This window comes from Rutilus rutilus (assembly GCF_951802725.1).
Source record: "Rutilus rutilus genome assembly, chromosome: 11".
Taxonomy (NCBI): domain Eukaryota; kingdom Metazoa; phylum Chordata; class Actinopteri; order Cypriniformes; family Leuciscidae; genus Rutilus; species Rutilus rutilus.
Window position 1 is genome coordinate 40,909,056 of NC_140216.1, and position 72,089 is coordinate 40,981,144.

At 39.6% G+C, this 72,089-nt stretch overlaps 2 protein-coding genes and 1 long non-coding RNA gene across 3 annotated transcripts; 1 reads left to right on the forward strand and 2 right to left on the reverse strand.

The window, feature by feature from the left end:
• Window positions 1-16,314: 16,314 nt before the first annotated feature.
• On the reverse strand, window positions 16,315-25,614 carry LOC311300315 (uncharacterized protein). Its single transcript, XM_084424551.1, has 6 exons — window positions 25,500-25,614; window positions 19,034-19,077; window positions 18,454-18,741; window positions 17,660-17,905; window positions 17,496-17,567; window positions 16,315-17,215 (listed from the first exon to the last, which is right to left on the reverse strand). The coding sequence occupies exons 2-6, from the start codon at window positions 19,074-19,076 to the stop codon at window positions 16,914-16,916; spliced, it is 951 nt and encodes a 316-aa protein (XP_084280677.1). The 5' UTR covers window position 19,077; window positions 25,500-25,614; the 3' UTR covers window positions 16,315-16,913.
• On the forward strand, window positions 21,952-24,253 carry LOC311300371. The gene is made up of 5 exons (XR_014629274.1): window positions 21,952-22,148; window positions 22,252-22,325; window positions 22,429-22,505; window positions 23,069-23,178; window positions 24,000-24,253. It is a non-coding gene; the product is annotated as an uncharacterized lncRNA (long non-coding RNA).
• A 4,471-nt stretch (window positions 25,615-30,085) lies between the features above and the next one.
• On the reverse strand, window positions 30,086-46,969 carry LOC311300330 (uncharacterized protein). The gene is made up of 6 exons (XM_084424570.1): window positions 46,824-46,969; window positions 43,940-43,980; window positions 41,021-41,308; window positions 40,544-40,789; window positions 32,669-32,740; window positions 30,086-32,575 (listed from the first exon to the last, which is right to left on the reverse strand). The coding sequence occupies exons 1-6, from the start codon at window positions 46,859-46,861 to the stop codon at window positions 32,478-32,480; spliced, it is 783 nt and encodes a 260-aa protein (XP_084280696.1). The 5' UTR covers window positions 46,862-46,969; the 3' UTR covers window positions 30,086-32,477.
• Between the last annotated feature and the right edge of the window lie 25,120 nt (window positions 46,970-72,089).

The following is a 72,089-nucleotide window of genomic DNA, read 5'->3' on the forward strand; positions in this document are numbered from 1 at the left end:
CACAGAACAAGGGGGTAACAAGCTCCACTTTAATTTACAGCCCGCAGGAGTTACAGTTACCCTGTAACTACACAGAACAAGGGGGTAACAAGCTCCACTTTAATTTACAGCCCGCAGGAGTTACAGTTACCCTGTAAATACACAGAACAAGGGGGTAACAAGCGCCACTTTAATTTACAGCCCGCAGGAGTTACACTTACCCTGTAACTACACAGAACAAGGGGGTAACAAGCGCCACTTTAATTTACAGCCCGCAGGAGTTACACTTACCCTGTAACTACACAGAACAAGGGGGTAACAAGCGCCACTTTAATTTACAGCCCGCAGGAGTTACACTTACCCTGTAACTACACAGTTGAAACGGGTAACAAACACTACTTACTATGTAACAATACGAAACAACACTATTTGCACAGTAATTACAGAGAAAGGTACTCTTATTAAAAAATAAAATAAAATAAAAAAACTTTTAATTACACAGTATATTTGCCCTGACATTTAAGTGTCATTGCAATACAATGTGATAAGGTAAGTACTAAGTACTACATGGTACGTTCTAAATTAAAGTCATAGCAGAAACTAATTTTTTTTGGCTTAACGTTAAGTAGTTTAGTAAGAAAAGCCAATAATGTTTTTAGAAATCAGCTGTTTATAAAATTGTTTCAGATTCAATTTTTATCATACTGTGCTTACATACAGCCATATATATATATAGTTTAATTTTAATTTTAATACTTTTAATTTACAACCCACAGATGTCAAAATTACCCTGTAACTATATTGCACAAGAACATATTTTGCCAGAAATGTGATAAAAACTTTTATATACAACAGACGTACAATTTTTGCCTGGAATATATTAACAGAATAGGTACCTGTTAGTTTTAAAATAATTGCATTATAAATAATTTGCTTGTATATCTGCTTGTTACCCCTTTATTACCCAAAACTTAATTATTGTTCCCTTATACCTACACGGAAGTACACTATAATTACAGAAACGTACACTGTAATTTCGGTTTACTTACGTAGTTGTTTGCGGGTCGTAATATAAAGTGTTACCCTTCTTATCAATAATTATCAACATTTAATGTGATTTTATCAATCCTGTTAATGAATGTTCAGAACTGGTATCATCTGAATCAGCAGATTCTCTTCTTCAGTCAGATCTGTAGCGTTTGCACCAGTATTTCATCTGTGTGTTTAAAACAGAAATATCTCGGCTGAACAGACTGGGAAGTTTGTAACACTAGAGTTTAATGTTCTTCCACTGAAGCCTCAAATATTGTTCAAATGGGACAGTTTACTGTAAGCCCACATTTATGTAATACATCTGTGTAACTGACTAACATTCACAAATCTTTTCCAAATATTTTAGAATAAATTGTTTCCTATTTGTTTAATTTTAATGAAATGTTTAATAAAACTGACATCACCTAAAAAGTGAGTTTGTAAAAACAGCACTCTTTTGATATTTGTTCAAGACTTCTCCCAACTTGTATAATGTTTTAAAAACAAAAATGTTCAAATTAAACTGCATATAATTAAATGAATAAATATGAAATGGGGTGAGTTTCTTAAAAGTATATATTTCAGTTAATTTGATTAACAAAATAAAGGCATGTCCAAATTTTTAATTGATGTCCCTGATTTTCACTGACTATTGTTTCGACCCACAGCGTCTGATGTTCCTCTCACCTGTGAGTGAAGGAGGTTTAACAACAGCACTCTTTATACTTCACAATGTCAAGCTCACATTTAATTACTCATAAAGTATATCAAATATAACAAAATATGAGACATAAACATTTCCAACGGTAAAGTAAAAATATACAACCTCCCTCATCTACCGTACTTATAATTTTTTAGTCAGCTCACCTGACTAATGTTCACTCACCTGGATTACACTGTTGGGTTACTGGTTCTCCACATGTTCATGGTTTCTCATCAACTGTTTCCCCACAACGTCAATTCCTGTAGAGGAAACTATAAACATTACTATGAAACACTTTGATGCTTGTTTTTTCTGAGGTAAAGAATCGTATCCCGCCCTGGTGTAAAATGGCGCACTGTAAAACTCTGAAAATACTTTCACTTCTGGAGGCAAAAGTCGCCAAACCAGTTTGAAGAGAGAGAGAGAGAGAGAGAGTACTTCACTAGTCTAGATCAGTAACCATTTAAGGGCTTGATGAGATTTTTAATCTCATGAATATTAATTATGCACAAATAAGACTATTTTGGATCCAGAGATTATATTATTTACTCATTTCAAGTAAAATGTTAATATTATGATGATAATATTACATTAATAAATATATAGAAATTACTTAATTTTAGTTGCAGACTGAGTTTTTTTTTTTTTTTAAACCAGTTCTTTGTGTCCATTATTTTGTTTGCCACTAGTATCCATATGCACAAAGGAAGAACAAATTTACAGCACTTGAAAGACTGGTGGAAAAAACACAAACAAAATCTCTTTTTTTTTATTTTAACTTTTAACTGCTTATTTAATGTTCTTCCCTTCTCTGTATTCATATAAAACCAAAACTCTTTAACTTTAGAATAAAACAGCTCAACAGAACGTCATTGCATCAATCTTGTGGTTCTGATGATGAATCCAGTGTGTTTGTGGACATGAAGCAGTAATACTGTAGTCCAGCATCTGATCTCTAAAGAGCTTCATGGGTAAAGATGGCGCTAGATTACTGTTAAACAGCCTTCAGGTCTGAGATCAGAACTGTGCAAAATACACACATGCTTTCATTTAGATTTGGCACAGCAGGTTTTAGCTCATATCGCTCTCAGATGGTGATGGATTCATCATCTAGTGTCAAAGCTGCTCAGATCCTGGACCATGTCATCCAGGCATATCGAGCCCCGGGACAAAACATCATCTACAGAAAGAGAAAACATCCCAACATCACTATCAGCATCAGAGAAGCTCAGAGCCGCAGTAGTCAGCTGATGGCACATGGTGGCGCTGTTCTACAACAAAACACATCAGCATTAAAATACACAGTGGAGGACAGAAACACTGGAGCTGACAGCCTGTCCAGCATTAAAGAAATATTATGTTTCACTCAGATATTTTTCAGCAGCTTCAACTCTGTTTGAGAGCTCAAGATTGCAGGAACAGGCCAATGATGAACTGGACAGAGAGAGAGAGTCCTGCGGTCAGTGTGTGATAGTGACGCTTGTTCTTACCGTTATAATGGAGTCTGGGTTTTGAGAAACACATGAGAAAATGATCAAACAAACTATGAGCATATAGGACAGTGGAATCCAGCTGAAAATCTAAATAATCATATTTTTCTCATTTATTTTGTCCTTATATTTAATAATGTAGATCAGCTGAGAAAACTCAAAGCTATTCATTTGCTCTCAGTACATTAAGAGCACATTGCTATAATAACACGGACACACAAACCCCATCTATGTTCCTGGTAGAAAATTCCTCTTAAACATCAGAAAGAAACTGAAGGAATGGAAGAGAAGATCTGGAAGACCAAGAATATTTTCCACTAGAACTGCCTGTAAACTGGTCAGGATCACAAAACTAAAGGCCCAAATCACTGCTCAGGATCTGCAGAAGACTGAACTGGCACAGGAGTCGAGCTACACCGGTATTGATCACACAAACATCATCTGCATGTAAGAGTCATCAGAAAGAAACCTGACCTGTGATCTCATCCCTAAACCCAATGTCTGAGGTCTGCAAAAACACTTCGATAAGCCAGAGTCCTTTTGGGATGAAGTACTGTGGTCTGATGAAGTTACAACTCAACTTGTTGGCTACAATCTCCAAAGGTGTGTTTGGAGGAAAAGGGAGAAGAATGTGAAGAAAAGATCATCTTGCTGACTGTAAAACATGGCGTTGGTTCTGTGATGCTTCGGGGTTTGTGCCGCTGCCCGTGGCACATGAAATATTGTAAAGGTAGAGAGAAGAGCGTCTCGGTTACGTATGCTAACCCTCGTTCCCCCTCATTAGGTCACTCTCTACGTACGTAAGAGGTGATCTGATGAAATGGAGATATCTACCAACACTTCACTGTTGCTGGCCCTTCCAGCGCTCCGCTTGAGTCTCCTGGCCTGACCCAGTGTTAGGCAGAAAGTAGGAGCTCTAAGCAGAGAAGGTCAGTCACTGCTGTTCTGCAAGACCCACTCAGTGTGACTTATTGGATAACGCTGGGAAAGTGTGCCCTGAAGAAGTGGACGCTGCGGAAGCCACATGGGAGTTACTGTGGCGGTTACACATATGGACTAGCCGAGCGTAGTGCAACATATGGCAGTCTCTGGAGTGATCCAGCCTAGCTCTAGGGGGGAAGAACACCAGCAGAGACGACAGAGCGCACTTTGTCAAGGGAAAGACACGGGCTAGTCCGCAGAGGAGCTGATCGTGGAAGAATACACATATGGGGTCGCCGCAGGGACCGCTACATACATACACCCAGCCTAGCACAAGTTCCTCAATGCATACGAGTGTAGGCCTGACGTCAGACGCTACGCAACGTCTGAGTGCCGCAGGGGTGACGGAGGAACTCAACAGGGTTAGCCATTTCTGGGGAATACTACTGGAGCAGTAGATGTATGTGTCCGGCCCCGACACTAAAAACGGGTCCTTCGCGCTACTGGCCACTGGGGGCAAGTACACGGTAAGATACCGGCTCTACGCGAAGGCTATAGAATTTAGGGATCGTGTTGGGTGTCGCCCAGCCCGCAGCTCTACAAATATCTGTCAGCGAGGCGCCTTGAGTCAGCGCCCAAGAAGAAGCAACACTTCTAGTTAAGTGTGCTCACAATCCGAATGGGCAAGGCACGTCTTGGGATTGGTACGCCAAAATAATAGCATTGATTGGTAACCACTCTGGGAGATTCGCCAAGCCCTGAGACTCGCAAGGCCCTGCAGAGATTCCTGGGTTTCGCCAATTTTTATGGTCACTTTGTTCGCAACTACAGCTTATTTGCTGCACCTCTGACGAATCTTACCTCCACGAAAACTGAGTTTCGTTGGTCCAGGGAGGCAGTTTTCTAACCTCAAGGACCACTTTGTTTCAGCCTCCATACTTGTTAACTCTGAACTATCTCGTCAGTTTGTGGTGGAGGCAGATACGTCAGACGTGGGGGGAAATGTGTTACTCTCCCAACCGAGCCCCTCCTATGACAAGATGCAACCATGCGAGTTCTTTTCCCATCGATTGTCCTCTGCCGAACATGATTATGACACTGGTAATCTTGAGATGCTGGCTATCAAGTTGGCTTAAGAGGAGTGGCACCATTGGTTAGAAGGGTCTGGGGTACCTTTCATCACCTGGACCGATCATAAAAAAACTTGAATTAATTTACTCATCCAAACTTCTGAACTCCAGGCATGCCCGGTGGGCTCTTTTTTTCACTTTTCTCCGAGTGACCAATCTCTCTGGAACCTATCGTCCATAACAAACTGGTGGAGGCAGCAGTGACCTGGGAGATTGAGTCAAAGGTCCGCAAGGCCTTACAAGGGGTAACGCCCCCGCCTAAAACCCCACCGAGTCGGTTGTTTGTGCCGGAGGCAGTTTGTCCAGACGTTATCTGTTGGTGCCATTCCTCCAAAATTGCCTGTCACTCTGAAGTTGGTCACACCCTAGCTCTAGTCAGATGGAAATTTTGGTGGTCCTCTATGGCCTCGTCAGTTTGTGGACGCCCGTTCAGACAGGTGTTAAGCCTTTGTGCGCTGGTTTAAGATGGCGTAGAAAAAGGCACACAAGGAGCAATCAGGATAGTTTATAGGGTTCGCCAGATGAAGAAATCCAAGGGGGTGGTTATCGTGGCACTGCTCTTCCAGCTCCAAGTCAAGTCAAATCAAGTCACCTTTATTTATATAGCGCTTCCTACAATACAGATTGTGTAAAACAGTAAGATGTTATGGGAAGGAGGAGGTGAGAACCGGCGAACATTTAAACAACTTTAATTAAAGTAAAATAAACAAATACAAAATGAAAGTAAAGACGGCAGTCCCTCACAGTCAACTGCCAGCACACATAGTAAAACAAAACATCAAATAAAATAGTCCAGGCTCGGCCTCTCTCGTCCTTCCCTGTCTTCACTCCTCTGTGAGAGATACAAGACCGGTGTGTCGCGCAGGTGTTGCTCATCATCAATCACGCAAGCCAAAGGCAAAAAAGGTGAAAAAGAAGACCGTAGCAAGGAACCAAAAATCCATCAGGTGACAGAATGGAAAAAAAACCTTGGGAGAACCCAGGCTCAGTTGGGGGGCCGTTACTCCAAGCAGAGCAGTTGTACTTCTCGTAAGTCCATTTCTATTTGTTCTTCTGTAACGTGCCTTCCTTGCTAAAGGTGAGGGTATTTCAATAATGACTGCCCTGGTGAAAAAAAAATGCTAAGTATACTTGGAGCCAGAATAATTTAGTATACTTCAAGTGTATTAATGATTAGTTAACTTAAAGTGTGCCATTTTGAAACAACTTATTTTGTACAAAGTATTTTTTAGCTGTAATTAAATTGTAGTTAAGCATAACTTTAAGTCTATTTAGTGTACTTGTGTACTAATTTGGAACAACTTCAAGTATACTTAGTAGATCAATCCACAAGCTGGTACTGAACTCAGGTCGCCCGAAGAACAACGGTGCTATTTGTCAGCACACTTGCCCACACTTGCCACTACACTAGGGCAGGAGAACAGACTGGTCAGGGATGAGACAACTCCAGGCTCTTTGGCAGTGGTGGAAAGTTGACAGCAGCTCAAAGAACCAGAGGCTTGGCATAGGTGAGATGTAACCAGCACTAGGCACTGGAGTGGCTTGCCAGGACAGGAGAGTCGACGACCAGGGCAGGGCCTGAACCAACACAAGACAGACACGACAAGACTCAAAAAGACAAGACAGCAAGAGATGACAGAAACAAAGCAAAAAAACTGACAACTATGACTAGAGAAAACAAAATAGACTAAATAACTGGAGGTAGCAAAGGGAAAAATAAAGTAAATAAAATAACTTATTTCTCAAAATAATTAACTGGTACTTACAAACAAAAATAAATAAAACAAGACTGCAACCTTGCAGGGAACTAGAGGGAAAATAAATAAAGACTAGAACTAGACTAAAAACACAGGAACAAAGAAAAACTAGAATTTAACAAAAAGGAAATAATCAAACAAGGAAAACTAAATATAGCTGACTGACAATACCTGTGAGAACCACATATAAACAAAGAACACAAAACAACAAAGCAGGCAAACAAAGACGCACAATATAAAGGGAACAGCACATGAGGATCAGGTGAAAACAATCAAGCAAACCAGGGGCTCCTTCTTCGTACGTCGCTAACTCAGTTAGCTGGATTTGATTGTTGAAGATTTGGCATGATCTTGGATTGTTTGGTTCTTCGAAGCTCATCCTGGACTTGCTGTCATAGCAACAGGTGCGCAAACTTAAACCTGCTCGGGAGCAGCTTATTTCATGTTAACAGGATTAGATCGCGGCTTCATAAGCGGAGCTGATACGGGAAGTCCAGCGCAGCGCGATCGTGCACTTTCTGAGATAGATATTTTTTCTCGTGACTCGTGAGATTGTCGTTTACATTATTAATTTGTTGGAAACGCACATTTATTTTAGACTTGTCGGAGTCGGGCTTTAACTACAGCACAAACTGTTTGCATTGCCATAAGATTATTTGCGAGTGGCTCTTTCCTTTACACTACTGGAGATTTTGTGGCATGTCCAAGCCACTTAAGACCCAATGTTGCAAAGCAGTTTTTTTTAAAGCAGTTTTTTTTAGGCTATCATAATTTTTTATGAGGATTATGCAATCACCATGCCGATTACAGTAGCCTATGTCACTCAGGCTTAAAGGGATACTCCACTTTAAAATGAAAATTCTGTGATCATATACTCACCCTTTATGTTGTTTCAATCCTTTATGCATTTATTTCTTCTGCTGAACATGAAGCAAGATATTTAGAAGAATGTCAGTAACCAGACAGTTTTAGATACCATTGACTTCCATAGTAGGAAAAAAATATGGAAGTCAATGAGACCAGAAACTGTCTGGTTACTGACATTCTTCTAAATATCTTCCTTTCTGTTCAGCAGAAGAAATAAATGCATAAAGGATTGAAACAACATAAAGGGTGAGTATATGATCACAGAATTTTCATTTTAAAGTGGAGTATCCCTTTAAAGTGATTGGTACCATAGACTATAGGCTGCCATCAAGGCCTCAATGAAGGGGATTATGTGAACAGAAAGGGGGGCCCAGTTACTATTGTGATTCTTAATATTCCAGATTATATCAAATAAAAAAAGGTATTTGACTAAAATCTTCCATATCACAAATGTGAAAGCAAAATGACCAGGGGCCTCATTTATAAAACTGTGCGTAGGAACCTTACTAAAAGTGTACGTGCGCCCGAAAGCCAAAAATGGCGTACGCAAAAAAATATTCAGATTATAAAACCGTGCGTACGCCAGAACCTGCGCAGAATTCACTTTATAAATCCCAGTCAGCGGAAGATTGTGCGCACATGCGTCTCCACCCGAAATAACCATATATGGAGCTCACAACGCCTAGTTTTACTATGCAGATCCTCATCTACATATCATTTGCATATGATTATTCATCCACGTGATAACTTAAACGTTATCACGTGGATGAATAATCATATGCAAATGATATAAACGGTACAAGAAACATTACATTAATACAAATCAAGTAGTTGTCTATCCTTGCCTTGTTTTTGAATAGCCTACATAAATCAAATAGTGTAAAATACATTTCAGAGAAAGTTTTTCTCAATCTTTTCCACTTGCCGAATTGTATTTTTAATTGAGTTATATTTTTAATGGAAACAGATAGGCCTTGGGCATTATTTGCACGAAACTATTTTCTCAGACAATCTGGTATTATCATGATAAGCAATTATCTCTGTGGTTAAAACATTAAAGCACGCCACAGGAAAAGTGTTCAAAAACAATCGCATCCACAACAAATATTTCTAATGATTTAATTTAAAAAAATGTTGTAACTTCAGTAATGATTTCATGTTTAAGTGTTTAAATCCATTCATTTGAATGGCATATTTAATATAAATGTTTATATCAGAAGTATTTTATTCATTTAAACTGTTATTTGCGTCAGTTTCACTAAACGGCTCAACACGCTCGCTGCCGCGGACATTTAAGAAGGAATGGATATTTGCTTCAAGTAGGGCTGTAGTCAAGACCACCTTTGTCGAGTCCAAGACAAGTCCAAGACCGAGACTAGTCGAGTCCAAGTCAAGACCGAGTCCAAAAAGGTTTGAGTCCGAGTCAAGACCGAGTCCAAAAAGGTTCGAGTCCGAGTCAAGACCGAGTCCAGGACAGGAAAAAAAAAGTCTGCTAAAAAATAAAGCCTATAGAAATTAAATCATTATGTAATAATTAAATAATGAATGATTTTAATTGTATTTAAAATAATTGACTAATTCAAAGAACAAAAAAAAAAAATGATTATAGCCTATAAGCCTAAAGGAGCACACACATTCGTTTCGACTGTATGATCAGCCTGTCAATACACGCAATGTCAACCAGTTAAACTGCATGAGGGAGGGTCGAGCCAACACACACACACACACACACACACACACACACACTAGAGATGCGGATAAACCGCGGATCGGACGAATGACGAGACGAAAAATAATATTTTAATTAAATTCGGGTGGGTGGCGGGTGGTAAGAAAAAGAAGGTAAGAAAAAAGTCGGAAAACTTTGCCCATTAATTAGATCATCTAGATGTGCAAGGCAAGCAGGCAAGTTTTCGGTTTGTTATGGACAATTAAAAATGTGAATATTCACGTTGCACTAGCGGTGGACTTTAGGCGCAGGCACGTGCAGAGGGGGGGGGCGTTGGGTGCTCGAGCACCTGCCCCTTTGCCCCTTGGTGCCCTTTTGTCAAGGCAAAATTTCCTCTCCTTTTTTGTAATTAAAGGCCCTTTTGTGGATGCCTGCCCAACCTAACTATTAGTAAAATTAATAAATAATAATTTAGCCGTAAATGAAATGATCCACATGATGACCTTTCACCTGACGAACTCATCCGGAACGATTCCTCACGCTGCACGCACATTCTTTAATTTCGCGCGGCTACGCGCACTACCAGAAGATATCTTAAAATCTGCGGCTGCTGGTAAGTGGCGTTTCATTTTCAGCGAAGTGATTTTGATGTTTGTTTACTTATTATTATTATTTTACAAGGACGACGTGAAGAGAGCATGCAGAGATGTTTATATTGCTGTGTGTAGGCTGTAGAAGTAACTGTTTTCCTGAATGCCATCAAGATTAAAACCGAGACTGATTTCATAACAGGTCAATAAACAAATAGTTAAAATTAAGTCACTTACATTTTAGACGCAATGACTGTTTTTGTTCTGTTTCAGCAGCGAAAATAGTTCCAAACAAATATCACCGCAAAACCATCGCGCATCTCACAGCAACACTTGTTGTTGCATTACTGAATGATTCAGCATTTTGAACGAATCGGTTGAGTCAAAGATTCAATTACCCATTCACAAACTGCCTCATTCTGAATAAATCAGCCGATTGGTTGATACCGACAGGTATCCCTGTTCTTAATTGGCCATTGAACGAATCGGAACGAATTAGTATCATAAAGTATCATCTTTTCAACATTCCTTATTTTTTTATATTCAAAAATATTTAAAATAATATAATTTAATACAGTTATAATTTTTCAATGTAAATTATTTAATGTGATTGGTAACTATAATATATTGATCAAATTTAAGAATTTGAAATGAAAGTCGGAGCATACATTTAATAAAATTAGGGGAAAGATGCCCTTTATAAAAGATACAAAAAATTAGAGATTTCAAACAGTGATGTAATGAAACATTGACAATTTAAGTTTGAAGGGAGAAAAGCCTCTGTTTAGGCTATTAAGGAAATGTAATTTTGCCGAAAGAAGAACTTTTATTGTATATAAATGTTCATTTTAAATCAGCCTACTTCAGTGTGATATGTTACCATACTATCATGCTTAACACTAAGAATTTGAATAATTGTAATGTGATGATCAGATGCAGATATCTAAATCAAAGAATATGGGCGGTTTGCGGGTGGATTATAACAGTGGATTCGGGCAGATTCGGGTGACTCAAAGTGCACCAGATTAATGAATTTATCTTTAAAATGTACAATATTTTCTTACGGGGGGGCATGCCCCCGGACCCCCCTAGAGGTACCAAGCTCCACCCACAAAAATGATGTGGGAAACACATTAGGCTATATGATGATCTACAAAAAAATACACATTTTATTATCTTATTATTAAAATACATTATTAGGATTTTACCACCTCCGCCTCATTTTAAGCCAGGAAAAACACAGCCCCATTTAAAGCCTTGTTCCATGTGCCCCCCTTTTATACTTTGAGCACCTGCCCCTCCAGAGGTCTCTGCACGGCCCTGTTTAGGCGAGTTTATTTAAACATTTATTTTTTAAAGAGCCATTTGCGAGTCAAAACAGCCGTCTCTTTTCAGTGAGCTGAGTCAAACGAGCCGGCTCACGAAAAAGAGCCGAAATGCCCATCGCTAGTTATTAGGTGGCCACTGGCCAGTGTTTCACTTTCCCTCCAATAATATTTTGTTTTAATATCGCGGCGACGTATGTGTGCTTACTGGGAACATTATAAAGACACCTGGACTCGGTCGAGACCTAAAGCCATATTTGGCAAGACCAGTGGCCGAGACCGAGACAAGTCCGAGTCCGAATACCAGCGAGTCCGAGACAAGTCCGAGACCATAGAAAAACGGTCTCGAGTCCGGACTCGAGTCCAAGACCGGACTCGAGTACTACAGCCCTAGCTTCAAGTGACAGGCTTGGTGATTGAAATTGTATTTGTATTATCTTTCTGTATATGTTTAATTTTCTTTAGATTTTCTGTATAAAAGTGACCAAAAATACATTTAACTCCAGCTCACCATCGGTGTCGCCAAAGTGCTCCATCTCCAAAACGTTCGTACGCATGGGTCAGAGTTTGCGTGCAGGTGCGCAAATTTTCCCGTCAAGTTTTTCTTTATAAATCCCACCTTTTGCGCAGGAACTGGCGTACGCATGTTTTCAGCCCCGTTTTGTGCGTACGCAAGCTTTATAAATGAGGCCCCAGGATCTGTGCATGATTTAAGCATTTTCAGAGATTCACATTTATGCACATTATTTGAAAGTGGTAAGAAAAGTTCCACAATTAAATATCAAGCTCACTGTATTACATACACTTATGCTGATCCTAACAGAACTGCATTTTTTCATAGGTGATTATGACATGTTCCTGCCTGCAGACAGGTGTTTTATGACCCCATTCCCTGACCCAAACCAGTTACAATGCAGCTCTAGCCAGGACAAGGGCACACAATGAAATGAACTTTGGCTAACTAAAGGGAAGATTTCAGTGTCTGAGAAGCCTGAGGGTTGCACACCTGACAGGGCCTGTGACATTGTTGCATGTGCCATATTACACAACATTGCCAAAAAAAACAAAAAAACACTTTTCATTAAATGTTTAATAAAAGACAAATATGCTTAGTTCCTTGAGTTTTATTTCAATTGTTCTTTGTAAAGAAAAGCCAGTGGTCAAGTGCCTGCAACAAGAGATATTAATGAAGGGAGTGGATTGTAATCCACTGCTGCTTCAATGTATATGTAATGAGTGATTATAATCAAGGTATTAATCAATATGTTTCCTTCTAAATATCAAATGAGTTGAATGACTTCTCTGGAGATTTTACTTTGTTATAGAAGTTACCAGTGTGATCACTGAAATGTTCTTTTCATGTATTTTTTAATGTCAGTATTTGATATGTGAATGCAGTAACAGTGCTTGCCTATTTATCCCAGCTTCCAGAAATGAAATAGGGATTTGTGTTTGAGAAAGGTCTTCAACATGTTAAAACACATAGGGGTCATTGAAGTCTTTAGTTTAAGGGACCATTTCTCAGTTAAAGCCTATATTTTCATTTAGACTAAAGTGTCCTATCCTGAGAGAAAGAACTTGTTATCTTGATGTTTTGAGACGAGACTCCTGTTTATAGTTAGAGCCTGGCCAAATCCAACCTTGGAAAAGCTGTGTGTCGGTGTGTGTGTTAGTCTTCTTGCTTACATGTTAAGGAACCACTGGCATTGTTGGAGATTGACTGAGTTGTTGTTCGAGACATGCTGGCACCCAGCAACCCAAATTTGCGACCTGGAAGGTCACGACGTGCCTAACTTCAGGGTCTGAGTGTCAGCTGCATAATCTATGGAGATATGCTTCTGTCTATCTGTATATGTGTGGAAAATTACTATGTTTATCAATTTCTTAGCCAATCAGAATCATTCAACCTGTAAGCAATGACGTAGCTTAGACCTTGGAAATGGTATAACTGCTGTGATCTTTGTAACTGTAAGCGGGGCGGCCTACAAACTCCTGTGTGAGTCTTGAAGCTGACTTCTGCTGATGAAACTGCAAACTATCTTCAGTAAAACTTTTCTTCAATTTTTTATAATTCTGACTCCGGGTCTTTTTTCAAACATCTGGTCCTTGGGTCCTAAACTGTTAACCCCTAACATTAAACACATGCCTCATGCAACAAATAAAAAGGAAAAGTTGGCTATCCACTGCCCACCTGTAGGCCTATGTCTCCTCTGTCTGTGCAGACTCTTCTGTAGGCCTTTCTGTAGATGTGGAATCCTGCAACTTACACTGCAGCCATAAAGCATACAAGTAGGCTATAAATTAAGTAATTTATGTAAAAATTATTTATGCACTTGCAGGTAGGCTAGTTCCTCCATATGACAGTTATCTGAGAGGGTTTATTCACTGTCCAGTGCAATGGAAACAAATGGACATTACAAAGTCTTATACTTTCTTTCCTTTGGAAAGTTAGAAAATATCCACTTACTGCACATATTTCAGCCACCACTTTCTTGTGAACAGATACAATGAATGAATGAATGAAATTTTATTATTGTGTCATGCGTATGATTACGCCCAGCCCGCATGGACTTACAAGACACCAACATCAACAAACATAAACAAGAGGATTAATATACACGATAAATGTACAAAATATATATTAAATAGACAGATCCAAAGTACATAGAATACATTGCTCCCCAGATAATAGTAACAGAATTAATAATAATAATAGTACATATTATTCAAATACATGCATGCATGTAATCATACATACATGTATTCTCATTTATTCACATAACCACCCATATAAGCCCATAAGCCTACACAGAACAAAATTAAATCTAATTAAATAAACTAGCTTGCCTTCTTTTCCAGGCCTTTGAAACAAAGTTTGCAAGCTTAAACACATCACACTTAAACAAACATAATAATTTTTGATCATCAGCATACCAAAATATTTCTGGAATTTGTCGTGTAACTTCCAGAAACAAAGATTCCCTTAGATCATCATAATGTGTACAATACAAAAGGAAATGAGATTCACTTTCTACTTCACCAAGATCACATAGCACACATAATCTATTTTCCTCTGGAGTATTTTTGAATCGACCAACCTCAATGGCTAAAGGCAAAATCCCACATCTCAGCTGTGCAACCAAAGATCTCTGACTTCTAGATAAACGAGATGTAACATATAATTCTGGACTAAAATTCTGTTTGATATGCATGTATGTTCTTAATTTTGGCTTTAATAAAACATTTTCAAACCATTTTTCTTCATATTCCATTAACAGCTTATGTTTAAGCGAATTGACATTACAACTTAAATTATTTCTATAGATATACAACATATCCACCTCTTCAAAAATAGAATAAATCTCCTTTACCCATGGAGACCTATGAGCTTTACTCCAACTAAATACAATACAAGTGTTGGTGTATTGTGTAAAAGTGCACAAAAGAGGAAAACACAATGTCATTGCAATGAACTACACTCGGGAAAATGTGATACTCATGGCAAAATATTTCTACATTAACATAAGTTTATCAGTTTTCACTTTCACAAGTCAAAGCAATTCATCATCACTGAAGATTTAACAGTTGAAATGACTATACAGCCTTAATTTAATGCAGCAAAAACTATTTTACAGTGTAGGCTACTAATATCTTTTCTATTTTTTCTCAGCCTTTTTCTTGGTTGCTTTTATAAACAGACAACCATTTATTTAACAGTGCCTTTTATAAAAGAGACTATATAACTAAAAATTACTTCACTTTTATTTGTTCCCATGTTCTAGTGTGGTGACTCTGACATTACAATGAACAAAGTAATTATGCAATTATTAAAATACAAAATATAGGCTAATAAGTGATAAAAACATCTAACATGGCCACTTCTAACGGATTTAAATTGTCTGCTACTTTTTGCCAGCCCTCTCTCCTGGCTTTTGCAGACTTTGAGGTGTTCCCTGGCGTTTTGATTAAACATTAAAATTCTGAATAAACTTCGACTATTAGTTCTTGCTCTGCTGAGGAGAAAAACTGAGCGCGCTCTTTGGCCACGCTGAACAGCCAATAGCAGCGTTGCTGATCAATGTTTCTACTATCGATACATATCCCCTTTTAAACTTCGCATGAACGCGCAATTATCTCAGATAACTCAATCCAGCGATACTAATCATATCCGGCAAGTGTGTTCGAAGAACCGAGTTAAGCCGGATCATGATTAGCACGATGATATCATCTTGGATGTCTCATTTGATCTCGGATGTTTTAAGCAACGTATGAAGAACGAGCCCCAGTGCAGACGACCAATTAAACACACAAAAGCAACATATACATATATATTTACATAGAAAACTGTAAAATATATATACATGCTCACACAAACTGTGGAGGCTATCCTATAAGCCTCAGCATGGATGGCACGGTGTTCTCAACGCGTAGCAGAAGGATCCTAAGTCCAGGCATTAGCTCTCTTTGAGTGGTGTTCCCGTATAAAGGTAGAAAAGGTATTTTACATAAAATGGTACTTCACCCAGAGCTAATTAATAAAGTGCTGTTGTGCTGTCGGTGGAGTGGGTGCTCACGGCTACGGTAAGAACCGTGTTCCCCGCCATCCACACCTTTTCCTGACTGATTGACACACTGTAAATATACCTGACTCCCAGTGACAAGTCACAGTGCAACACTCCCCCAAGTGGCTAAAATATTTAACAAATAAATCAACCTATCTAAAGGTGAATATCCTACACACACTGTTTGTCTTACAGTTTGACACAGATACACATTCTCAGTCATCGGTTCTCAACTCATTATCAATTCAACAGTTGATTGAATAGAAACAATAATTCCAAGATCATGTATGAGATATTTAAAGCTTCTTTACATTAATAGTAAGTGCAGATTCAGTATCACACAGACTCCTGAGGTATGGACTGCAGCACACATGTTCATATGCACTGAAAACTAAATATATATTGCAGAAATATGCTGACAGATTCCTCTGAAGGAAATGGTTTTGATTAAATGAGAAAAAAGCATATATTGCTGGACTCGTCGAGAACAACGAGAACATTTGGCAAGATCAATGACCGAGTCCAACACGAGTCCTGAGACGATAGAGAAGCATCTAGAGCCTGAGCTGGAGAACTACAGCACTAGATTCATCATGATCCACAGATCCTCAGCACACTTTAGCATTAGCCAGATTAAATAAATACACGACTGATAGCAGATGATCTGATTTCTTCAAGCGGTTGTATTTACCATGTTTACTATAGTAATGGTTAGCAGTAGCACACAGTCTTTTGGCTCACATATAAATATCTCTGCCTTATCCGGTGGCCAGAATCCACATGGGATCACAGACAGAAGTTCTTCAAGCACTCGCTGCTGTCTCTGAGAGAGAGTTTAGAGGGAAATGCTGTTAAAGTGTTTAATGCTGATGTTTCTGGTACATGGACTCATCCGCCGCTGTCGTCTCCAGACTCGGGTAAACTCCTCTGGTCATGATCACTCCTCAAGCCGCTGTGGACTGAGATAATCGACGGGTCAGAAACCCAGTCCGTTGGCCCAGACGAGGCCCGGTCAGGATCCGGAAGTGGCAGTGGAAACACGGCTATTGACTTCAACACTTCTGGATCCCTGAACTCAGTGCTTTCATCCTTCGAGTAGTCTCTGTGGAGACATCTGTGTATCACGACAGCAGCCAGAGCCAGCAGAACCAGCAGAAACACAGTCAGTCCAACCGGCAACATCCAGTGATCTACAGGTGAAGGAAAAGAGAGTTTTTTTTTTTTTTATTCCCTGTTTAACCCCTTTAACCCTGATGGCATTTTTAGAGTGGTTTTGCATGAGTGACACACAGAAGTAAAGACTCGTAACTCCAAAATTATAACAAGGAGAGTCAAAAGGTAGGTATCGTTTGATAGAACTCTTTTCACATTTTTGGAAAATAGAAATTACATTACATTTGGACATTCTCACCGGCGGATTTAAGGGTTTAAGAAGTCCTGCAAAGCTCTCATGCCTCATGTTTTACTCACTTCGATGTTCAGTGTCGTCAGTTTTGTCTTCATCTGTGTCGATCAGATTTCCCTTCCAGTCTAGAACAGATTCTGTTCAGAATATTGAAAGGTTAGTCGTGCAGTTTAGGATTAATTTACTGATTAAACATAATATCTCTCCTCATCCACTGATCTTCTCTCACCTGTGACTGAGACTGTGATCAAGGTTTCTCCTTCATAATCCAGAACTCTGTATGTTCCAGTGTCAGTGACTGTAAACTCATTAATGATCAGAGTCTCGTCACTGACGGTCAGTCGATCACTGTTGACCCCGTGACCTCTCGTCCACACCTCTGTCCAGCCTTCACTAGAGTTTCTCTCCACTTTATCAGCGTTGATCAACAGAACATCCAACTTCAGATCCTCTCCTTTCTTCACAGAGATCTCATCTGAGGAGGAACACACACATTCATCATTATTCATTATTATAATTGTCACATGCCTGTCCTGTCTTGTGCTGCACATGGGTGTTTTGCTATTTTGGGCCATGTGCTCGTGTCTATTGTCTAGCCCCTCCCATCTTGTTATCTGATTATTGGTTAATTTGTCCCACCTGTCTGTCTCGTTACCCTCCTTTGTTTGTTCTCCTATTTAGCCTCCTTGTGTTTGTAGTCTTGTGCTGGTTCGTTGTCCGTGTTTCTTGTTTCCTGGAGTTCCTGGGTTTTTGTGTGTGTACCGTGCCTGCTTGTCACTAATAAACTAACTCTGCATTTCCCGACTCTCATTTACCATTCCGTGACAATAATGGTGTCATTTAATCAAGACCATGATCACATATTTAATATTGGGGGAACAACACTGGAAAACCCCAATCCACTCTGAATATTAAGCTTGTCCGCTTCAGTGTTTCTGCTGTTTCTAGTCCTGCACACAATACCAACACTATTAAAGGAGATCCAGAAACACATGATGATGGTTTGATCAGTTTTGACTTTACCATGAATATGAAGATGATACTCCAGGATCTGTCGCTTCACTTCTGTCTGATCATTAGTGTAATAAACAAGTATAAAGTGTTTCCCAGCGTCACTGTAGATCAGATCCTTGATGACGACGTCACATGATCCTTCTTTAAACACTCGACCACTGCAGTTTCTCTTCTCACACACACGGATGATTTTAGACAGACTGATTAATCTGATCTCCACAATCTCTCTGTCCTCAGATCCACATGATAGAGAGACGTTTCCTCCCTTTATTCCTGACACAGCTTTAGTGGAGGATCCTGCAAATACACACAGCAATATTCACTCAATACACACTAGCAATACTGGAAAATAAATGTCTTAAATCAATATTATCTTAAATATTCTAGTGGAATTATTTTAGTGAACTGGAGTAAAATAAATAAATAAGGCAACAAGTAGCCAATAATATTAGAAGTGCCACATTACACAAGTTTCAGATGTTGATGAGAGTATAAACCTAGAGATGAGCTGAGAGACACAACAGAAAAACAACTGACTAGAATAACTTTAGCTTGAACTAAAAAACTAAATAACATAAATGACACTGACCGCTATAACTGATAAAGCACAGCAGCAGAAGAAGGAGATTCATCCTGATGAGAAAACAGAAGGTTTGTTATGTGACAGATACACACATTATACACTCACTTTCATTTTAGTTAAAGATGTTCATCCACATGTGGATCTTACATCATTAAAAAATATCAAACTATAATCATTTTTATCTTCATTAGAAAGCACAATAGACGTGCGTGTGTGTGTGTGTGTGTGTATATCATGTGGATTCACTGAATTCATCCTCAGCAGTGAAACATACAAGTGTCTATGGTTTTTACCTGACCTCCGCTCAGTTTTATTCATTTGTAGACGGTGTAATTAGCCATTAGTATAATTAAAGGAACATTTCGACTTTTTGGGACTTTAGCTTATTCACCGTATCCCCCAGAGTTAGATAAGTCCATACATACCTTTTTTATCTCTGTGCGTGCCGTAAGTCTGTTTGACGCACCCACCGCTAGCCTAGCTTAGCACAAAGACTGGATGTAAATGGCTACAGCTAGCATACTAATCCCAATAAGTGACAAAATGACGCCAACATTTTCCTCCATGTTGTGGTTTGTATAGTCACAGTGTGTACAAATAACATTAGGAGTAGGAGAAACTTTATGACTCTCTATGGGCTTCTCTCTTGACTTTATCGGACTTTATGCCTCCACGTCCCCCCGATTGGCTGCGAGCTTCTCCTCCTGTCCTTACGGTAATTTCCAGAGAGTCGTGTGGTTATGACGCAATCGATAGCCTGTTTTTACAAAAACTGCTTCTACGGGGCCATAACGTAAGATACAAGGTAATGGAGCTGAAAAATAATTATTTCAAAAAAAAGAAAAATAATTATTTTTCTTTCTTTTATACATTTTAGCAACCGACTTTTTTTTTTGGACATACGTCAGCATGACATCAGAGCAAGGCGGACCGCACTAGGACACATTTCTAACCGGCATGCATCTCTCGCTGATCACCGGTCACGATTTTGCTCATCTCATACAAGCCTTATGAGAAAGAGGTCTGACATTAGCCAGGCTAATTAAAAGGAATAATAGTAGTTAATAGTCTCTTATTGGCCTGTTTATCTGAGCCATGGAACAAACAAAACAAGCCCTGAACATTAATATGAGAACACATATACAGACACTTGATATTTAATCTTATTATTGGAATTTGATATTTTACTTTGGTATGTGTTTGTAAAAGGGGTTGTTCTGCATGTTTGGTCTGAGTTTAAGCGAAACAGTGAATCATTTTGCGAACCAATTGGTTCAATTGATTCAAAGCTTTGAAAAGCTTCGTTTCTCCCATCACTACTAAATAAAACTAACATGCATTTAAAAAAAAAACTGTAATAATTAAAAAAAAAAATGGTAAACAGTTGTAGTTTAGACAGCGCGACGCTGAAACTATATTTATTTTTATGAAACAATCCATTAAACGTGCTGATGACGTGAACAAACCAATTCTCAGTTGCACACACACTCGAGCTTGTCTGAAAAACTTTTTAATATTTATGTTTCCTACTCCACTTTCGGAAACCAAAATCAACACTGTAACCAACAACAGCCCCGACACTTTTCCTGTTTTAGTCTTATCATTAGTTATAACTGAAATTAGTTAGTTGTTCCTGTAAGGAAATCTTAATGGGTTAGTCACGTGACATCACCTCCACAAAATTATTCCTTTAAAAATATACCAGAGCCACATGACGTCATGGGCCTAATGGAGTTTAGCAATAGGGTGAATTGGCAAGTGTTTACTTTAAGTGTAAATGAGTTTGTAGATTCAACCCCACATTGCACTGCAATAACGTGTAGCCTACGTACGTGTGTGTGTGTGTGTGTGTGTGTGTGTGTGTGTGTGTGTGTGTGTGTGTGGCTCAACTGCTGTCCGGACTCGCTCACTCATCTCGGATTCAGCCAGTGTGTCTGATCGAGAGTTCAGTAAAGTTGGCAATAAAGTCACAAATTCGGACTTCCCGGGTCAGTAACTCATGAGCTAAATAGGTTTGCCAACTGTCCCAAATTAGCCGGGACGTCCCGTATTTTGGGCCTTATTTATTTGTCCCGTCCCTTATCCCGATTAAATGGACTGCTACGCTGATCTAACCACTGACTGATAAAACAGCAACACACTTGAGAATGATCACGACACCGCATCATCCACAGCCCACAGTCATGCGCATCAGACCTTACCAATAACAGACTCTAAATTGAGAATTAATTATTCTTTTGGGACAAATTATTGTTTGATTTGCGAACAGTATCCTCTGCTGTCTGGTCGGCAGATTCCGGACTCGCGCTAACGGCTAAACCCTTTCACTGTCCGGCCGGGCTTTGATTTCGGCAAATCAGTTTTGGTGAATTCAAACAACGTGATTGTTCATGAGTCCAACATCCACGCAAGAAAACATGAAATCTTCCTGATGCTACACTGTAAAAAATGATTGATGCAAAAAGTTGTACAAATGAGGAAATACATGTTGGCTCAACATAATGGTTGTGACAAAAACGAAAAATATGTTTGGCCAATGATTGCATGATTTCCATGACTGAACTACAAAATATTCATCAAGAGAAAATAAATAATTGTGTTCACAGAATGTTTAACGTTGCACAAAAAATATTATGTTGGCCGAGCAAGAGGGAACAGCGTCAATCGTCTGAGCATGCGCAAAGAAGTTCTACCACACAGCAAAATCTCTGGTGTTAAGGACTCTTAGAGTAAAGAGTTAATTTTCTGGTGTTGAATTTCAAGGGATTAACACTGCTAGTGTAAACCGCAACCTCTGGCTGGTGTAAATATGTAGAGTTACTAAATTTACACTGAGAGAGTGTTATTAGTTACATCCGGGACATTTACGCGCTGAGTGCGACTAAACGACCTGAAACTTTTTTCACAGACGCCATTTTCTTTGACTCGCGAAGCAAGGCATACGAGGAGGGAAAACGCAGATATTAAGTGTTTTATCGCATTTATATATGCATTTTATTACAATATTTATGTGCTGTGAACGGCTAAACCGTTCTCAGAGAGGCATTTTTGTTGATGCGCGATGCTGAGCAGACCAGACCAGACCAGGATGAGGTTGCTTTTAAACAGAGAAACGACGAAAGTAAGTGTTTTATCTAATTTACAATATGTATTTTACAACATATTGATTTATAGATGAATTGAAATGCTCTGCGTGCTTAAACGAGCCGAAACCTTTCTCAAAGGAGACATCTTTGACTCAATACGGAGCTGACGACGAGAAGGTTTTCTTGAAACGTTAACAGGGAAAACACCGAAAGTGAGTTAAGAGTTTTTAACCTAATTTACAACATGTATTTCATGGCATTATATTGTTTTATAACAATATTTATGTGATGTGCGTGCCTAAACCTTTCTCACAGACTAACTTGCACCCTGCATCTTCTTTGACTCGTGACGCAGTGCAGACACGGAGTTTGCTTTTAAAGGTGAAAACAGAGTAAGTGTTTTAACTCATTTACAATACGTATTTTACAATGTTATTTTGTTTTATGACAATATTTGTGATGTGCAAATATCATAATGTATTCATCCTCAAACTATCTTTTACTCTCGTTTGCCAGCACACCTAGGCTATCTTAACTGAAACCTAACGTTAACTGAAAAACAAATTTTCTTAGAATGTGTAACTTAAGTAATTCTTTAAGATTAAATGTTTATGAAAATGTATTTATCAGATTCAATTTTGGTTGATGTTTGGATTCTTTCATGTTTAAATGTATTGATTTTGCTATTTGTGTTTGCTAGTGAGGGTCAGATTTTACAGATAATATATGAGATAATGTGCATACATAACAAAATAATCATAGCTTTGTTGCTATTTGGTATAACTAGATTTTTTGTGTTTCATACCACTCATTTTGAATTTGTCCAGTCAAATTACTTTACAAAAGTATCCCCCCCCCCCCCCCCCTCCCCTCCTTTTCCTTAAATAAAATTAGTTTTCAAACCAATTGTTTTCATGATCTGACTGCTAGATGTTTTCTTGCTTTTTATTTTTAGACTCAACTGACTGGGAAATCTCTGCCCATCACCTGCCTCCAACATCACAAAGCCACAAGAAAGGGAAAAAGATTCTTCCATCAGACTATTTTTTAGTGAGATTTCTTAAGGTGCGTGTCTAAATTTATTCCTAAAGGGTTAGTTCACCTACAAATGGAAATTATGTCATTACTTACCCTCATCTCGTTCCAAACATGTAAGACTTTCTTTCATCTTCACAACACAAATGAGGATATTTTTAATGAAATCTGAGAGCTTCCTGTCCCTCCATTGACAGTCTACGCAAATACCACTTTCAAGCCCCAGAAAGGTGTAAAGGTACGTCATTAAAGTACTCCATGTGACTCCAGTGGTTTAACATACATTTTATTAAACTACACAAGTGCTGTGTTTGCAGCAACAAAACATTTACCACTTAATTTATAAAATATTAATTTCCAACATGCGTTGTTAAGTGAGCGTGCATCGAAAATTAATAATTTGTAAAAAAAAAGTTTTTTTGTTTTTTTCGTGCAAACAAAGCACTCTAAAAAAATTGAGGTTAAACCACTAAGTCACATTGATTACTTATGGTTTCCTTTATACCTTTCTGTGGCTTTGGAGGTGATAGTTGAATAGGCTGTCGATGAAGGGACAGAAATTTCTTAGATTTTTTAAAAAAATATATCTTAAGTGTTCCGAAGATGAGCAAAACTCTTACTGGTTTGGAACAACATAAGGGTGAATAATTAATGACAGAATTACATTTTTGGATGAATTAAGTCTTTAATTTACTTAGAAATCAGTAAATTCAAGTCTTAATCTAACCAAAATAGTTTATTGTTTGAGTCACGAAAGTCTAAGATGATTGAACTTTTTCCACCATAAACTTGCTGTATTTATAAAACACAAATAGTATTAATTGTAATTGGTCTGGCTTTGTGTTGTCTAGGGAACCAGCAGTCCAGGATTTTGAGAAAGTTGGATCTGCACAGCCTTTCCTGCTCTGTGAAACAACTAGGCACAACTTTACTGTTAGCAACTGGACACAACTGATCCACTCATATCCTGCAACTGTTTTTCATCTGTTGAATGTTGTTGCTGTACTGTTGCAAAGTCGAAGGTATTGACTCAACTTCACTGACACAGAACTTACATTCACTGACATGTACAGGACTTGAAGTATTAGATAGACCATTTGATGAGCAGCTTTCATATAATTCTGATGACAGAAATGGCTTTGCCTTCATTTATTTTAAAAGTTATCCTATGATGTAAAGGGACTTGTTCGTTAATAAAAACTAGTTTGTTAAAACAACTGTTTGCATTTTGCCTTTATTTTTTACTTTATAATGAACAGAATTCAACTATGATCCCAGACTAAGGTTACATTTTAACTTTCTGGATTGTTTTGATGTGCATTCAATGTTGTCAATAGGTTAAATGCTTTGCTTTTATTTCTGAAAAGATTCCTTTTGTCAAAAAGCACCTCTTATAAATACAAACTCAATTTGAGTCAAATTTAACAGTCCTGAAATGTATAAATTGATTCCCAATAGTATTACAAATCAATACAGATCAATTCTACAAGAGTTGCATTTTATGTTAAACTTTACATCTTATGTAGTGTTAATATGGCAACAACTCGGTAGTGTTCAAAGAAAAACACATTTGGTGTTAAATTTTGACACTACACACTGGTATTGGGTAAATTCAACACTAACAAGCAGAATCACTGAAGGAGAAAATCACAAATTGTAAGTTACCATTATGGTGATGTTTTTGCTTTTGTTGGGCTCTTGACCATGTTTGACTGAGTTTCATTTTGTAAAGCAGATATTTGTTTTTCCAGTACAGCTATTGACTAAGAGTGATATGCCATGCTATTTTATTAGCATGACAGGCAAGTTCATATGGATTTCAATAAATACATAAAATGTACTTAATCAGAGCATAGTGTGTAATTTATTTGAAATAACGAAAAATAGACTTTTAGGCCAACATGAAATATTTAATTAATACAACATTTTATTTCAATTTGAGTCTGCTTGTTGGCCCAACAAGCTATGTTTAGTCAACAGAAAATGTTTAATTGACACAACATTCTATTTCAAGTTCAGTCTACATGCAGGGGTAGTCAGCACAACACAAAAAAGTTGGTTTCTGCAACTTAAATTGGGCCAACTAAAAATTTTAGGTGCAACGGGTCACTAGAAATTTTTATGTTGGAGAGGCATATTTTTTTTTACAGTGTATTACTTTCTTTCAAATGTAGTGTATAATGTTAGAAAAGCTTTCTATTTCAGATAAATGCTATTATTCTGAACTATGGTTTGTGTGTAATGTGACTTTTTCTGTGACCTTAAAATTTGTTTTAGAATTAAATTGTGCATAAATAGGTTAAGCAAAACAAATGTGTTTATATCTGAGAACATTTTAAACGCATACGAACCTGAAATGACATACTGTGTGATACAGTACAAATATTTTGAGTGTCCCTTATTTTCCTGTAAAGAACCACGATAGTCCAGAAGTTGGCAACCCATAGAGCTAAACGTTGTTACTACAAAAATAACACCTCTTTAATTTTCCTCAAAACGAGCTTTTAAGACAGCGCAGAGAGACAGAGCTGTGCCAGCCCCATTACCTCTTACCCCTCCCCTCCCGTGTGTCAAAATATCTGAGCTGAAGGGAGCGTCTACTACAAAGTGCAAAACCCAAAAAGAGTTACTAAATAAAAGTCAATCACTTCATTGTTGTCACACACTAAAGTGTCACCAAATTCAGTTCACACACCACTGCTGTCCTGCTGGATATACTACAACACTTATTTTGGAGGGAAAAAAGTATTTTTGCATTACTTTTATAATTATGAAAAATATTCAATAACTTCACTCTAATTCACTGTATTGTTGCAAAATTCACATCACTGCTCCTCCAAATAGGCCTATATATGTTGTAACTAAGTGTTATAGTTTAACCCATCAGGAGAGCAGTGATCTGTGAACTGAATTTGGCAACAATACAGTGAATTAGAGTGAAGTTATTGAATATTTTTCATACATAAAAATCATGCAAAAAGACATTTTCCCAAAGTAAGTGTTGTAGTAGGCCTATAACCAGGAGGACAGGTGAGTGAACCAAATTTGGTGACACTATAGTGTGTGACATTTAAGTTATTATTGTAGTAACTATGGAAGTAAAATAATGACAAATGTTTTTGAAACAAAAAAGCTTGTTGAATTGCACTACTTGAAAAATATGCATTGCATTTTCAGGGCTTGCATTTTTATGGGCTGAAATTCAACATGGTTGTATATTTAAGCTGTGAATATTTCAATTCAAAACATTTCACACTCATATATATATATATATATATATAAGATATAATGGATATAATCCATATTCACCTTTCAGATTTCACTTCCAAAATGTTCATTCTGTTTAAAAATACATCCTAATATTCGACCAGCAATTTTCGGTCCATTTTATTTCGCTTTACAAATTCGCTAAATATGGATTATTGAATTTTTAAGAGTGTGAAATGTTTTGAATTGAAATATTCACAGCTTAAATATACAATATACAACCATGTTGAATTTCAGCCCATAAAATACAAAGCATTACAATATTTTTTCAAGTGGTGCAAATCAACAAGCTTTTTTTGTTTCAAAAACATTAGTAACGCTTTTCGGGTTTTGCACTTTGCAGACTCTCCCTTCGGATTCCCGTAATAGGCCTGAAGAAAATTCTGAGGAATTGTGAACATGCGGGTGCAGGTGGCACCTGAACAATTTGTTTTGTGAATGAAGCGATGTCGAGCATACCACGTGATGCACTGAACTGTTTCTCAGAAACGGAATGTAGCGATAGATGAGGTGAATATTTACAACCCATAGTAGAAAAAAATATATACTATGGAAGTCAATGAGACCACAAACTGTCTGGTTACTGATATTCTTCTAAATATCTTCCTTTCTGTTCAGCAGAAGACAAATTCATACAGGTTTGAAACAACATGAGGGCGAGTATATGATGACAGAATTTTCATTTTAAAGTGGAGTATCCCTTTAACATTGATGGCAAACCGTTTTACCCCTATGTGTTTTACCTGTAGAAAAGTGTTCCCCTTTGACACAAGACCACGCCCACAATCCAGCCGTTGACTTTGCATTGCAAATTTACCGTCTCTAATAGGTTAGTTTCACGTGACGTCACGTTGCTGCTTCTGGGAGAGGTACCGTTTTTTAGTTTTAGTATTTCCATTCACATATAACATTTTAACCATCTTACAAAAAAAAAAAAAAAAATCCAATTTTTTTAAGAGCTTGAAATAAAAAAAAACGTGTTCTAAAGTATCAACAGCTTTGTAATAATCTAAGAAAAAAAATGAAGCTATCATTATTAATTATATCAGAATAATCTAAAATATCTAATATTAATATTATATTGTTAGATATGTGTCTATTTTGCATAAAGCCAGACTGTGCTTCATCAATAATAGAATGTAATATTTTGGGTAATACCAAAGCAATTATTTTATAATCATTGTTTAGTAACGTTATAGGACGCCAATTATCTATTAAATTAATTATTTTTATTTGGTTTGGGAATTAAAGTGATCAGCCCTTGGCATAATGTAGGAGGGAGAGACGCTTTCCTTAAAGACATTTAATAAGAAAGCTTTATTTTCACTAAATATGTGATTTCATATTCATGATTTCATTAGACCATCAATACCAGGAGACTTGTTTGTTTTTAAAGATTTAATTGCTTCATCAATTTCTTTTAAAGCAATGGGACAATCGCAGAAGGCTTGATCAGCTTTACCTAATTGATTAATGGAAAATAACGAATCAAAGAAATTATGAGCATGTTTCTTGCTGAATTTAGATGTGTATAAATCATGATAGAATTTGGCACAAACCTAGCAATGACTCTTTGGTCTTCACGGAGAATTCCATCAATCATAAGCTTTTCAATCAGATTTTTTTTCATTTGTTGTCTTTCCAATCTAAAGAAATAAGAGTTTTGCTCACCTTTCTCAATCCATCTTTTCCGTGATCTAATAAATGCCCCCTCAGCTTTTTGCTTATAAACCTCATCCAACGCATTTTGATGAAGAGCAAGCTCAACCTTTTCAACATCAGATACAACCATTTTAGATAGAAGATTTGAGATTTTACATATTATAATATTCTCATACATCTTTTTCTTTTTAGCCAATTTGCTACCAAAAGTACGTATTTACCAATTTCATATTTCACTAATTCCCAATTACTGCAAAAAAATTTTTCCTTATTTGCTTTTTCCCAGATTATACATTTAATTAGATCTTTTACTTCTTTATATTTGAGCAATGAATTGTTCAGTTTCCAAAATGAGGTAAATCTGTGCAAGTTAGCAGTATCTGAAAGAGGAATGAATATGGATATGCATCTGTGATCAGAGAGAGGCGATGGAGTAATATCAGAGGATACATTATTTAGATATCCCACATATCGATACGAGACTGCTTTGAAAGAGAATTGTTGCTCCATGTAAAGTGTTTTTGAGAAGGATGAGTTTCTCTCCAACTGTCGAGTAAAGGAAATCTCTGCATAAACCTCTTTAATTACAGACTGAGTTATCAGGTGACTTTGGAGGCCATCTATCGAAGACGTTATCCAGAGCCACGTTAAAATCCCCTCCAAAGACTAAAAAAGACTTTGGGTATTTAGTTAGTAATTTCAACACATGCTCTTCTACTTGAGCAATACGTTTTTCGTTGTCTTTTTGTTGATTAAAACCATAAATATTGACAATAATACCCGTTACATTAGAAATATACAGTACGAGACAGATATATCGACGACCTGGATCACAGTCAGAGCACACAATCTTCCCATTAAAACCTGTGTTATACTATAGAGGGTAAATTGAACCGTTTTCTGAGAACATGTTAAATATACACACAGAACGATGAGAACAGCAAACTCTATACTAGTACAAATTATATAGTGCAAATCAGAATTTAGATTTCAATATTCATAACACATGAATAATCTCTTTTCTTGTAGTAAAAATCTTATTTCTACAGTGCAAATGCAGAGTCTATAATAATATAACTAACAAGAGCTAACTTCCTTGTTTTCGTTTGTTTTACCATAAGGAGCGAGATTGAAAAGAACTAATTCCTGAGATTAGGATGCCTTCCAAAAAAATAAAATAATAATAATAATAATAATAATAATATATCATTAGCATTGCATTCACATAACTGTATAAGTTATAACTTAGGATGGCATTAGTATATTGGTTCAAAATATCAACTAGCCTAAATTATATTTTTCTTCTTTCCCTTTCCCCTCTGTAGGAAGGCTTAGTCTGTTGTAATGACTACAATGAAACTGTAATGAAACTTTTCCACTACACAGTACCAGCTCGCCTCGGCTCGGCTCGACTCGACTCGACTCGGCTCGGCTCTGTTTGGTTTTCCACTGTGTAAAAGTTGTACCTGTACCTGCTTCCAGGTACTTTTTTTCGTACCACCTCCGGCGAGGTTCTAAGCGGGCTGAGGCGAGCTGAGGCGATACTAAAATGTGACGTGAAAACACGGCAGACTGCTGATTGGTCAGAGAGAATCGTCACTATTTACTGCGTCATCATTGCACGCGCCAGACGGAGTATCCTGAATAAAAAACAGCAAAAACAAAAACAAAAACATCCAAAAACAGCATACACTCGATTTCCTCCTTTGCCCTGTGTGTGTGTAGGTAGCGGGTGTGTCTTGCGCGTCTCGCGTAAAAGATTAAGTCACGGCAGTTTCCTGCGGCGTCGCTATGACGACCAGGTACTATTGTGGAGGTACTATCTGCAATGGAAAACGGAGCGAAAAGCGAGCCGAACCGAGCTGAGTCGAGGCGAGGCGAGTCGAGTCGAGCTGATACTGGTAATGGAAAAGCGCCACTATGTCTGTTTCCCCTCTTGTAATGGCTTAGTCTGTTTCTGACGCGTGCTTTGTCTTGAGGAATAAAATATTCATTGTCCATACCTTCTCAATATTCAGATATGCCAAATCCATTTATTGTTCATTTTGGCATTGCAAATAACAAATAAAACAAACAAAAATTATACTCAACACTTTACTTTGACTTATTGCAACAAACTGTTTTGGCATGAGCACAGTACTTGTACAAACATGACGCTCAAACACTATCCTCAAATACTCATACGCCCTCTAGTGTCACAAACAAAAAATACAATTTAACATAATGGCTCCAACACACTCTTTTCGTAAAAAATTTAATAAAAATAAATCTTAAGGCAGGCAACAATCTCGAGGTTAAACGGACTCTCGCTAGCCCCCTGTTTCAGTGCAAGTTACAAACAGACTTCAAGTAACGTTAGATATCAGCTTCATAAAGTTTCAGGCTGGAGAGAATATTTCGACTCCATCTAACGCCCTACCTCCAATAAAGTAAGCATGCTTGTTGTTTTGTCTTGCTTTTTCCGCTACCGGCCACAGTTTGTTCCTCCTCTCTTTATCTGCTGGAGACAGATCCTCTGATATCTTCAATCCATTTTCCCTGAGAAACGTAGACTCCTTTGCTGCACGCCACACAGCGGAGCGATAGAAGCGGGAGGCAAATTGAAAAATAATACCTCTGGGTTTATTCGGTTGCTTGTGTACAGTATCTGTGGCGCTCGGAAGTTTGTCCTTGTCCTCTGGCAGGAGTTGCTGACACTGGATGACCTGTTGTCGAACATCTTCTCTCTCCTTCTCTGGGACTCTCCAGATGCGCTAGTCTCCTCTCTTGCTCAATGGTAGTCTGATCCACTTTGCCCACCTTGGAGTCCATCGCGCCATACTTGAGTTTCAGACGGTTAACTTCCTCGCTCATGAATTCAATGGCGTCCTTGACTCTCGTGATTTGCTTGGCGTTTTCGTTTACTACCTCCTTCATGTTAGTAATCGCGCTTGTATATTCTCCTATCATTTTTTCCAGGGAATCAGACCGAGTGTTTATTAATTACGAGAGTGCTCCAAGTTGTGAGAGAACGTCATTAGCACACAGTCTTTTCAGAATCAGAATCAGAATCAGAATTCATTTATTCGCCCTGAATGTTTATACAGACAAGGAATTTACTTTGGCAGGAGGGTGCATACATATAACATACAACATATACCATATAGTATAAAATATAGGAGCACAAAAGAGCACCAAGAAATACCTTTTAAGGCATCGATGCAAATATGCAGTGCAAACTGTAGCATTGAGTCAAAAAGTTTATACTTTAAGTCAGTGCAACATTTAAGGTCAGTGTCAATGCAGTGTCAGGCAATCCGTGCCTTATTGAAAAGGCCAGTGGCAGAAGGGAAAAAACTGTTCTTATGACGTGAGGTGCTTGTCCTTACGGCCCTCAACCTTCTGCCAGAGGGGAGTAGCTGGAATAGGGAATTTCCAGGGTGGGAGGGATCAGCCACAATCTTTTTCATACGCCTCAGCACCCTAGAGGAGTACAAGTCCCCAAGGGAGGGCAGATTGCAACCAATCACCCTCTCCGCAGAGCGGATGATACGCTGCAGCCTGCTCTTATCCTTGGCCGTGCAAGCAGCATACCAGATGGTGATGGAGGAAGTGAGAATGGACTCAATGATGGCTGTATAAAAGTGCACCATCACTGTCTTCGTGAGGTTGAATTTCTTCAGTTGTCGGAGAAAATACATACGCTGGAGGGCTTTCTTGGCTAGTATGCTGGTGTTCAGCTCCCACTTAAGGTTCTGGGACAGGGTAGTACCCAGGAAGCAAAAGGACTCCACAGTGGTTACTTGGGAGCCGCTCAAATTGATGGGAGTAAGTGGGGGTGTGTTCCTTCTGAAATCCACAACCATCTCCACTGTCTTTAGAGCATTTAGCTCCAAGTTGTTCTGGCTACACCAGGATACCATGTTGTCAACTTCCCACCTATAGTCAGTCTCATCCCCGTTGGAGATGAGCCCAATGATGGTGGTATCATCCGCAAACTTCAAGACTTTGACGGACGGGTGACTGGAGGTGCAGCTGTTGGTGTATAGGGAGAAAAGCATAGGAGAGAGAACACAGCCCTGTGGAGAGCCACAGCCCTTTTGGCTCGTGTATAAATATTTCTGCCTTATACGGTGACCAGAATCCACATGGGATCACAGACAGAAGTTCTTCAAGCACTCGCTGCTGTCTCTGAGAGAGAGTTTAGAGGTATAAATGCTGTTAAAGTGTTTAATGCTGATGTTTCTGGTACATGGACTCATCCGCCGCTGTCGTCTCCAGACTCAGAGAAACTCCTCTGTTCATAACCACTCCTCAAGCCACTGTGGACTGAGATAATCGACGGGCCAGAAACCCAGTCAAGATCCGGAAGTGACGGTGGAAACACGGCTATTGACCTCAACACTTCTGGATCCCTGAACTCAGTGCTTTCCAGCTTCAAGTGATCTCTGTGACCGTCTGTGTATCACGACAGCAGTCAGAGCCACCAGAACCAGCAGAACCAGCAACATCCAGTGATCTACAGGTGAAGGAACAGGTGGATATATATATTTTTTTTATTTTTTTTCACTGTTTATGAATTTTGATTAAGAATGCCTCATGTTTTACTCACTTCGATGTTCAGTGTCGTCAGTTTTGTCTTCATCTGTGTCGATCAGATTTCTCTTCCAGTCTAGAACAGATTCTGTTCAGAATATTGAAAGGTTAGTCGTGCAGTGTAACAGTATTAGCATTTAATGTCCCATTGAGCTGTGTCCAGGCATGCTCTTTTTGCGCCATCTACTGGTAGATTATAGCAGGTACAATTGTTTTATGTTTGGGTTTCTGCCCGAGCCCGTTTTGCTGAGACACATGCTATCTGCAGGCTGTAGCTGCCGGTTAGCTCCACTAAGAATGAAAGAAACGTGAAAATTTGAGATAAAATTAAGAAATAAGAGAGAAAGAAGATAGAGAAGAAGATAAAGGATTATTTAGCCCCCTCTGGGATGTCAGCTCACGAGGTTTGTGTTCTTGAAATGTTTTTTCTGTGATTAATGTCTTATCAACGAAGTTGTAACATTGGATAAGAACAAGCTCTGAAATCTTGGTTTTTTTTTGTTGTTTTCTTTTGTGAGCAGTTCTCACGGGTTGTCAAGACCAGAATAAACCCTGTTTTATGACTCTACATCGTGCGTTCGTTGATCCTTGAGGGTGCTACAGTGAGAACTCCCGTCTGCTGAGCGCGGGTAGATAATGGACAGTGCCGACAACGAGCAACAGGTGCCACCATCAGCCACGGCGATGCACAGCAAGGAAGGAGCCACCGCTGGAAGGTCCAGGTGCCCCGAAAAATAAGTGTTGCCCTGGTTAAAGGACTAACTTGAATTCTTCTACAAGAGAGAGAGAGAAAATGGACTGTTAAAGGAATTAAGACTAATCTCTCTCTATTAATGAACAAAGCAAAAGACTGGAATATTTTCTATTGTTTAGATTTCTACTGCTTAAGTGACTGATATTCATACAGTGTTAAATTTGATGTTGTGATAAGTAACCTGCACATTCAGTGGATTTCAGTAAGCACCAGAAGATAAATATTCTGGCTTGGTAAAGATATTTAATAGTGTTTCGTAGTTACAGTTATTTAAATCTTGACTTTAAGTTATATCTAAAGAGTTATAACTGTGCTTAAGGTTACAACAGTAAGCTAAAATAAGATCAACATTTATTCACTCATTACCAAATCGAATTTAAGCTGCTTCATTAAATTCTGCACTTAAGACTAAGTTACAAATAAAAATTAAATAGAATAAATAAAAACTCCAACAATGGCAGAGCATGAGGTTAATCCAGAAGTAAATGAAGATGTTGATGTGGAACAACCTCATACAGACAAGGAATTACAAGCAGCAGAAGGCACAGCTGATGATGTCTCTACTACCTCACAAAGAGCACGGAGAAGCCAAAGAGTCCGTACACTGACGGAAAAGGGCCAAGAACTCCACAAGGAGCTCGTAGAGAAGGCTGCATGTCGTTTCAGAAGACACTATGAGAAGTGGAAAGCTGCTGTTAAGGACGCTAAAGGAGCCATAGATGATAAGTACTCAGAGGATCTGCTACAGGAACATGTCTCCAAAGTTTCAAATGCTTCTGAGGGTGTGAATGCTGCCTATGTTGAGTTGAGACGCATTGAATCTCCAGATAATGAGACAAGACGGAGAATGGATACATGTGAAGCCATAACAAAGACAATTATCGGAGCAGTAGCAAAGTGCTCTAACCCAAGTAAATCTGAAGTTCAAGGAGATGAAAACTGGAAAGAGACTGAGCCTATATCTAAGTTAGTAGCCTCAGACAAGATGAGTGTAAAGTCACACCACACTAAGCTCTCTTCTCGCTCAAGGGTCTCCTCTAGAAGCTCCAGCAGGCTTTCAGCCAAAAGACAAGATGCAGCTGCTGATGTTGCAGCAAATGAAGCTGCTCTGCAAGTTCTGCTTGAACAAGAAACTCATATGAAGGAAATCGAAAGACAAGAAGCGGAAATAGCACAAAGACAGAGAGCTCTAGAAGCTAAGCGCAGAGAAGTAGAGCGACTTGAGACAATAAAAAAGCTAAATGCAGCAAAGGCTCGACAGCAGGTGTATGAACAAAGTGAATGTTCAGATGAAGAGATATACAGCCTACTTCACCGCAGTCCTGCCAAAAACAATGAAGTCAAGTCTGAAAACAATGACTCACATTGCAAACAGTGTTCTTCATCGCAAATTATGACACCTCAACGAGAAGTGAACACGACAGATCTGGTCAAAGCATTTGCAGAGTCTCTTAGTGTAAGCCGTCTTCCAGTACCAGAGCCAACAATATTCAGTGGCGATCCTATTAGATATAATGATTGGAAGATTTCCTTTCAAACTCTGATCGAAAGGAAAAATATACCAGTTGAAGAGAAGACTTATTACCTGAGAAAGTATGTAAGTGGGCCTGCAAAGAAGGCAATAGAAGGCTACTTTCCGCTTGGCTCAGAATCAGCATACTATGCAGCATGGTCAGTTCTCGAAGAGAGGTATGGCAATCCCTTCCTCGTAGCCAAAGCCTATCGAGACAAACTCGATGCATGGCCAAAGATAAGCTCTAAAGACAGTATGGAACTTCAGGCATTTGCTGACTTCCTCTGCTGCTGCAAGACAGCCATGTTACAAATGAAGGGGCTTGAAGTGTTCAATGACTGCAATGAAAACCAAAAAATGCTTGCAAAACTCCCAGATTGGCTCACTTCAAGATGGAATAGAAAGGTTATGGAAGTGCAAGAGGAAAACCACACCTTCCCGAGCTTCAGCCAATTTGTGGACTTCATCTCACGGGAAGCCAAAATTGCCTGTAACCCTATAACATCTCTTTTCGCTCTGAAACCAATTGAAATTGAAAGTACAAAAACACCAAAGAACAAAGGCTATGGAGCAAAGGTACTGGCAACTAACTTAAATGAAAGATCTGTCGGTATTAGTTGTGCGTACTGTGAGAAGTTGGGTCACAGCCTACTTAACTGCTGGAAGTTTATGAGTGAGAGTATTCATGAGAGACTAAATTTTGTTCAAGACAAGAAGTTATGCTTTGGCTGTCTAAAGTCTGGTCACCACTCCAAGGATTGTGAAAGCAGAGCCACCTGTGATACATGTGATAAAAAACATCCAACATGTCTTCATGATAACCGTACCAGAGAAGAAAGAACAAGAAAAAATCAAACCAGCAGTGACAGGACAAGACAAAGAAACCCAGACACTTTACAAGACGATACCGTCACACCAACAACAAGCGAAGCAACATCTAACAGAGTCGCACAGAATGTTGATGACACTCACACATCCTCCATTGTTCCAGTATGGGTGTCAGCTGAAGGCAAGCCAGAGCATGAAGTTCTTGTGTACGCGCTCCTTGATACGCAGAGCGACACGACTTTTATTCTCGAAGAAACAGCACAAGCTCTGCATATTAAAAGTAAATCAGTTCAGCTAAGGCTTACCACCATGTCATCAAGAAACACAGTTGTGTCGTGTCGCAAGCTCTCAGGTCTACAAGTAAGAGGATTTTATTCAAATAAGACAATTTCCCTACCAGTAACATATGCAAGGGACTTCATACCCGCAAACCGAGATCACATTCCCACCCCTGGAACAGCCAAGGCATGGCCTCATCTTGAATGCATTGCGGAGGAGATCGCTCCACTACAAAGCTGTGATATTGGCCTACTGATTGGCTACAACTGCCCCCAAGCACTTGTTCCTCGTCAAGTTGTGTCAGGAAACGAAAATCAGCCGTTTGCACAAAGGACTGATCTGGGATGGAGTATTGTGGGTTATGGCAATCCATGTCTCGATTATGGAGATCCTTTCGGAGTAAGTCATCAAGTCATTGTGAAGGAAGTGGTGCCGGATATTCAAACCTCCTCAAACATCACCAACAAGGTTCACTATGTTTTCAGAACTCAAATAAAGGAAATGATCTCCCCTACAGAGGTCCTGAAAATGTTGGAATCTGACTTTGTTGAGAAGTTCCCAGAAGATGTAAACATCTCTCAAGAAGATCTCAGATTTCTAGCAACGATAAAGAAAGGCATTAGACACAAGGAGAATGGCCATTTTGAGATGCCACTCCCATTCAAGAGTGAAAGGCCTAACCTGCCAGATAACAAGGCATGTGCTATTCATCGCCTCAAATGTTTAGGAAAAAAGCTCAAGAGGAACAAGCAGTACTACATGGACTACAAGAAGTTCATGGATGAGATAATAGCCCTTGGGGATGCTGAAAGAGTACCAGAGCAAGACATCGACAAGAGACCAGCTTGGTACATCCCACACCATGGGGTGTATCATCCCCAAAAACCCGGAAAGATTCGTGTTGTCTTTGACGCCTCCGCCAAGTTCAGAGGCACCTCACTAAATGACCATCTCCTGACTGGTCCAGAGCTAACAAACACCCTGCTTGGAGTCTTGTGTCGCTTCCGAAGAGGCCCAGTGGCTTTCATGTGTGATATTGAACGCATGTTCCACCAGTTTCATGTGAATGCTTGCGATCAAGATTACCTACGGTTCTTGTGGTGGGAGAACGGAGACCTAGAAACTCCATTCACTGTCTATCGAATGAAAGTACACTTATTCGGCGCAGCGTCCTCTCCAGGTTGCGCAAACTATGGCCTCAAACACCTCGCAGCTGAAGGAGAAGGAAGTTTTGATGAAGAAACCATCAAGTTCATCAAAACTAACTTCTATGTCGATGATGGACTAGGAAGTGTCGACACTGAAGATCAAGCAATTCAGCTTGTCAATGAAGCACGCAAGCTCTGCAGGATGGGCAACCTTCGGCTGCATAAGTTCATCTCAAACAGCACCCAAGTTCTAGCTTCGCTTCCAAAGGAAGAATGTGCGGTAGTTGCCAAAGATCTAGATATGGCACTTGGTGAAGTGCATATGGAGAGAGCACTTGGCGTACAATGGTGTGTGGAATCAGACCAATTCCAGTTCCGAGTGGTTGTTAAGGAAAATCCACTCACCCGAAGAGGAGTATTATCCACAGTCGCCTCTGTGTTCGATCCATTTGGGTTTGTGTCGCCTTTCATTTTGCTAGGAAAGCAAATCTTGCAACAAATGTGCAGAGATAAGCTCAGCTGGGATGATAGCTTACCTGACAGTCTTCGACCTAAGTGGGAGTCTTGGCTGCGGGACCTGGGAAACCTGGCAGATGTAAAGATTTCCAGATGCTACATTCCTTCAAACTTCAAGGCACAACACTACGAACTGCATCATTTTTCCGATGCAAGTGCATCTGGATATGGCATGTGCACCTACCTGAGAGCAGTAAACACATCTGGTGAAGTTTACTGCACCTTGGTGATGGGAAGATCGAGAGTTCCACCATCCAAAGTCACAACTATACCACGTCTAGAGTTGTCAGCGGCCGTTGTTGCTGTTCGCACCGGTGACATGCTAAAAAAGGAATTGGGAATAGATATATCAGAAGAAAGGTACTGGACTGACTCTAAAGTGGTGCTTGGCTATATCAGTAATGAGGCCAGAAGGTTTCACGTGTTTGTCGCAAACCGTGTCGAACGCATCAAACAAAGTACAGAGTCAACACAATGGTGGTATGTAACTTCCAAAGACAATCCGGCAGACCACGCCTCAAGAGGCCTTACAGCAGAACAACTTGTAGCTTCAAACTGGTTCAAGGGCCCAGATCTTCTCTGGCAGAAGGTCATAACCAGTAGTGTACTCAAGGTGGGAGAGTTATCGAACAGTGACCCAGAGGTCAGGAAAGTTCAAGTCCACACGATACAAGCAGAAGAACAAAGGTCACTGTTAGATCGGCTTCAGAAGTTTTCCGACTGGTTGAGAATGATTAAAGCTGTGGCCAGACTCAAGCGCTATGTTAAAGAATCAAAGGATCACAAGAAGTCATGTAACATTGTTAACCTACAAGAGAGAAAAGAAGCAGAGGTAACCATAATAAAGATGGTCCAAGCAGCAGCGTTTACTCAGGAGATAAAAACCTTACAACATCATGAGGTGATGCAGACCAAAAACAGGGTCAGCAAGTTATGTCCGTTTCTCGACAACCAAGGCATTCTTCGGGTAGGCGGACGCTTAACACATGCTGCTTTGCATCCTAATGTCAGACATCCTGTGATCCTGCCAAGAAACAGTCATGTGTCTACATTACTCGTCAAACATTATCACGAGAAGACATACCATCAAGGAAGAGGAATCACGATGAACGAGCTGCGAGCTAACGGATACTGGATACTTGGATGCAGTAAGATTGTTTCATCTTACATCTATAAATGTGTAAAATGCAGAAAATTCAGAAGGTGCACAGAGCAGCAGAAGATGGCAGACCTCCCGGAGGATAGGATGGAAACTACACCACCATTCACCTACTGTGGGATGGATTGCTTCGGTCCTTTTTACATCAAGGATGGCCGCAAGGAGTTAAAGCGTTATGGATTGTTAATCACCTGCATGTGCTCCAGAGCAGTACATCTTGAGATGCTTGATGATCTATCAACGGATTCCCTCATCAACTCTTTACGTGCATTCATAGCCATCAGAGGTACAGTTCGGCAGATAAGATGTGATCAAGGCACGAACTTTGTCGGCACCAGAAATGAGTTTGCTGAAGCATTCAAGGAAATGGATCAAGCAAAGCTGGAAAAACTGGACTGCGAGTTTCTCATGAACACCCCAGCGTCAAGTCACATGGGTGGTGTCTGGGAAAGACAAATCCGCACCATAAGAAGTGTACTCACGTCAATCCTGGATCAATCAAGCAAACAACTCGACAGCTCTTCTCTAAGGACATTCTTGTATGAGGTAATGGCAGTCATCAATAGCAGGCCATTGACTACTGACCAACTGTGTGATCCATCAAACCCAGAACCTTTAACGCCAAACCACATACTGACCATGAAGTCAACAATCATCTCCCCACCTCCAGGAAGGTTTGTAAAGGAAGATCTTTATCTCCGTAAGAGGTGGCGTCGTGTTCAACTCCTCGCCAACACTTTCTGGACAAGGTGGAAAAAAGAGTATTTGTTAAACCTTCAAGGTAGACAGAAGTGGACCAAGGAGCATAGAAATGCTAAGGTCGATGATGTTGTTCTCCTGAAGGACGAGATAACTCCACGCAGCCAGTGGAAATTGGCGAAGATCACTGAAGTCTACCCTGGAAAGGATGGAATAGTGAGGAAGGTGAAATTGTTAATGAGTGATCAAAACCTGGACGAAGAAGGAAAACGTACCTCCAAACCCGTTCATCTGGAAAGGCCCATTCAGAAGACAGTCGTTCTGATGGAGGCGGAAGATGATTCTCAACCTCGCTCTGCCTAAAATATAGTTCATATTCTTTAATTCATAAGCTATTCATTAGTCATAGTTGATAATTTGTTCTTTAAAAATCACAAGTGATTGGTGGGAGTGTAACAGTATTAGCATTTAATGTCCCATTGAGCTGTGTCCAGGCATGCTCTTTTTGCGCCATCTACTGGTAGATTATAGCAGGTACAATTGTTTTATGTTTGGGTTTCTGCCCGAGCCCGTTTTGCTGAGACACATGCTATCTGCAGGCTGTAGCTGCCGGTTAGCTCCACTAAGAATGAAAGAAACGTGAAAATTTGAGATAAAATTAAGAAATAAGAGAGAAAGAAGATAGAGAAGAAGATAAAGGATTATTTAGCCCCCTCTGGGATGTCAGCTCACGAGGTTTGTGTTCTTGAAATGTTTTTTCTGTGATTAATGTCTTATCAACGAAGTTGTAACATTGGATAAGAACAAGCTCTGAAATCTTGGTTTTTTTTTGTTGTTTTCTTTTGTGAGCAGTTCTCACGGGTTGTCAAGACCAGAATAAACCCTGTTTTATGACTCTACATCGTGCGTTCGTTGATCCTTGAGGGTGCTACATGCAGTTTAGGATTAATTTACTGATTAAACATAATATCTCTCCTCATCTGATCTTCTCTCACCTGTGACTGAGACTGTGATCAAGATTTCTCCTTCATAATCCAGAACTCTGTATGTTCCAGTGTCAGTGACTGTAAACTCATTAATGATCAGAGTCTCGTCACTGATGGTCAGTCGATCACTGTTGACCCCGTGACCTCTCGTCCACACCTCTGTCCAGCCTTCACTAGAGTTTCTCTCCACTTTATCAGCATTGATCAACAGAACATCCAACTTCAGATCCTCTCCTTTCTGCACAGAGATCTCATCTGAGGAGGAACACACACATTCATCATTAATCATTATTATAATAGTGTCATTTAATCAAGACCATAATCACATATAGGATTGAGGGACCAGATGTAAACCCCAATCCACTCTGAATATTAAGCTTAAGTCCGCTTCAGTGTTTCTGCTGTTTCTAGTCCTGCACACAATACCAACACTATTAGAGGAGATCCAGAAACACATGATGATGGTTTGATCAGTTTTGACTTTACCATGAATATGAAGATGATACTCCAGGATTAGTCGCTTCACTTCTGTCTGATCATTACTGTAATAAACATGTATAAAGTATTTCCCAGCGTCACTGTAGATCAGATCCTTGATGACGACGTCACATGATCCTTCTTTAAACACTCGACCACTGCAGTTTCTCTTCTCACACACACGGATGATTTTAGACCGACTGATTAATCTGATCTCCACAATCTCTCTGTCCTCAGATCCACATGATAGAGTGACGTTTCCTCCCTTTATTCCTGACACAGCTTTAGTGGAGGATCCTGCAAATACACACAGCAATATTCACTCAATACAAACTAGCAATACTGGAAAATAAATGTCTTAAATCAATATGATTTTAAATATTCTTTAGTTATTTTAGTAAACTGGATTAAAATAAATAAATGAAGACAACAAGTAGCCAACAATATTAGAAGTGCCACATTACACAAGTTTCAGATGTTGATGACAGTATAAACCTAGAGCCGAGCTGAGAGACACAACAGAAAAACAACTGACTAGACTAGAATTAACTAGTTGAACTACGGGCCCTATTTTAATAATCTGAAACGCAAGTAACTTTGTGGGCGGATATCAGGCGCTGTTGCTATTATACCGGCGGGATAAATGACTCTTGCACCCGACGCAAATCTAAAATGTGTTGGTCTGAAGTAGCTTCATTACTCATAGGTGTGGTTTGGGCGTAACGTGAAATAAACCAATCAGAGTGTCATCTCACATTCCCTTTAAGAGCAGGCGTGCTTGTTCCATGGCGGATTGCTATTATAACGGCGGATTTGCCAGGAGCGGTTCACAGCCGAGGAGACCGATGTTCTCGTCAGGGCCGTAAAACACAGAGAAGTGACATTGGGGATGGAGAAACAAACACACCCAAATTAGCTTCGGTTAAACAGGTGTATGATAATTTGGGTAAATGTGTAAGCTAGATTTATGCCTATTTTTTCACATCTTAGATTAGATTAGATTAGATTCAACTTTATTGTCATTACACAAGTACAGGTACAAGGCAACGAAATGCAGTTTAGGTCTAACCAGAAGTGCAATAGCAGCAAGTGCAGGATATACAGTGGTTCCATAAGTGCAGAACATGGATATGTACTGAATAAATATAGAGTTGAATACTATTATAAACAAAAATTTACAGATAGATTGTCCTATGAATATAATATACAGATAACTATTACTGTGAACAGAGTTTACAGCTAGATATGTACTGAATATAATAATATACAGATGGCTATTACTATAAACAGAATGTTTACAGATAGATATGTACTGAATATAATATACAGATGGCTGTTACTATAAACAGAATTTTACAGATAGATATGTACTATGAATATATATACAGATGGCTGTTACTATAAACAGAATGTGAGCATAATATACAGATGGCTATTACTATAAACAGAATTTAACAAATAGATATATGTATAAGTTAGGCTAATGAGCAGTATAACAATGGATTTAAAGTAGTGCAAATAAAGTTTGGACAGAAGCTATCCGAGTGAAAGTGCAGTGGAAAGTAATTGCATATTACAGTTAAGGTACGATATTGCAATGTATATATAAACAGTCGGTACTGTAAATAAACAGTCGGCAGTGCAAATGAGCATATTCCAGTCAAGGTAGTAGTGCAAGATGCATATGTAAACAGTTGTTACTGTAATAACAGTCAGCAGTGCAAATGAACATTATAGTATTGCAAATAACAAAATGGAGGCAGGTGTGAGGAGGGAGAGGAGAGTCAATCAGTATATGAGGGGAGTGGGATCAATGAGGGTTAGAGTTTAATAAAGAGACAGCTCTGGGGAAATAACTGTTCTTTAGTCTGCTGGTCCTGGTCCGGAGGCACCTGAAACGCCTGCCGGAAGGCAGGAGAGAAAACAGTCTGTGGGCTGGGTGAGAGGAGTCCTTAAGGATGCTGCGAGCTCGATGCAGACAGCGTTTCCTCTGGATGTGCTCGATGGCAGGTAGTGGAGTCCCAGTGATGCGCTGGGCGGTTTTCACCACCCGCTGCAGTGCCTTGCGCTCTGCAACAGAACAGCTCCCATACCACACTGTAGCACAGTTGGTCAGGATGCTTTCTATTGCACAGCGATAGAAGTTCACCAGGATAGTGGAGGAAAGCTGATTCTTCCTCAGTGTCCTCAGGAAGAAAAGGCGCTGGTGAGCCTTCTTGACCAGGCTGGAGGTGTTGGTTGTCCAGGTCATGTCCGCCGAGATGTGGATCCCCAGGAACTTGAAACTGGAGACACGCTCAACAGCCATTCCATTGATGTGGATGGTGTCGTGTGTGCCTCTTGACACTTTCCTGAAGTCCACGATGAGCTCCTTTGTTTTGGTGGTGTTGAGGAGCTGGTTATTTTCGGTGCACCATGTGCATCTTCATGGACACAACAATGATTTCCCTCGTGTGGTAATATTGTTCCTTGTAATAATGCATGATTTGCAAAATTGAGAACTGCTGCGTCTGTGTGTAGATGAGATAAGCAAAGTGTGTGTGCGTTGTGCACACGCTACATTGATTATGGCCAAGCATGCGCCCTTAAAATAGCATCTGAATAACATGCGCAACAACGCCGCTGACTTTAGACGAGGTTTCTCCTGGTCTGTGGAGGAATTGTTTTCTGAAACTGCAAAATAGCACCAGGGAACGTTTGCGCCGGATCACGCCTCCTCTTTTCGCTCCACCGCCCCCGGGAGCGCAAGTTCATTCCCTAATTTACCGACGTGCGTCTGTGGAGGGAAAAGTCCGCTGTGCGCGGGTGAGAAATAGGAATGACACATGCGTCGCTGTACAAAGTCAGTTGCGCTGGGTGCAAGATAGGGCCCTAGAACTTTTAGCTTGAACTAAAAATAATAATAACAATAACATAAATGACACTGACCGCTATAACTGATGAAGCACAGCAGAAGAAGGAGATTCATCCTGAGGAGAAAACAGAAGGTTTGTTATGACAGATACACACATTATACACTCACTTTCATTTTAGTTAAAGATATTGATTCACATGTGGATCTTACATGATTAAAAATGTTTTATCTTTGTTTCTCCCATCATAGAAAGCACAAGGGTGTGTGTGTGTGTGTGTGTGTGTGTGTGTGTGTGTGTGTGTGTGTGTGTGTGTGTGTGATGTGGATTCATTGAATTCGTCCTCAGCGTTGAAACATACAAGTGTCTATGGTGTTTACCTGATCTCTGATCAGTTTTATTCATCTGTAGACGGTGTAATTAGACATTAGTATAATTAAAAGGAATAATAGTAGTTAATAGTCTCTTATTGGCCTGTTTCTCTGAGCCATGGAACAAACAAAACAAGCCCTGAACATTAATAGAAGAACACATATCATACAGACACTTGATATTTAATCTTATTAGATGATAAGTTAATGGAATTTGATATTTTACTTTGTTATGTGTTTGTAAAAGCTGTTTTTCTGCATGTTTGGTCTGAATTTGCTGCAGTTACACTGTTTGGCCAGCAGGAGTCGCCACCGTGTGGGGAATGGGATTCGAAACAGTGAATCATTTTGCGAACCAATTGGTTCAATTGATTCGAGGCTTTGAAAAGATCCGCTTTTCGGGTTTTGCACTTTGCAGACGCTCCTTTCAGAACAGTGTCTCTGCCTTCCTGCACATGTTCATCGGTGTTTAACTGAGAGCGGAGTAGAAAGGTCTGTGAATAAAGCGATGTCGAGCATTCACGATACACCTGACTGTGTAGCGGCTCCCTGATGCCCGCAAATGGGGTTAAAATCTCCCGGAATCTAGAGCGAGCGAGCAGGAGCGCGCATGGGAGACGGAGACTGTGAAGCGCGCGCACGGCGAGAGGGAGAGGGAGCGAGAGACCTTGCGTGTCTTGCGTGACTTTTTGCAGGTTGGGATGTCTGTAGGGTAGGCTATGTTTAAAAACAGAAAACAAAAAGAGTGATGGATGAGGTGAATATTTACAATCCGTTGTCGGAAACAAAACTCTGGTTTTATGTAGGCTATATTTAATAAATAAATAAAAAACATGTTTTAGAGGTTCATTTCCCAGCTACCAAACAATCTGAGTAATCATACTAAAACATAGTTATATTAATAACCCCACTATAAAACATAAACCATAAAAATAATTGTCTAAGACAGGGGCGATTCTAGGATTTTCATTTTAGGGGGGCTCAGCCCCCAATGAGGGTATCATGTAAAAAAAAAAAAAAAAAAAAGTTAGTTTATGGTCTAATGCTCATTATTAAGTAGTTTCATTCATTCATCCGGTAACATGCATATGGCACGGTTGTATAATCACTGAGGTCCCGAATGTTAGGTATCTAGGCGGGTTCGGGGGCATGCTCCCCCGAGAAAATTTTGATTTCTCTGATCTACATATGTGCATTTTAAGATGTTGTGAAGGCCAAAAAAAATTGGATGACAATAGCTTTAAAACCATGTGCGGGCAGCTGTTTTTTTTATCACCTCATCAGCATCACACTCTTTTTGTTTTTATCTTGCTCTGTCTTTTCCCCTCCTAAAGCTGAGCTTTGACTGATATAGGCTTTTTATTTTTGTCTGTCAGTGAAGAAAGTAAACATAGGGTCAACTGATAGGTTGATTTATGAATCATTTTCTCAGACAAAGCTACCAGGAAAGCTAGGTAACTAAGTCCATCTATGAAATATAAATTATTTTATTTGTTAAGCTTTTTAGCCTTTGTAATCAACAATACGGTTGGTTATTCATCAAGTCACCCCGTGAAAATCTATTTAATTTCAAATCATTTAACTAACCAGCTAAACGTGTATTAATGTAACTGTCTATTGGCAATATGATTAATCTGTTCTATATTTATTTCTATTTATTAAAAATAACAACATGAATTATCAATTTGCCACTTCTATAAATCAAGTACTTAAAAGAAAATCACAAATCCCTTTACTCTACTCTTACTCTAATATATGTATGTACACTCCTACTGATTCATTATTACTTAATACAAAACTATATTTATTAATACAAAACAAAACAACTCCACATGATGTTTCTCTCTCTGGGCCATCTAGTGCTTTCAGACAATGATGTGTGTCTTTAATCATTTCTGTGCATGGCAGCATAATGTAATGCCGAAATACAAAATAATATGTTTTAAATTTTAAAAGTAAATTAAAATAAATCATGATCATTTTCTAAAGTATGTTTTCATGGGTGTTAATCGCTTCATTTTTGTAGGAATAAAAAACAACTATCACACTGTGATAAGGGCTGAAGGTGAACGCAGCGAAACGTAGCCTATTGTATTGGATGATAAACCGAACCGTCCCGTGTTGCTCCCAATGCTATAGTAACATTACATTATGTAAACTGCAATGCATTTATGACAAAGAACTGCACCGATGCAGATGTAATATCATAGCAATCTATCAATAAATGCACTCACGACACACCTTGTACTCTCTGATGTTCACTCTGCTCGGCGCCACTGCAGATTGAAAAATGCGCTAAATCCAAGCAGACTCAGATAAGGGGAGGAGCCGGAACTTGACGCAGCTTGCCGCCGTTTCAAATGAGTTTTTTAAAGGGGACTGAAGCGATCAAAAATGTATTAATCAAATATTTTTTAGGGGGGCTGGGCAGAAGTAGTGACGCCCCTGGTCTAAGAAATTCAGCATAGACTGTCTTGGACTCTCCTTAACATCAGCAGGTTGAGTTTACTACAAACTGACAAAACTATTGGGGTATAAGAACACAAAAACACGCAAGCTTTCGATATATTTAAAAATATGAAAACTTACATGGTAAAAGTGCGTGGGTATCGTTCAATCTTCATCATCACACAGCTCAGAGTGTGTGTCTGGCTGGACCGCTTTCCTCTCGCTGTCTGTCAGCTCAGAGTGTGTGTCAGGCTGAACCGCTTTCCTCTCGCTTTCGCTGTCAGCTCAGAGTGTGTGTCAGGTGTTTGGGGCGTCGGTCGCACCCGTGGGGGATGTGGTGTTTTAACACCCACACTTTTCCCGGTGGGTTCAACACCCGCAGCTTGACCGTTTTTAAATAAGCTTGATATGTTTTTGGGAAGATGTTCTGTTTATGTTTGGTTGACATGTCGAGTGTTTTTGGTAGAGGAGCGCGGGGCACAACACGCTTGTTTTAAATACTTCCACACATGCTAGGATGACGAAACTTGGTGTATACTAATTGCCATATCAACACTATATAGAGAAAAAATTGCGCCAAAATTATTATTTTTTTGGAAGATATCCATAGACATTTATTAAACCATAGCAAAAGTAAATTTCTTAAGTTCATTTTTCATCTCTATTTTTTGGGGTTTATTTAAAATGATACAAATCTGATATTATTTTAAGATGAGATAGTTCTTTAATGTTTCGCTAACTAGCAGAAGACACTAGTTGCACTAGTTGTGCAGGCGGGGGCATGTTGTCACACTGAGTTACAATGTGCCCCTATTAGAAATATGCTATTATATTCTATACTTTTATTAATTTTATTGAGAAAACGTGAGAAAAAGGTGAATAAAGACAGAGTCAATGTTCAGAAATTATTAATTATTTATTTGTTTTTGAACTATGTTGTATAGCTGTGTTTTCCTGTGTTCGTAGTCAAAACTCAAAAATGAGTTTATATTTAATTATTAAAAATTGCCATTATTTTATATGAAAAAGTTTTTTAATTGTATTTTATTTAGAAAATATTTTAGTTTGTCTTGTATATATATATTTTTATTAGATCAGATAACATTTTAAGCTGTCATATGATCATGTTACAATGTGCCCCTCACATGTTACAGTGTAACTAACATGGGGCATGTTGTCACATTTCACTTCCATTCTTTCGGGGATATCCAGGAAAAAGTAAACTGTATTAATAAAACAAAACCACATAATTGTACTAGACATGTGGGAAATTAAAGGTAGGGTAGGTAATCCTGTTCAGAAACACTTTTTTTTTATACTGGGTGAAATGGTCCTTCCATCCTGAGAGTAGTCAATACATTATGTGTTCAGAAAAAGGAATGAAAAAAATCAGACCTCTGTAGCAGCTGCAGGACAGTAAAAACTCTGACCAATCACTGCCATTCGGTAAAGAACCAATCAGATGCCCGAGCCCCACTGCGCGCGCTGCCCTGCGTGCACTCATCACATGTCACCGTTCCCGGAAATATTCAGCTCAAAGCACCTGCATATGCAGTCAGCGAAGGCAAACAAGGCAAAAACTACTTCCTCGGACCCTGCCCGCACTCTTGAACGACCTCCTCTGCTTCGCCCTCAACCCCGGACCTGTCCTCGAACCGACGATGCGGTACTTGTCTCCGGACTCGGAGTGTACGTTAGTCTTCATTAGAGTCAACAATGCTTTCATCATGGAAACTCTTACATGCAAAACACCGTATATGTTATGAATCTAACACGAAATTCACCTTCATCACAGTGTAACTGATGGTAATGGAAAAACGTGTCAATGCAACCTGTTTTTAGTTTTGCCTTATAAATATAGCTCGTTACCGAATGAAACTTTACCAGTATCGATATGCTAGCTTGATAGTGAGTACTAAAAGAAATCTTATTTGTTTATATTCATAGTGATAAAGTTAGGTATTTTATTACATGTGATTCTGACATGATGTCACTGCATGTACTGCGCTCCTTCCTCTCCACTCGTCTCAGGTAATAAATGCGTCTTCCAGCTGAGCCTGAGCGGTCGGCGTCGCGCGTTCATGTGTTTTGGGGGCGTGGCTTTGGAAGGAGTGAATGGAAATAATGAGCTGTGTTTATTGCAGATTAAAAGGTCTACAGTCACTCAATTTTTATATTTTCTTTTTCAGAGTACTTACATTTTAATTATGTATTGGTATATAAAGACAGTTTAAACAAATTTGGAATGTTTTTTTTTTTAGAAAAAGGATTACCTACCCTACCTTTAATGTGGGAAAAATAAATACTCTGAACCATAACTATTTACACAAACTGAGAAAGTCAAAAAGCGTTACTTTGTACCCCGCTCTCCCCTAATATATTTTGTTTTTTAGGCTAATGCTAATTGGGATATTGTTCAGCAGCTAGCTAAATTCGGTTGGTCAGTTGGTTGTTGTTGGTTGCATTTATATATATATATACACTCACCTAAAGGATTATTAGGAACACCTGTTCAATTTCTCATTAATGCAATTATCTAATCAACCAATCACATGGCAGTTGCTTCAATGCATTTAGGGGTGTGGTCCTGGTCAAGACAATCTCCTGAACTCCAAACTGAATGTCAGAATGGGAAAGAAAGGTGATTTAAGCAATTTTGAGCGTGGCATGGTTGTTGGTGCCAGACGGGCCGGTCTGAGTATTTCACAATCTGCTCAGTTACTGGGATTTTCACGCACAACCATTTCTAGGGTTTACAAAGAATGGTGTGAAAAGGGAAAAACATCCAGTATGCGGCAGTCCTGTGGGCGAAAATGCCTTGTTGATGCTAGAGGTCAGAGGAGAATGGGCCGACTGATTCAAGCTGATAGAAGTGCAACTTTGACTGAAATAACCACTCGTTACAACCGAGGTATGCAGCAAAGCATTTGTGAAGCCACAACACGCACAACCTTGAGGCGGATGGGCTACAACAGCAGAAGACCCCACCGGGTACCACTCATCTCCACTACAAATAGGAAAAAGAGGCTACAATTTGCACGAGCTCACCAAAATTGGACAGTTGAAGACTGGAAAAATGTTGCCTGGTCTGATGAGTCTCGATTTCTTTTGAGACATTCAGATGGTAGAGTCAGAATTTGGCGTAAACAGAATGAGAACATGGATCCATCATGCCTTGTTACCACTGTGCAGGCTGGTGGTGGTGGTGTAATGGTGTGGGGGATGTTTTCTTGGCACACTTTAGGCCCCTTAGTTCCAATTGGGCATCGTTTAAATGCCACGGCCTACCTGAGCATTGTTTCTGACCATGTCCATCCCTTTATGACCCTTCCAGCAGGATAATGCACCATGTCACAAAGCTCGAATCATTTCAAATTGGTTTCTTGAACATGACAATGAGTTCACTGTACTAAAATGGACCCCACAGTCACCAGATCTCAACCCAATAGAGCATCTTTGGGATGTGGTGGAACGGGAGCTTCGTGCCCTGGATGTGCATCCCACAAATCTCCATCAACTGCAAGATGTTATCCTATCAATATGGGCCAACATTTCTAAAGAATGCTTTCAGCACCTTGTTGAATCAATGCCACGTAGAATTAAGGCAGTTCTGAAGGCGAAAGGGGGTCAAACACAGTGTTAGTATGGTGTTCCTAATAATCCTTTAGGTGAGTGTATATATATATATATATATATATATATATATACACACACAAGGGCTGCAACTAACAGTTATTTTGATAATCGATTAATCAGACGATTATTTTTTCGATTAATCGGATAAAAGTTTTTTTTTTTTTTAAATTCAATTAGATTTTTTGTTTATTATACCAATAAAACCCTAAATCAGGGTATTTATGTGTAAAAGTGTACTTTAAAAAGTGCAAAAGCCACACATTGAGTTTTACTAATATAATCTTTAATTTTTACATTTTAAACCTTAAAACACAAAAGTTTGTCCAGTTTTAAACAGTAAAACTTCTTTAAATATCCAAAATATATACAGTTGTGCTGCTCATATAAACTTCACATTATGAAATTAGGACACAAAGATGTTTGTAATAAGATATTAAGCAGCAGATTTTGTTGAAATATCAAAATTATAAATAATAAACAAACAAACAAATGTTACTGTTTGATAGTGACACAGCAGAAGAAAAGGAAAACTGTCACTGTTCAGTGTTGTTCATAAGAACATGTTTCTTATTCGCTCTTCCAAAACTATGAATTGGAATGCACAAATGTCAGCATGTCCACATGCTCCGGGCTGAGGCTGGCTCTTTATTTGCAAGCTATGTGTTACCTGCAGAAGAAAACAGACGCTCAGATGGTGTTGAGGAACTTGGGATACACAAGTAGGATTTAGCTAATTTTGCCAAGGTGGGATATTTATCTTTATTATCTCTCCACCAACCCAAAGGATTTTCTTCCTTGGCTAGGGGCCTCTCACCAAAGTAAGCCAGGACTTAATTTCTTATTTGAGTGTTGAGGTCCTCCTCAGCTTTCTCCTCTCTGCTCTCTCTGTCACTGCTGCCTCCAGACTCAAGGAGTGAGTCAAGCAAAGATGTTGAAGGTTCAGCTGCGGTTCTTATGGTTGAGGTGGTAATTTGCTGCTGCACCATCTCCCTTCTTGCTGCAAGTGCTTTAGTTTGCACTTTAGCTTGAACAGTTATAATTTGCTCAGGTGACAGAAATTTCAGTCATCTGAACCTTGGGTCCAGAGCAGAGGAGAGAATCACAGGATTATCTACCTGATCAAAGAGTGTTTCCTTCCATCTGTTTTAAAGCTGCTCAACTGCTGTGACTTGGAAGGACTTCACTGAAGCTGAATCGTAGGAAGCACCTTCAGTGGACTTCAAGAGCCCTTTCACAAGTGGAGGCAATGAAGAGACTGTTATATATTCCTGCCCACTCATAAAAACAGTGGCACATTCAAAAGGCTTAAGAGCAGTGCAAAGCTCTTCAAGAAGACACTGGTCTGGTTTCAAGTCAAGATAGCGTTTGTCTCTGTGAGGGATGGGTCAGATAGAGTTGCAGTTACAGGCCACCTCTGTTCAATCAGTCTGTTAACCATGTAGAATGTACTGTTGTACATCTCGTACTAATGACCCATCTCGTACTTACATCCTGAACAAGCTTATGCTCAGGTGTGCCCATTTGTTTCTGTTTGTCTTAGCTGTCAAGACTTCTCGCAGCTCCAACAGCTCTTTGAATGCCTGTGTTCTTTAATGCAGCATTAATCACCAACTGCAAGGTGTGGCCAGTGCAGCGTAAACAGCCACAATGTTCGCACCATTGTCATGTACAATGGCACAAATTTTCTCAGAAGGGATTTCAAACTTGACTGCTACTTCTTCCAACCACTCTGCAATGTTGGTTGAGGTATGTCTGTCTTCGAGTGGCATGGTGGTAAGGCAGACAGATGTCATCTTCCAGTCATTCCCAATGTAATGGCATGTAATGCCAAGGTAAGCTTCAGTGGCAACACTTGTATATATATTAGTAGTTAAAGCCATTCTGCTGTTGGTGGTGTTTATAGCACTCTTAATTTGTTGGAATGCCTCCTGGTTCTTCCTCTCCATTAATTTTGTGAAGTGGGTCCTCGAGGGAAGAATGTATCCTGGGTTGAGTGTGCTGACCATTTTTATGAATCCTTCATCTTCCACCATTGACATTGGCCGCATGTCAAAGTATAACACACCGTTGCCATGAAAAACAGAGCGTTGCTATGGTAACACTGTGCAACCACTGGGACTGGGTTAAGGAAAATAACAAAATAAACATCAACATCACAGCACAATACACGTAGGCTACCAAGGGCAGAAAGTAGGCCTAATGTTCAGAGGTCACTTACAAAGTTAGTTTAAAGATACAAACAAAGAGGGATTTAAACAAATAGCATATCAATAACAGTGTAGAATTTACAGACTGTGAGCTGAAGATACAGATAAAATATACAGATAAAATATGTGTTTTTGAAGGAGAGAAGGGTTCGATGCTTGACTGATGTCTTGAGGAAGAGCGTTCCACAACCTCGAAGCCACTGCGCTAAAACACTCTCATGGTTACCAGACTATTGAAACCGACTGAATATGACACAGACACACCTAAGATGTGTTTTTCACCAGCTCCAGTCGCCCACAGTCACCGCAGACCCTACTCTTCCTCTGTGCTTCCTCCAAAAGCCCCCCGTGACCTCTTTTACTGTCTATGCCAGTGACAGGGAGTCCCGTGTGTTTGATAGAATGTTTTGGGCGGATCTGCATAAACTGTGTGTGTGTGTGTGTGTACTGTGAACGGAAGGGGTGTGCGACGCTCCACCAAACCCAGTGGATGTTAAAGGTCACGTCAAAAACAGGTAAAACACGAGCCTCCTGCAAGCTCAACTCCTGTGATTATGGTATTGTATATAATACAGATTTTTTTGGCTATTGGTTATTGCCCAACCCTTCCTTATGGCATGCTTTAAATGCTGAATTTTCCATTTTTAGCTAATCAGTAATGATACATTATTATCACTGTTAAATAGGTATTTAACAATTAGCCTATTCAGTCCTGCAATAAGAATATCAAAGGTTTAATAAATCTCAGCTTTCCAAATAACGTTTATTTGATCAAACTCTCAGCAACACATTTAACTTGAAGACATTTTTATTTATAGCCGAGCTTTATGTGCCATAAAATATATGGAATTTATATTTTCCTTAAACTCAGCGTATATATTAATGTTCATAAAATATGTCTAAAGATGTACATTTCTGACAAAAGTCTAAGGTCTACTGATATTCAACAGAATATAACCTGACTCTTGCTTTTCTTATTGATATAAACATGTAAAAACATCAGATGCTTTAAACATGTTACTTAAACTCTAAGCTTAAATATTTTTATATTTATAAATACTGCATTAAAGACGGTGGCAGAAATGGAAGCATTGCTATTTTACTGAATATTAACCACAAATGATTATGATTGTTTGAGCTTTCCCACATCAGAACCACATCTGAACCATGAGCCGCACTGGTGAACCATCAGTGGTAACCTACAGAAATGCTGATATATTGAGTTAGATTGTGAATTAAAGCACACACGTTTCGCTGCTCTCCATCTTTCTGCTGTCCACGATGGTAAATGATTCCTCCTGCGATTACTGTAGTCAGAAGAAACACACACACAGCCAGTCCAACACCAGCGAACATCAACACACGCTCCGTCACCTCGTCTACAGAGACACAAGAGTTACTCACAGACTAATTAAACAACAGTGTTTTGCAGCATCGAGAAACATATACACTTCACACACTCATTCTGATTGGCTGTGCCGGGTTGCTGAAAAATGGTGATGTGTGAGAAGATACACTCTTAATAACAAGAAAAAAATATTTTCTTTGGAAATTTTCTTGTCATACTCCATGATTTTTCAATAAAAATATGTTATAAATATAAATATTAATATATATTAATATATATATAAAGGTTATTTATTGGCATCAATGGTTCCATGAAGAGCCATAAAAAGGTTCTTTATGATGGAAAAGTGTTTTTTGATCATTAAAATGTTCTAGAAAAAATGGTTCTTCTAAGATCTGTTACTGAAAGGTTCTTTGCCGAAACAAAAATGACTTATGATTGTACAGACCGATGAACTTTTTGGCTTTTGCTTTGATAACTTATATTGCTGAACTAGAACTAGAGTCGTGAGAAAATGAAACACGATGAAGAATAACATCGACTCTCGCCTGTGATCTCCACTTCTTCTGGCGGCTCTGGGACAGAGTTATATTTCTCTGTCAGCTGATCTAAAGATATTTTACACATGTGATCACTTTATCAAACACAAAGAGAAGTTCATTAAGACTAAAGAATATTATAGTTTCAATATTATTATAGCAGCAAACCTCTCCTCAACATCACATGATCTGAGGAATAACTCTGGAGCTCAAAGATGAAGATAAAGGCTCTTCATGATCCATCAAATCTTTACGTTTCTTTAGATTATAAAAATGTTCTTCACACTAAGAAAATAAGATCTGATCACTGAAAGGTTCTTTAAGGAACCAAAAGTGGTTCATCTATTGGCATCACTGTGAAAAAAAAACAAAAAAAAAAACATATTTTATGAGTGATATACTGGTGAAGATTGAAATATATTGAGCAAAAGTAAAATCATTTACAAAAACCTCAACATTGAAGAAGTTGTGAAGATAAATGAGAAATAAAGTCCTGAATCTGCCTGTGTTCCTCCAGTTATAACTCGCGTGACTGCAGTGATCTCTATATCTGCAGCGACTCTCAGACGACTTCTGTTGAGATTGTGCGTAACTAGAAGTTTTCTTCCGACTGTATTGCTGGTTTCTGCAGATATTAGTGGGTTAGTTGTTGAGAATACTGATGAAACCAGGCGATCTCATATCTGTGGGTCATGTTGCAGTTCAGACTGATCCTGTCCTTCAGCTCGACTCTGAACAGAGTTTCTTCATCTTCAGGAACATCTGGAGGAACATCAACTGAGCCTCAAACATTATTTAGATGAAAGTAAATTTACCTCAAGAAATTATACAAAAACACAAAAGAACAATTTTCGAACCTTATGTTCAAACAGTTGGGCGCGTATGGTCGAGTTGCGGTGAGATTGTGGTTGAAAATGTCCTCCATTGTGTCTGTCGCTCGTAATGTTGTTGATCAAACTACAGGTCTCAGATCAGTGCGGAGTCACTGAAACCACATGGCATTTCCTTTCATAATGAAACCACTTCCTCTCTAAAGCTTAGACACGTTCAACATCATTTAAAGTGCTGTGTTTACATACAGCTGTGCTTTATTACACTTCAGTTTTATGTGCATTGTGCAATGCCATAATTAATAGAAAAAAAATATATATATATTATATTATTCACTCTCAGAAAAAAAGGTACAAAAGCTGTCACTGTGGCGGAACCTTTTCAAAAGGTACACCTTTGTACCTAAAGAGTGCATATAATTCCCTCAAAGGTACATATTGGTATCAAACGTGTACATATTAGTACCTAAATGGTACATATTAGAGCCCTTTTGAAGGATACTGTCCCAGTGACAGCTTTTGTACCTTTTTTTCTGAGAGTGTAGGACGTGGTCAATATCATCATGATAAATGCATGAACGTCTGAAACGAGCATCTTCCCTCTCCTGTCAGTGACTGGACATCATTTACCACACATATATATTTTACACAGGCCATGAAACTGTGTGTGGATTATTTCATTAATAAAAGCCAGAACCAAAATCTGATCTAATTGCAATTATTATTCTTAATATTTGTATTTATTTTGTTGTTATTTAATCAAATAATAATTAAAATGTAAACAAATGAATAAAGAAATATGACTATAATACTATTATACTGTAAACCCATTTATAATGCAAATCATTGTCCAGCAAGAGTTGCAGTCGCTGTATAATTTACAGCTTTCTTTTCGTAAAGAGAAAAAATTGTGCACAAAACACTTAAATATATAAATATTTATTATAAATACATACAGTACAGCATTTTTCACATTATAAAGTGGCAGTGTTACTTTGTGTCAAATTAAGTATAAAAATAGATATGAAATTTGATACAAAACCATGTAGTTTATAGAGGAACGCTCTAGAACAGTTGATTTAATGCACTTTTGGTCATAATCCTGATAGTTTGGTAATGTTCTGGTGATCTGAGGGCTAAGATGATCATGTAATGCTGTGTGTGTATAAAGATGATCATGTGTTGTAATGCTGTGTGTGTGTAAAGATGATCATGTGTTGTAATGCTGTGTGTGTATAAAGACATCCATCGTTGACTTGTTCCAGTGGAGAAGAGCAGGATTAGTCTGGCACTAGAAGCTGGTGTGTGTGTGTGTGTGTGTGTGTGTGTGTGTGTGTGTGTGTGTGTGTGTGTGTGTGTGTGTGTGTGTGTGTGTGTGTGTGTGTGTGTGTGTGTGTGTGTGTGAATGTGTGTTATCTCAGTTCCTCACGGTGGGAGAAGATGGAGAAGCAAAGACTCCAGCAGAACCAGGAGTGTGTTAGACACATTCACATCAGGATCTGGAACACACACACACACACACAACTCGCATCAAGTCCGGCTCATTCAACACTAACAATGACAGTGTTTACATGTGCACCAATAATTGGATTCTTCAAAGTGGGGCTAACAGATCACATTAAGAATATATGCTGATGATAACCAGTCGTCGGCTGAGCCGCTCTACGTCAGCGCGGGGTTAACGCCTGGTAAGACTCAGATCATCTCATCAACGCTTGAAGAACTCGCTCACCCTAAACTGAACAGTTCGTCAGTGTTTACTCGTCTCCATTGTGCTCTAATGTTTCTGTGAGACGTGAATATACAGTCAAACCTAAATATATTCAGACTCCTTCAACATTTCTCACATTATCACAGTTTATTCACTATAGTTTAGAAAATGGTAATAAAATATGAGCAGAACTCAGTTGATATTTGACTGGTTTTGTCCGTCCTTCTGTTAGACTGTCTCACACATGAATTATGTTGAATATCTGTCAGCTGTTAAATTTAACTACACAATTAGATAATACCAGTTTAGCTCAACCAATCACCAAGCAATGCTTCATTTTGTTCAGTCTGTGTGTAAATCATTTTTGGCCCCAAATTTTTATAAATTGTACCGGTAGTCGCTGTTGTTGTTTAATCACATCAAAATAAACGAGAGCACACCGAGTAGCGAACAGGGGCCCGTTCTTCGTACGTCGCTAACTCACTTAGCTGGATTTGATTGTTGGCGATTTGGCATGATCTTGGATTGTTTGGTTCTTCGAAGCTCATCCTGGACTTGCTGTCATAGCAACAGGTGCGCAATCTTAAACCTGCTCGGGAGCAGCTTATTTCATGTTATCAGGATTAGACTGCGGCTCATAAGCGGAGCTGATACGGGAAGTCCAGCGCAGCGCGATAGTGCACTTTCTTTCTGAGATATATATTTTTTCTCGTGATTCGTGAGATTGTCGTTTTTTGTCGCTTTTATGTTTAAAAGACAGTTTTAGTTTTTTTTTTTTTTTTTTGTGGCATTTCCAAGCCACTTAAGACCCAATGTTGTAAAGCAGTGTTTATTTTATTTATTTTATTTATTTTTTTAGGCTATCATAATTTTTTATGAAGATCATACAATCATGACCATGCCGATTACAGATATGTCACTCAGGCTTCACTAACGTGATTGGTACCATAGACTATAGGCTAGACCATAGACTGCCATCAAGGCCTCAATGAAGGGGATTATGTGAACAGAAAGGGGGTTCACAATGTAAATGTGCAGCCCAGTTACTATTGTGATTCTTAATATTCCAGATTAGTAATATTATATCAAATAAAAAAAAGGCAGTTGACTAAAATCTTCCATATCACAAATGTGAAAGCAAAATGGCCAGGATCTGTGCATGACTTAAGAATGTTCAGAGATTCACATTTATGCACATTATTTGAAAGTGGTAAGAAAAGTTACACAATTAAATATCAAGCTCACTGTATTACATACACTTATGCTGATCCTAACAGAACTGCATTTTTTCATAGGTGATTATGACATGTTCCTGCAGACAGGTGTTTTATGACCCCATTCCCTGACCCAAACCAGTTACAATGCAGCTCTTGCCAGGACAAGGGCACACAATGAAATTAACTTTGGCTAACTAAAGGGAAGATTTCAGTGTCTGAAAAGTCTGAGGGTTGAACACCTGACAGGGCCTGGGACATTGCTTCATGTGCCATATTACACAACATTGCCACAAAAAAACACTTTTCATTAAATGTTTAATAAAAGACAAATATGCTTAGTTCCTTGAGTTTTATTTCAATTGTTCTTTGTAAAGAAAAGCCAGTGGTCAAGTGCCTGCAACAAGTGATATTAGACACATGCCTCATGCAACAAATAAAAAGGAGACGTTGGCTCTACACTGCCCACCTGTAGGCCTGTGTCTCCTCTGTCTGTGCAGACTCTTCTGTAGGCCTTTCTGTAGATGTGGAGTCCTGCACCTTATATTGCAGCCATAAAGCATACAAGTATAAATGAAGTAAAGTTATTTATGCACTTGCAGGTAGGCTAGTTCCTCCATATGACAGTTATCTGAGAGGGTTTATTCACTGTCCAGTGCAATGGAAACTAATGGACATTACAAAGTCTTATACTTTCTTTCCTTTGGAAAGTTAGAAAATGTCCACTTACTGCTCATATTTCAGCTCCACTTTCTTGGGAACAGATACAAGTGTTGGTGTATTATGTAAAAGTGCACAAAAGAGGAAAATGTCATTACAATGAACCTCACTCTGGAAAAATGTGATCAATAACTCATGGCAAAATATTTCTACATTAACATAAGTTTATCAGTTTTCACTTTCACAAGTCAAAGCAATTCATCATCACTCAAGATTTAACAGTTGAAATGATTATACGGCCTTATTTTAACGCAGCAAAAATTATTTTACAGTGTAGGCTACTAAGATCTTTTCTATTTTTTTTCTCAGCCTTTTTCTTGGTTGCTTTTATAAACAGACAACCATTTATTTAACAGTGCCTTTTATAAAAGAGACTATAATATAACTAAAAATTACCATTATGTAGAATATTTTTGTACTTCACTTTTATTTGTTCCCATGTTCTAGTATGGTGACTCTGACATTACAATGAACAAAGTAATTATACAATTATTAAAATACAAAAAGATAGGCTAATAAGTGATAAAAACATCTAACATGGCCACTTCTAACGGATTTAAATTGTCTGCTACTTTTTGCCAGCCCTCTCTCCTGGCTTTTGCAGACTTTGAGGTGTTCCCTGGCGTTTTGATTAAACATTAAAATTCTGAATAAACCTCGACTATTAGTTCTTGCTCGGCTGAGGAGAAAAACTGAGCGCGCTCTTTGGCCACGCTGAACAGCCAATAGCAGCGTTGCTGATCAATGTTTCTACTATCCATACATATCCCCTTTTAACCAGCGCATGAACGCGCAATTATCTCAGATAACTCAATCCAGCTATACTAATCATATCCGGCAAGTGTGTTCGAAGAACCGAGTTAGCCAGATCATGATTAGCACGATGATATCATCTTGGATGTGTCATTTGATCTCGGATCTGGTTAAAAGGGGATATGTATCGATAGTAGAAACATTGATCAGCAACGCTGCTATTGGCTGCTCAGCGTGGGCGTGGCCAAAGAGTGCGCACAGTTTTTCTCCTTAGCAGAGCAAGAACTAATAGTCAAAGTTTATTCGGAATTTTAATGTTTAATTAAAACGCCAGGGAACACCTCAAAGTCTGCAAAAGCCAGGAGAGAGGGCTGGCAAAAAGTAGCAGACAATTTAAATCCGTTAGAAGTGGCCATGTTAGATGTTTTTATCACTTATTAGCCTAAATTTTTGTATTTTAATAATTGCATAATTACTTTGTTCATTGTAATGTCAGAGTCACCACACTAGAACATGGGAACAAATAAAAGTGAAGTACAAAAATATTCTACATAATGGTAATTTTTTGTTATATAGTCTCTTTTATAAAAGGCACTGTTAAATAAATGGTTGTCTGTTTATAAAAGCAACCAAGAAAAAGGCTGAGAAAAGAAAAGAAAAGATATTAGTAGCCTACACTGTAAAATATTTTTTGCTGCATTAAATAAAGGCTGTATAGTCATTTCAACTGTTAAATCTTGAGTGATGAATTGCTTTGACTTGTGAAAGTGAAAACTGATAAACTTATGTTAATGTAGAAATATTAACACTTGTATCTGTTCCCAAGAAAGTGGAGCTGAAATATGTGCAGTAAGTGGACATTTTCTAACTTTCCAAAATAAATAAAGTATAAGACTTTGTAATGTCCATTTGTTTCCATTGCACTGGACAGTGAATAAACTCTCTCAGATAACTGTCATATGGAGGAACTAGCCTACCTGCAAGTGCATAAATAACTTTACTTAATTTATACTTGTATGCTTTATGGCTGCAATATAAGTTGCAGGATTCCACATCTACAGAAAGGCCTACAGAAGAGTCTGCACAGACAGAGGAGACATAGGCCTACAGGTGGCCAGTGTATAGTCAACGTCTCCTTTTTATTTGTTGCATGAGGCATGTGTCTAATATCACTTGTTGCAGGCACTTGACCACTGGCTTTTCTTTACAAAGAACAACTGAAATAAAACTCAAGGAACTAAGCATATTTGTATTTTATTAAACATTTAATGAAAAGTGTGTTTTTTTGGCAATGTTGTGTAATATGGCACATGAAGCAATGTCACAGACCCTGTCAGGTGTTCAACCCTCAAGAGTTTTCAGACACTGACATCTTCCCTTTAGTTAGCCAAAGTTCATTTCATTGTGTGCCCTTGTCCTGGCTAGAGCTGCATTGTAACTGGTTTGGGTCAGGGAATGGGGTCATAAAACACCTGTCTGCAGGAACATGTCATAATCACCTATGAAAAAATGCAGTTCTGTTAGGATCAGCATAAGTGTATGTAATACAGTGAGCTTGATATTTAATTGTGGAACTTTCCTACCACTGAATGTGAATGTGAATCTCTGAAAATGCTTAAGTCATGCACAGATCCTGGACATTTTGCTTTCACATTTGTGATATGGAAGATTTTAGTCAACTGCCTTTTTTTTTATTTGATATAATATTACTAATCTGGAATATTAAGAATCACAATAGTAACTGGGCTGCACATTTACATTGTGAACCCTCTTTCTGTTCACATAATCCCCTTCATTGAGGCCTTGATGGCAGTCTATAGCCTATAGTCTACCAATCACGTTAGTGAAGCCTGAGTGACATATAGTGTAATCGGCATGGTCATGATTGCATGATCTTCATAAAAAATTATGATAGCCTAAAAAAAAGAAAAAAGAAAAGAAAAAAGGCTTTAAAAAAATGCTTTACAACATAGGGTCTTAAGTGGCTTGGAAATGCCAAAAAAACAACAACCTAAAACTGTTTTTTAAACCTAAAAGCGCCAGGTAAATTCCGAATGACACGACAGACAGCACTTTCCATCAAGTTCTCCGCATCTCCAATAGTGTAAAGGAAAGAGCCACTCGCAAATAATCTTATAGGGCAATGCAAACAGTTTGTGCTAGTTAAAGCCCGACTCCGACAAGTCTAAAATAAATGTGCGTTTCCAACAAATTAATAATGTAAACGACAATCTCACGAGTCATGAGAAAAAAATATATATCTCAGAAAGTGCACTATCGCGCTGCGCTGGACTTCCCGTATCAGCTCCGCTTATAAAGCCGCAGTCTAATCCTGATAACATGAAATAAGCCTGCTCCCGAGCAGGTTTAAGATTGCGCACCTGTTGCTATGACAGCAAGTCCAGGATGAGCGTCGAAGAACCAAACAATCCAAGATCATGCCAAATCCCCAACAATCAAATCCAGCTAACTGAGTTAGCGACGTACGAAGAACGGGCCCCAGGTCTCTTTACTTTTAATTCTCCATCAGCACAACAACCTCTTCCTCTGCCCTTCCTACTTTCATATATAGAACAATATCCCCATCTAGTGGACATTTATCAATTAGCAACGTAATAAGAGAACACAACATCTCCCCCTGACTTAATTTGTTTTCATCTGCAGTTACAATGAACATTGCTAAACAATACATTAAGTCGTTTTGTTTTCTTACCGGATTTCTTAACTTATATTAGAGAACACAGAACAATGTCTAACAATGTCTCTTGACAAAACACATATAGCTTGAATAGTTACATGAACATCCTTTCAGTTCAAACCACAACTTTCCTGAACTAAACTTCTGGGTTTTCTTTTCCTTCTTTACCCATTACTTTCTTCTTTGCCTACTTTGGCAGTTTAAGTTACATAGTCCTTCAACCATACTGGCTTCCTTCTACAACGTCCTCCAATTGGTTGTTACCACTTCCCGGTGATGCAGTAGGAGTCGATTGTTCAGAGTGTTCAGGAACCTGAGGAAAGTCTGTGTGCAATGGTGCCAAATGAGATACGTCCCAAGTTCGTCCATCACTCAGTTCAAAACTATGTGTCCTCTTCCTTCTAGCAATCTGCACAGGGTTGCTGAACTTTGATTTCCCTTTTCTCACATGCACAGGTTTTCTCACCCGTACAAAGTCGCCTTCCTTGAGCCCTGGAGTCTTTGCGTTGCGCTTTGTATCCAGGTATGCTTTAATTTTCCACTGGTTTTACATCACTTTTGTTTTCAGCTTTTTTATAGCAGGATTCAGATTGCACTTTGGAAGAATTGTCAATTTCGTTTCCATTTTCCTTCCAAACATCAGCTCAAAAGGAGAAATTCCTGTCGTGGCGTGAGGTGTGGCTCGGTAAGTTTGCAGAAAATCCGCAATGAACGATGTCCAAGGGGCTCTCTCCCTTTCTGCAGTCAGAATAGCCTCCTTCAGTACCTTATTCCAGCGCTCCACAGCTCCATTTCCTTCTGGGTGGTATATAGAAGTACGGATGTGCTTTACATCTCTATCTTGTAGAAATAGTTTGAACTCCGTTGACAGGAACTGAGGCCCATTGTCAGTAACAATCTCCAGAGGAATCCCTTTTTGGATGAACACTAATCTCAGAAAACAATTAATGGTGATGCAGTCACACGAGTTGCAAAAGCGATCTCTGGCAATTTTGAATGGTAGTCAATCAAAATGATAGCGAATCTACAACTTACAGGACCAATGTCGAAAGGACCCACCACGTCGATGCCCAGTTTCTGCCACGGACCGACTGGATAGTCAACTGGGGTAAGTGGTGCATGTATGGTTCTAGCAGTTTCATCATTGAGTTGGCAAGTGACGCAGGTTGCAATTGTGGACTGTACCTGCGAATCCATCTTAGGCCACCAGTATCACTCCCTAAGCCGTTGCTTGGTCCTCACCATGCCTTGATGGCCATCATGAGCGAGGGTGACCAGACGTGAACATAAACTAAGTGGCACAATCAGTCTGTGTGGTCCTCTTAGCACATACGAGTCCTAAATAGAGAATAGTTCGTCTCGTATTGGAAAGTACCTGGACATGTCCGGATGTAGGGCTTTGGATGTAGTGGGCCAGCCATACTCGATGTATTGGCGAAGTTTGGCAAGCTCAGGACATGAGGAGCTTTCAGCAGCAAACTCGGCCACAGGAACAGCTGACAGGAGTGCAGTGATAGCAGCAACAGTTTCGGGTTCAGAATAAAAGTCAGAATTAATTTAATTTGGCAATGGAAGACGCGAAAGGCAATCCGCTACCTGGTTGTCAACCCCCCGTCTGCACTGCATAGTATAGTTAAAGCAGAGCAATCTGGCAGACCATCGTGCTGCTCTCAGTCCAGCTCGTCCATTACCTTTAGTAGTCAAAGGGTGGTTAGGGCTTGGTGATCGGATCTTAATGTGAAGTGAACGAAACAAACCATCATGTGTTATAAAAGCAGTGAGGTCCCTACTGTCCTCATGTAGTGGTACCTGATGGTAAGCATCTGCCAGGTCGATTGTAGAAAACATCACAGCACCTCTCAGCTGTGAAAAGAGTTCTTCAGTGTGTGGGATGGGGTAGCTGTCCACAACGATTGCTTTGTTGGTTCCCTAAGATCCACACACATTCTGATGTCTCCAGATTTCTTTTGAGTAACTACGATGGGCGAAACCGAAGGCGAAGCATCCACTCTTTCAATAATATCCACTGCCAGTAGGCGGTTCAGCTCTGCAGACACAGCATCCCTTACAGAAAAAGGTAGTCTGCGTAGCTCCTGTTGCACAGGAATGAAGTTTTCATGCATTTTCACTTTGTGTACACAGTTCTTTGCACAGCCAAAGGATGGCATATCAGTATTGAACACTTGTTGCACTGGCTGTTTGGGGGTGAGTACTCTATTTCCTGTTATGCACAAGTTCAAGGAATATATTAAGTCCATGCCTATAAGTGCGTTTCCACTTTTCACAATTAGATTAGATTAGATTCAACTTTATTGTCATTACACAAGTACAGGTACAAGGCAACGAAATGCAGTTTAGGTCTAACCAGAAGTGCAATAGCAGCAAGTGCAGGATATACAGTGGTTCCATAAGTGCAGAACATGGATATGTACTGAATAAATATAGAGTTGAATACTATTATAAACAAAAATTTACAGATAGATTGTCCTATGAATATAATATACAGATAACTATTACTATGAACAGAATTTACAGCTAGATATGTACTGAATATAATATACAGATGGCTATTACTATAAACAGAATGTTTACAGATAGATATGTACTGAATATAATATACAGATGGCTATTACTATAAACAGAATGTTTACAGATAGATATGTACTGAATATAATATACAGATGGCTGTTACTATAAACAGAATTTTACAGATAGATATGTACTATGAATATATATACAGATGGCTGTTACTATAAACAGAATGTGAGCATAATATACAGATGGCTATTACTATAAACAGAATTTTACAAATAGATATATGTATAAGTTAGGCTAATGAGCAGTATAACAATGGATTTAAAGTAGTGCAAATAAAGTTTGGACAGAAGCTATCCGAGTGAAAGTGCAGTGGAAAGTAATTGCATATTACAGTTAAAGTACGGTATTGCAATGTATATATAAACAGTCGGTACTGTAAATAAACAGTCGGCAGTGCAAATTGAGCATATTCCAGTCAAGGTAGTAGTGCAAGATGCATATGTAAACAGTTGTTACTGTATAACAGTCAGCAGTGCAAATGAACATTATAGTATTGCAAATAACAAAATGGAGGCAGGTGTGAGGAGGGAGAGGAGAGTCAATCAGTATATGAGGGGAGTGGGATCAATGAGGGTTAGAGTTTAATAAAGAGACAGCTCTGGGGAAAAAACTGTTCTTTAGTCTGCTGGTCCTGGTCCGGAGGCACCTGAAACGCCTGCCGGAGGGCAGGAGAGAAAACAGTCTGTGGGCTGGGTGAGAGGAGTCCTTAAGGATGCTGCGAGCTCGATGCAGACAGCGTTTCCTCTGGATGTGCTCGATGGCAGGTAGTGGAGTCCCAGTGATGTGCTGGGCGGTTTTCACCACCCGCTGCAGTGCCTTGCGCTCTGCAACAGAACAGCTCCCATACCACACTGTAGCACAGTTGGTCAGGATGCTTTCTATTGCACAGCGATAGAAGTTCACCAGGATAGTGGAGGAAAGCTGATTCTTCCTCAGTGTCCTCAGGAAGAAAAGGCGCTGGTGAGCCTTCTTGACCAGGCTGGAGGTGTTGGTTGTCCAGGTCATGTCCGCCGAGATGTGGATCCCCAGGAACTTGAAACTGGAGACACGCTCAACAGCCATTCCATTTATGTGGATGGTGTCGTGTGTGCCTCTTGACACTTTCCTGAAGTCCACGATGAGCTCCTTCATTTTGGTGGTGTTGAGGAGCTGGTTATTTTCGGTGCACCATGTAGCCAGGTGCTTGATCTCCTCCCTATAGGCAGTCTCATCGTTGTTGCTGATGAGACCAATCACCGTAGTGTCGTCCGCAAACTTGACAATGGAATTAGATCCGTACACAGGCTTGCAGTCGGAGGTGAAGAGGGAGTAGAGGAACGGGCTTAGCACACAGCCCTGTGGTACACCAGTGTTGAGTGTGATGGATGTGGAGCAGTTGGAGCCTGATCGAACATTCTGGGGTCTGTTGGTCAAGAAGTCCAAAATCCAGTTGCACATGGAGGTGTTGAAGCCCAGGTCTCCAAGTTTGGCTATTAACTTAGTTGGGATGACAGTGTTGAATGCTGAGCTGAAGTCAACAAACAGCATGCGTGCATAAGTGTTCTTATTGTCCAGATGTGTGAGCACAGAGTGCAGTGCCATGGAGACTGCATCCTCTGTGCTCCTATTGCTACGGTAGGCAAACTGGTGTGAGTCCAATGTGGATGGTAGAGAGTCTTTTAGGTGTGCCAGGACCAGCCGCTCAAAGCACTTCATTACGATGGGTGTGAGTGCTACAGGGCGGTAGTCATTAAGGCACTTCGGGCTGGAGTGTTTTGGCACTGGCACAATGGAAGTGCATTTAAAGCATGTTGGTACAGCTGCTTGGGCAAGAGACAGGTTGAAAATGTCTGTAAAAACCCCAGCGAGCTGCTCCGCACATGCCCTGAGTACGCGTCCAGGGATGTTGTCTGGTCCAGCAGCCTTGTGCGCGCTGATCCTGCTCAGTGCATTGCAGACATCTGTGGAGGAGAGTGTGATCGGTGGGTGGTCAGCTGAGGATTTGAGCTTGGTGGCAGTTTCTCTGTTGTCTCTTTCAAAGCGAGCATAAAAGTCATTTAGCTCGTTCAGGAAGTTGACATCAGTGGCTGCGGGGGTGGAGTGAGAGGGTTTGTAGTCACTGATGGCCTGAATGCCCTGCCACATGCGCCGAGGGTCAGCGTTGGAAAAGTGTCCCTCTATCTTAAGCTTGTAGCAGTGCTTGGCCTCTTTGATGCCCCTTTTCAGATTTGCTCTGGATGTGCTATAGGCTTGTGCATCTCCTGATCTGAAGGCAGTATTGCGTGTCTTCAATAGGAGTCGCACTTCCCTGTTCATCCATGGCTTCTGATTTGGGTATGTGGTGATCTGCTTCTGGGTTGTAACACTGTCAATGGTGGTATTAATATAATCCAGTACAGAGGAGGTGTAGCAGTCAATGTCCGTGTGAGAGCCACTGGTGGCTTGAGAAGCAAACATACTCCAGTCTGTGTGTAGAAACCTTTCCTGGAGTGAGAAATCTGCCCCCGCAGGCCACACCTTGATGGTCTTCACTGATGGCTTCACGCGATTGATCAGAGGTGCATATTTGGGGGTGAGGAACAAAGAAAGGTGATCTGACTGTCCCAAGTGGGGGAGGGGTGTCGCGACGTAAGCTTCAGCCATGTTTGTGTAAACATGGTCTAAGGTTTTGTTTCCTCTGGTGTGACAGGAAACATGCTGGTGAAATTTCGGTAGCACTGACTTTAAGTTTGAATGATTAAAATCACCCGCAACAATAAACGCAGCTTCCGGGTGAACGGTCTGTTGTTTACTGATGGCTGCGTGAAGTTCTTTCATAGCAAACTTGGCATCAGCATCCGGGGGAATATAGGCTGCAGTTATAATAGTGGAAGTGAACTCCCGCGGTAGATAAAACGGTCTACATTTAACCATGAGAAACTCAAGGTTAGCTGAACAATGTCTCCCAACAATAGCAGAGTTTGTGCACCAAGCTTTGTTAATGTAAATGCACAATCCACCACCTCTGGTCTTACCGGAGCCATCTAATGTTCTATCCGCCCGGAATGTATGGCGTCCCGCTAGCTCAATAGCGTTGTCCGGTATTCCGCTGTTTAACCATGTTTCCGTGAAAATTAGAACATTACAGTTCAAAAGTCTCTTGCTGTATGTGATGTTGAGTCGAATCTCCTCCATTTTGTTCAACAGCGACCGTACATTGGCAAGGAAAATGCTGGGTAAAGAGAGCCGGTGTGGTGTTAGCTTTAGCTTAGCTCTTTATAGAATGTGGCAGGAATGTTCACCAAGTCGCGCAGACGTCTTAATACATCCCAGCACTGGAAGGTCATCTTTTGAATATGTGGCAAGACACACATCTGACTGTTCCAAGGGTAGTTCAGAGAAGTGTTGCTTATATTTATACCATGGTCTGGGTGAATACTCGATTCTGATTGGCTGCAGGGTGTCCATTAAAAAGTGATAGAGGACACCTAGTAAAGGAGTTCTGGTGAAACTGCCTGTTTACCGTTCGAGATTAATAAATAAATGCGCTGGCTACATCAGCTGTGAGTAACCATAGCAACAGGCAGTCAAAGTATCTATACGGACTATAAATCAAGCGGACTATAAATATCTCCGGTTGCTAAATAAACCATCAGGCGTAACCAGGGAAACCAAGTTATTGTTTGTAAAAACTTCAGATTTTGATTGTAAAACTAATTAAAATATAAACTAATGTTTTAAAAATGTGTTATTTGGCAAGTGACCATGGTATAAGCGGGTTAATGCCCGACGAGGTGTCCATTGTCAGGTATATATGGACTTCGGCGGAGGCAACCGTCCTCCGCGCACGCCTCTCTGTCGTCCATTAATACCTGACAATGGACACCTCGTTGGGCATTAACCCTTACACATATGCCCTGGAAGCAAAGATACGGATGATCCAGTATCAACAATTAGTTCTTGCGTCGTAGTTCCAGAAAATGTGCCCATTTCAATGTAACACACAATTTTGTTTGCAGCAGCAACTGTGTTAGTCATGTACAAAACAGTCAGTTCAGGGATTTCTCTGATGTCCTGTCTTCATCCAGAGCGGCACACTTTTGCAAAATGTCCCATTTTACCACACAACTTACATGTCTTATGTAAAGCAGGACACTGCTTGGGATTTGCCCAATGGCAGCTGGAATCACAGCGATAACATTTGTGTGCAGAATGGCTCTGGGTTTTACCTTGTGTGGTTCTACACATTGTCGTTTCTTTTTTTCTGACATATAGCCGTTGAACTGGTAAGTCGGCAGGTTTTGCAAATTCACTCGCATTAGCCATGGCATTTTCCACTTATACGGCCACTTGTGCTGCTCTGTCTAACATCAAATCCGCTTCACGTAGTAAGCGTTCTCGAATTTGACTGCTGTGCACTTTCTCCACAATTTGATCTCTAGGAAGATGAACTGCCATCCTCGTCGCCAATTTGTTGTGTAATCACATCAAAATAAACGAGAGCACACCGAGTAGCGAACAGGTCTCTTTACTTTTCATTCTCCATCAGCACAACAACCTCTTCCTCTGCCCTTCCTACTTTCATATCTAGAACAATATCCCCATCTAGTGGACATTTATCAATTAGCAACATATTAAGAGAACACAACAACTGTATGAAGAATTGTTGGGTATAATATGTCACAGTTTACTTTATTTTGCTCTCCTCACTTACAGAAATGAACTATAGTGTCCTGATCACACTAGTGAAGAAATATCAAAAATTATATCTGGTGTCTGATGAATTTTTGCTTTGACTGTAAATCGTCTGAATTCATATCAGCGATATTCAACACACACTCTGGAATGAATCTGACTCTCTACAGTTGTGGTGTAAGGGGGTTTGTGATCAGTCTAATGATACTGGTGTGATGAACACACTTCTCTGATGTCCTCAGGTGTGTGTAGAGCTGAACTGGTTTATGAACCCTTAATAATGATGGAGGGCCGGCTCACATGGAGGACAGCTCCAACTATACGGATATTTGCCTGCAACGCTGAGACTTCCAAGTTCTAGAATTTGGCAAGGACCGGTCGGCCGCTGCACATATATCGGGGATAGATCCTCCACTGGCCCAGTCCCAGGAGAAGGCCATGCCTCTGGTGGAGTGAGCTCTGACACCTGTGGGGGTTGCGTAGGCTATAGTAGCGTAGGCTAGAGCGATAGTGTCCACCAGCCAACGGGATAAGCTTTGCTTCGTGACCGGAAGCCCTTTGGTGCGGCCACTGAAGCTCATTAAGAATTGAGATGCTTCCAACTGTTGCTCTTGCATTCTTGTGGCTCAGTGACTCACCTGAATGAATGGCTCATTAAGTATGCGGTCCTCAGGTGTGAACCACTAAAAATGCATGATCGTCGACGCCCACTCGAATATTGCCTTTCCAAACAGAAAGTGCTTTGCAAAATTCAAATCAATGTATTGTGTTATGTGAAGGATTAGGCAGGGTGATTTTCACATAATTTTGAAGAAAAAACACTAGGCGATGACATCCATTAGACAAAAGTCTTATTGGCACATATTTAGTGTGTGTTTTGTGGTCTTATTTCAGAAACTTATTCTTATCTTATTTCAGAAACTTTAGTTTTTAGTTTTTTCAATAACCACGCATAAACATTATTCTCTCAAAAATGCAGACATGTACATTCTTGTTGCTCACATATTATGGTAGCCCTGTTTGTGCTAAATAGTGTGTAATTTTTTTTTGCCATTACTATGTTTATAAGCAACTGAAAAAAGCACAAATGTCAGGGCATGTCAGAACATCTCAAGGACCCCAAAAACACCTCAGACCCCAGAGGGTTAAGACATTGTTTGAAATTGTCTAAGTGACTCCAGTGGCTCAACCATGCATTTATCAAGCGATGAGAATAGTTTTTTTGTGCCAAAAACAAACAAAAATAACGAATTTATTCCAGTATCCATACTCGTGTTGTGCTTGAAAGTTGTTTACGTAGTGTATCTGCGCGAGCTTCTGGGTTCTACGTCACCAGGCGTCACACACATGACCTGCGTTGGCCAATAGTGGCCACTCGGACGCGCGCTTCAATCCGTTGTGGAGACTCTCTTTTCGTTCCAGTGAAATTACAAAACAAAATACACACACACATGTCTCTGCCTGATATACAACCACTGATAAACATAATCTGATTTGACAAAAAAAAAAAAAACTATATGAGTGCGGATTCGAACTCAGAACCTCTGACACGCTAGGCAAATGTTCTACCACTAGACCACTTAAGTTCACGTATTTACTCATGTGAAAACTCGGTGTTTACTCGGCGTGATCAATTCGCTCTTGAACATGCTGCCGTTCGTCTGAGTTACAATCTTCCTCTGAGGAAAAGCCAAGGTGAGTTATTCCTCGCTGTCCAGGATCATCTGAAGGGCGTCTTTACCGGAGAAACGCGCCATCCTCTCTAAACGCGATGAACTATCAGTGAATCTGATCTGATGAAACTTCGTGTTTTCAAGGCATTGATCGGGGGGGGGGCGGGTGCGAAGCATAGATTACCTAAACTATTTACCATGTCAATAGCGCCGGGGGCGGGGCGGCCTCAGTTCATTATAGAGATAATTAGGCAGAAGGAAAAAACGGTACCTCTCCTTGCTTTCAAACAGATTACATGAGTTGAAAACATTTGTTTTTTTTATTAATTACTTCATTTAAAAGAAGAGATTTCAAGCTTCATAAAGACATATATCACGTGCCTGTGTGAGAAGTATTCGCTGAGTTATGATTCATTTTCGGACGCGTTTCAGAATGGACTACACGGACAGAGAGAAGGCAGAACTCGCTCCGTGATTATTTTTCTTAATTTGGCGAAAAGCACAACACTTAGTTTTTATTGTGAGTATACAGAAAAATAATACACATTTAACAGAATCGATTGATGTATGAAACTCCTATGGAAAATCAAAGTCAACAGAGTATTTATGAGTTTCTTTTACACTGATAAAAAAAAGCGAGCTGGTATCGCCGGCGATACCGCCGACCTCAGGGGTAGGGCTTGGGCGTCGTGACGTCATACTTGGCGTGGCGGCCATGTTGATGGCCTCGCGAATGTAAACATACAGCAAGTCGAACGAGGAGAAGCAGAGTTGGGAGAAAGAAAAGAGATATTAAAGTCCCGAAAATGATGTGGAATTTACGGGGA

Bases quoted from the DNA above. Each gene is read 5' to 3' on its own strand.
- LOC311300330 (XM_084424570.1), bottom strand. From the start codon at position 46,861: ATGATGAAGATTGAACGATACCCACGCACTTTTACCAT. The intron at 41,309-43,939 runs GTCAGTGTCATT...GTGTATTTGCAG, and splicing joins GTGCTTCATCAGTTATAGCG to GATCCTCCACTAAAGCTGTG. The intron at 40,790-41,020 runs GTAAAGTCAAAA...GTTCCTCCTCAG, and splicing joins GTATCATCTTCATATTCATG to ATGAGATCTCTGTGCAGAAA.
- LOC311300315 (XM_084424551.1), bottom strand. From the start codon at position 19,076: ATGAATCTCCTTCTTCTGCTGCTGTGCTTTATCAGTTATAGCG. The intron at 17,568-17,659 runs GTGAGAGAAGAT...TATTCTGAACAG, and splicing joins GATCACAGTCTCAGTCACAG to AATCTGTTCTAGACTGGAAG. The intron at 17,216-17,495 runs GTGAGTAAAACA...CTTCACCTGTAG, and splicing joins TGACGACACTGAACATCGAA to ATCACTGGATGTTGCCGGTT.